The sequence below is a fragment of the Grampus griseus genome (genome assembly GCF_964374135.1).
Source record: "Grampus griseus genome assembly, chromosome: 9".
NCBI lineage: Eukaryota > Metazoa > Chordata > Mammalia > Artiodactyla > Delphinidae > Grampus > Grampus griseus.
Window position 1 is genome coordinate 6,410,196 of NC_139003.1, and position 51,140 is coordinate 6,461,335.

Genomic DNA, 51,140 nt, shown 5'->3' on the forward strand with positions numbered 1-51,140 from the left:
TCACTGGGCAACGCTGCTCCTGGGGAAAGAGATGACTTCCTGGTGCGGGGAGGCCTGGGAATGGACCATCTACACGCCTGGAGGGAGACCATCCTCCTGCAGCCCTGCTCTCTAATACTTTCTTGGGCCGAGTTCCTGCCTGGTAGGGATGCCTTCCCTGGAGGGAGGATGAGACCGCCCCGCCCAGAGGGCTTCAAGGACGGCACAACCAGCTCCAAAGTCTGCCTTCCTCTGCGCAGCCCACTCTCCCTCTGAGGGTCCGGGACAGTGCAGGGAGCCACTGTCACAGGCAGGCAAGACGGAAACCTGGCTCCCTCCCGACCTTGCTGCTAGTGCCCACACTGTGTCAGTTCCACCCCGTCGGTGTCGCCCCTCCGCGTTCTCTCCTCTCCTTCCCCACGCCTCGTGTTAGGGCGCAGACTCTGATGGCCAAGATGGAATCCTTTTCTTCTGAATGGTATCCTTTGTTCTCAGGCTTACACTTATTTAGTCCAATGGCCACATTGCTGCAGCATGGTCTTCCTAAAATTCCTAATTTGCTTAAAAGCCTCGGGGAGGTAGCCCTTGAACCCTGGGGGTGACGCCCAGGGCCCCGCCCAGCCAGGTGCCTCCCTGCATCCCTCCTACCAGGATTCTCATTCCCCTAGTTGAGCGTGGGCTCCCTCCTCCTGCGTGAGTCCCGGGAGGGAGGGGCCGGCACATTCCTAGAAGCCCAGCCCTGGCTAGGTTGCCTCTGCCCACCCCCCAACCCCACCCCCACCCCCCCTCTGAGCCCGCCCCCTCCTTCTGGCTGACGCATTTCTCTCATACGCATTTTTATATGCCTTTATCCCCCTACCGCGCTGAGCATAGAGCCCGACACTCAGTGCTCACAAGGGTGTTGGTGGAGCGGGACTGAATGAAGACAAGGAAGGGAGAGACCGACTTAGGTCGGACCGTTTGGAAACACTGCATTGAGGAGTGGGTCCTTGGTCTGAGAACGCAAGAGTTCCTTGGGGTTTCAAGAGTTTGTGGAGCTCAGACATAGCACTCCTTGCACAAGATTGGAATCAGTTATGGGGTAGCGCTGTAGAGACCAACACGCACCTTAGAACCAGTGGAGGTTTGCAGAATGACGCTTGGGCATCACAGTCAAGTTCCTGAGATTCTAGCGTATTCATCACTTGCCCATCCAGTCACAGGCTGCCTGGGACGACTGCGGGTCTCCCCTACAGGGTACGAAGCAGGGGCTGGGGGCGGCGGCTATCCCAAAGGAGAAGCTCAGAGGGGCCGCACAGGGCCCTCCTCTTCGGATTTCCTGTTTCCACTGACTTCGTGACTTCCGCTCAGATTTCACGCCAATGTCTGCCCTCTTCTCTTTGCTACCATTGAAATGGGCAACGCCACCCTTTCCCCAAATTTCTGCAGGTATCACACACGATTGTGCTGACTTTGGGGTTCAAGACGTTCCACTACATCAGAGCTCAACCCATGATGGAAAACTTCCTAAGACGGGGGTCGGCTAACCGCAGGCTGCAGACCTAATCCGGGCTGCCGCCCGTTTTGCATAACCTGTGAGCTAAAAAAGGGCTTTTACACGTATTGAAGGGTGAAGAAATCAAAAGAAGCAAAACGTTTCACATATGAAAAGTACATGAAATTCAAATTTCATAAAGTCGTATGGGGATGCAGCCTCGCCTGGCACCTGCATCTTGTCCACCGCGGCTTTTGCGCTGCAAGGGAACCGTTGAGTGGCTGCAATGGAGACCAGATAGTCGGCTAAGCCTGAAATACTACCCTTACAGTCTGGCCCTTGCCAAGCCCCGCTCTAACAAATTCCAGTTCCTTAATTCCCCAGGCACTGACTCTGCACAGACCCCATTCCTCTTCTCCTCACCCCCAGGCCCCTCCCCCTTTCTCCCTCAGCCTCTTCAGGCCCCAGAGACCACCCCCGCCCCCCACCGAAATGTCCTCATCTTTCTCTCTTGCGGGGGTGTGTGTGTGTGTGTGTGTGTGCCTTTTTATTTTTTTTTCCACATCCCACAAGGAAGTCAGAGTACGTTTCTGAATACAATAAGGAATTCCACTACCAGCTTTTAATATAACATGTTTCTCTCCTCAACAGCAAGGCTGTAAAAAGTAGGTCACAGAGGTGAGATGCTCACACAGCGTGACAGTCCACTCACTTTCCTTCCTGCAAGCTCCCTAATATTTCACGACTGTATCCAGTTAGTTTATTATTTGCTTTCACCATTTTTAACAAAACAAAAAGGGAATTTTCCTTTGGATTCTATTTACCTAAAAAGCAACTGAAGAAAATGGATGGTGTGTCTGGTGCAAGGAAGGGAAATTGAAAGTGAAACTACACGAAAAGCAAATAAAGTTCCTTATCAACATAGACAAAGATACTGACTCTGAAAAAATGGAAGCTGATGGCAGGTATCATCTGAAAATGCTCAGCATTCGCGAGTGCTACACAAGCTAATTAAAATGGCAAGCAAACTCAAAAAGCATATAACAAAAACAGCAAATATTCCGATGTGAGAAACGATCCAGTGTTTGACTCGCAGGAGCGCCTTGAAGGCGCGGTTTCTCTGGGCCTCTCTCAGGTCTTGCTTTTGCTTTGCAATATGCGACCGCACCTTGGCCAGGTAGCGCACGTGACCTTCTCCATGGGGGTCGCCCCCGCCCTGCTGGAGCCGCTGTGCATCAAAGAAGAGGTCGTTGCTGAGGCAGGCGCCCTGGAGCTCCCTCTCCAGCCCCTCGACCACGGCCATCAGCTCGGCCAGCTGCTTCCTCTGCTCGTCCCCGGAGGCCTGGTTGCTGAAGGCGCAGTACCTGTGCCCGCACTCCCGGACCAGGGCCCTCAGCCTGACGTTGTCTGTGTTTGCTACGTAGTCACGCAAGGATCCGTCCGCTAAGTCCTCCTTGTGGGTGAAGAGGATGACCGTGTGTCTCAGGGCTCTCGCCCCAAAGACCTCCTTCACCCTGGTCACGGCCACCACGTCCTGCTCTGTGAAGCGCCCCAGCTGGGTCACCAGCAGCAGCACGTGAGGCCCCGGGGCCGAGAGCAGGTAGCAGTCCCCGATGTCCTCGTACGCCTCTTGGTCCTGGGCCCTCGCCTCAAAGATGGGGGGCGTGTCCACCACCAGGACGCTCCTCCCATCCCACGTGCCCGTTGCGCCCTGACACTTCCTGGTCACCGACTGGGCCGCCAGCCTGGACTCAAACACTGGCTGGCAGAGGACGCTGTTCCCGGTGGCGCTCTTCCCGCTGCCTGCTTTGCCCACCAGGATGATCCTCAATGAGGACGAGGTTGCAAACAGCTTATTTTCTATCCCGCCTATTAAAAAAAAAAAGAGTTTTTCGTGTTTTACTAAGTCAGTGATTTAAAAAATTTTTTATTTTATCTTGGAGTTTAGGTTATTAACAATGTTGTGTTAGCTTCAGGTGTGCAGCAAAATGATTACGCTATACATATACGTGTATCTATTCTTTTTCAAACTCTTTTCTCATTTAGGTTATTTCGGAATATTGAGCAGAGTCCCCTGTGCTATACAGTAGGTCCTTGTTGGTAAAGTTAGTGATTCTTAAGATTTTTAGGTCACGGACCTTTCATGGTATCTCATGAAAGCTATGGACCTCTCTCCCTGCCAAACAGTGATATTTAAATACATACAAATGTTTGCAGACAACTTGAGGCGACTCTTGAATGGCAGGAAGCCCACACTGGGAGCCCGAACTTGGACCCATAGCCAGGAGTAAGAACCGCTACACTGTGAAGGATGCTCCAGGGACTTCGTCAGGACCAGGGAAAACACAGCTTTCAGAAAGCTGGTCCCTGAGCTTTTCCAGGGATCGTGCTTAGCCCAGTTTCATGCTAAATAAACGTGAGATTAGAAAGAGGTGGAGGATGAGAAGTCATCAGTGAGAAACTATGATCACCTCTCTTTCCCCCACCAATTAATTCCCAGGTACACAGGCTGCCAATCACATTCATCTGAACCTTGGGGGTAAAGGAAGTCTCAGATGTCAGAGCTCCAGTGACCTACCACCGAGGACCAGCTGAATGTCCCCGGGTTTCCTCTTTTTGGGTGGGGAGTTGGATGTTTGAACGTGAGCCTACAGAAGGCTTGTCGTTAAAGTCAAGGACGGAGTCTTGTGACGGGACACGCTGTCCCAGAACATACAGTTTCGATTGTAATACTTGGAATTAATGATGGAATGTTTTGGTTTAAAACTGTTTGCACCGTAACTGCTTTTATTGCTAACCGCCTGACTTGGCTGCTGTGAAATTGAGCTTTTCTTGCCAGCATAATGTGAACAGGAAGACGCTGGGTTCCGGATGGCCGACCCAATAGTTCAAAATTAGAACGAACATCCTGTTACCCTGGGATATAAAAACCACACCCGTACAAGACTCAGGGTCTCACCCTGCTTTTGGTGAGGCCCCGATCGGTTTGCGCTTTTGTGCGTAATAAACGCCTATCACTAATCTACTTTGGATTTGCACTGGATATTGGTGTTCTGTCTTGGTTCTGATTCCTCTCTGAGGGAAGTTCGCAGGTGTGTGTGAGACCGCAACAGTCTGACAGATGACCCTGGATCGGTGGCTGAGGAAGAGATGATAAGACCATCACGTATAAGAAATACGTGCGTTGGAAAGATCGTCAATTTGGCTGATACAATGACAGGAAATTAGAACAAAAGTGGTGTTGTCAAGGGTGACCCTGCATCAAGAGCTAAAATCTTCAAGGGATGAAGAGAGTGAGAATCCGAGGATTTCTGGAGTTCTTAGGAGCTCAGATGAATTAAGTTCATTTTAGTCTCCTAAAATCTGTTATTGTTATTCCTTTTACCCTGTGTTGGTTCTTCCCTTTCTTAAGTATCCTGGATTTTTTTTTTAGCAAACACCATTTACTAAATCTTTATGGGGAAGTTTTCCTCTTTTCAGTTGAGTGCAGGCAGGGAAGGATATCATTTTCACAATTCGTTTCCAAGTCCCCTGACCTCTGACTTGAAGTTTCATTTCCTCATTTCCCATACATCACAGCACAGGGGAGAGCTTCACACTCGGGTGTGTGTGCTGTGATGATGGTGGGGAAGATAAGAACATGATAGCTGCCTTTTCTTCTGCAGTGGAAAACAACTGGGTTTCTTTTCTGTCACTGTGTTTGAGGTGAGGGAAAGGAGGAGAGAAAACAGTGACTCTTCCCTGATGCCTAGAGCTCTTGAGAATTTGGAGGCTTTCTTACCTTCAGCCATAGTCCCGTATCTGCTCCTCTGAAGCCCTTCCATTCTCTTCTGGAATAAAAAAAGGAAAGGAATAAAAAGCAGGTGTCCATATGGGACTTGGTAAGGCCTGAGAACACCTCCAATTCAGACAGCCAAGAATAATTATCCTTAGATGAGCCGTTTCCATCGCTAATTTTTTAACTTATATTTTACTTTCAAATATCCATATATAACTTTAAGCAAGCCAGGTGATTCTAGGTTATATTAACACAATGAACTCCTGCTTTTTCCTCATCCTATAGGAAAGCATGAAATGTTTGAAAACAAGTCAGTTGATTATCTCCCCTCTACCTGAAAAGGCATGAAATAAAGAAAGTCTTCTTCTGTGGAATGAGAAGCAGGATTTTGTTTATTGTTTTATTATTACTATTATTATTGGAATCAAAGTAAGCAAACTTGCTAGACTAGAGAATAAAAATTGCCTTGCTGTAAATGACATTGGCTTGTTTGAAGTACTGGCCATTTCCAGCCCCAGAAACTCTTTGTACCAGATGGATATCCCAGTGGCAAAGAGGAAAGTACAATGTACCTTCCAATGGGAGTGTGGAATTGGGGATCCAGGGCTCCTGTGAGGACGGACATGAGAGGACGAGGTAGAAGATGGAGGAGCATGGCCACCACCCTCCCACCCCTCTGAGCAGCTGGTGGAGAGAAGCTGGTGCCATGACTGAGGGACAGAGTCAACATTCAGGACAAATTCAAGGTAAATTCATTTCCTGCTCAGTTTTAAACCACATGTCTTCCCTTGTGGGTCTCCCAATAACCACTTAAAATTTTTTCCAGTAGATATACCCAGAAATTGGCAAAACTATGAGGATAAATGTTTCATTCAGATGAGACATAATATTGTGTCGTTCTTCTTGGTGCTAGAAAAGGTGAGCATTAGAAAAGGCAAGCATGCAATGTGCCACTATAATTAAGATGATCTCCGAGACTGTATTTTATTTATTCAGTTTTAAAGATTATGCAGTTCTGAAGCAAACATTTTAAGGGGAGAAATACACAGAGTAATGAAACAAATGCCCACTACTTGCAGTGAACAGATCTAAGTATTTTGGCATTTTCACTGCTGCTGTTTGGTTTGACTGAAAAAGTTAAAACATTACACATATAGTTCCATTTATTTATTTTTTGACTCCCCCCAACCCGTCTCATTCTCCCTCTTCCCTTCAGAGGCAACCAATATTCTGAGATACACATGTATGTATAGGTAATATATAGTACTTTTTGGCATTTTAATCTTTTATGTCAGTGACATTATTTATGTAGCATTTTATCCAACTCAATTTTATTAACAAACACTTGGTGTGCCAAGATACGTGCTTGCTACTACAAACCACGCTGCAGAAGAATCCCCCTACACGCCTCCTGTGCACGTGGACGATTGCTCTGGGATATGTAGTTTCCACCTGACAAGATACTGCCAAATGTGACTCCAAGAAGCTTGTGCTAAGTCATACTAGCAGCAGCCATGGGTGAGAATCCCCCCAAATCTTCACCTACGCTTGGTGATATTAGAGTTTTAATTTTTTGGTCACCCTGATGGGCGTATCTTAGGATGTCTTAATTGGTTTAAAGGTGCATTTTATTGATTAACATTGAATTCAAAACGGTTTTCATAGTTTACTTGCTATTCAGGTCGATTCTGTTATTTCTGCCTCTTTCACATGCTTCTGTTCACTCAGGAGGGAAGACTAGAAATGGCCCTCATTAGGGAAACCAGCCCTTGTCACATGCTCAGAATTTATTAAGGCAACTTCCTTCCTTCCTTTCCTTTTCCTTCTGCACCACTTTCCTTTCCTTAAGCCCAGAGAAGAGCATTTTCCTCACCACGTTCTCCCACACGCTGTCCTGGCCTCTGGTCAATAACACTCCAGCTTTTGCTAAAACTGCTCAAATCCTCTGACATCTTTTCTACTTCAGACGGCAGTTGCTATATATTGGAATCAATATATCGATGTGGTAAAGACGATGACGACAGTGGTGACAATGTTGATGATAACTTTACCATGGTAATAATCCTCTGTGCAGCCGTTTGTAATTTTCAAGTTTCTTTCATGTCCATTCTTTGAATCGTTCTCCTAAATTCCCTATGATGTGATCAAGATAGGTATTAAAATTTCTATTAAAATATTAGGAAACTGAGCCTCAACTGACCTGCCCACGATCACACAACTTCCATGGAGCTAAGACCAAAACATGGCTCATTTTGCCTGTGTATTCTCCTAGATTTATCAGGATGGAGAAGAGATTATACAGTCAATGAACCTCTTGGAACACCACATACCATGCTGCCATCCATGGTCAGGACATAAACTGAGGCAGGCAGGCTGGAAGCTTACCCTAAAACTAACAAAGGGAACTGTATTGCAAAATCTTGAGTGCACGTTTTCAAAAAAAAAAAAAAAAGATTATTCAAAGGTAAAATCGCAGGGCCAGAAGTTGCTCGGAATGGAAGTATTTCAGTTTAAAGCAATCTGGTGTTCTCCCATGGCTGGATGATCAGTGTGACCCAAATGGAGCCCTGTGGCCTCACAAAAGCCAGTCAAAGTCCAGGTGACATTAGCAGAGGCGCGCACGGCCCTCCTGAACCGTCTTCTGAGTGGCTCAGGCTGCCGGGGGAGACACGTCCCACCGAGGAGTAGATTATTTTGGACAGATATTAACAAATAATAAAGTGTGCAGAGGCTAGTCAGAAAGGATATTGATGGAGATGCTAAAATGAGTCACAGAATATTAAAAGGACAGAATCAGCCTAGGAAAAGATCGGGAAACATCCTAAACTCGAAGGAACGTGACACGTGTCAATCACATAGTAGACAGAAGAGGGAGAATCGGGAGTGGAGGCAGATTTCTTCTCCACAAGGAAAACCCTTTTAATCTTCCCCCAGGCGGGATCAGGAATCATGAGAGAGTCGCGGGCAGCATGCGGGCAGAGATTATAAGAGTATCTGACAGGAGCAGCAGGAGGATGTAGCTTAGGTAGGAGGTTGAAGCCAATGAGCATATAATGTACCTCCTGATTTGTACACTACACGAACCTGATTTTATCTTGACAGCACCTTACTTTATCAAGCCATTGGAAAGCAGGCTCTCTCATGCTGTTTTAGGAAAGATAAAAATATTTTCTGTCTGCCTGATTCATATTCTCCTTCGCCCATCTGCCCCCTCCCGCTGTTTCCTGGTATCACTTGTGTCAGAGTTTAGCGTTGTCATTTCATAACGCGGCTCTCACAGGAGCTTTAGCAAAGGGTTGGTTCCTGTACACACTGGAATCTGTCTGCCATGCGGTCGAGTTCGACATCGTGTCGTAGGAAAAGTGTGGGTATTTGGGGGAGAATGGGCTGGTTTTCAGATCAATGGAACAATGTTCACTGAGAGGTTCCGTTTGGAGCACGTGGCTCAATGAGGGCGGGAACATAATGACCCCGAACTTGTCCTGTGGACCCCTAGGAATAGACTCTCGGTACCCAGGCCTCAGGGGGCGTGGTGCTTGTCAGGGATGGGGCGGGGCTGGTGCGGGGAAGTGAAGAGCTAAAACTGAGACGTCCGCCCCACCTAGTTCGGGCACCTGGTGAGTTTCAGTTTACTCATCTGTCAAATGGGTTGAGAATCTTAGTGAAGCTTTATGAAACCCCGTGAAGCTTATGTAAGTCAGAAGAGCTAAGAAGTAGGCAACTAGACGGAAAAGACCTCCACGCTGTGGAAAGCTGTGGGCCGTGAACGCGGGGTGAGCGGTTCCCGAAGCCGCTTCCCTCCCGCTAGGAATCCGCGGTTGCCCATAACGCTCACCATCGGCGCCCCGTTTCACTGATGGGAGAGCCCAGAAGTATGGTAACCGGTGTCAGATCCCACGAGAAATCAGTAGCCCTGACTCAACCGCGGCCTCCAGGACGCGCCGCGCCTCCCCGGGCCTCCACCCAGGACGCTGGGACCCCCGCCGGGTTCCCCTTACCAGGCGCGGCGCTGCGGGCTGGGTGCCGGCGGGTCGGCGCGAGCGCGCGGCCGAAGGTTCCAGGGCACGGCTGCAGGGCAAGAAGGAAAATGGGGCTGACGGAGTGAGCCCCCTGTCCCCGCAGTTGGGGACACCCCCTCCGGATGGGGCGAAACTGCTGCTGCGGAAACCGGAAAGCAGCGAGTTCGGAGCGTGCTTCCACCCCTAATGGGATGCTTCCTGTCGGAGCCCGCGAGCCCCTCGCCCACTCCCATTTCCTCTGTAAGACGTGTGCAAAGAAGTGATGTTTGGAGCGTGAAAGAGAAGAACACGGGCCCCAATCCCCCCAGTTCCCCCGTTGCTAAAGACCCCTGTTGCCTCCGCGGGCGTGTCGTGCTCTCCGGCCACCATTCCCGGAAGATCAACGTTTCATCTCTCCTGTTGAGTCCAAGTACCTCTCACTCTAACACAGACCACGCTGACCTGAGTCTCCCTGTGAAAGCACCTACAAAGAGATCTACTGAGAAAATTAGTTATTTTCTTTGGCACAGGAAAGAATCACTGGCTTTTCAGGAAGGAGGACTTGTCTACCTTCGTGAAAAGCTGGAGCCCAGATGTGGAACAGGTTAGAATGGAGCCTTCCTCCTTTCCAGAAACTCCCCAGGGCTGGGAGGCAGAAAGTGACTACCCTTGTCTTTTGTTTCTTGGGGTTGGGTGTCTCTTCTTGGGGGTGTGTGTGTGATGTTTGAGGAGTGGTAAGCAGTTCTCTTCAGCGTACCCATGAGCTATTTCGCCAGCATGTGGAAGAATAGATCTTAGGTGTTTTCAGATGTAGTAAATCAAGGGATATACACGATTTAACACTATTTCCAAAGTAAAAAGGAGTGCCTAAAATTAATGGTGTAGAGTGAAAGGAAATATAAAATAAATAAGAAATGGGCCGAGAAGGAGATTGAATGTAAGGTATAAAAATAATGAAGACCCCAAATAATAATTAAAACAAAACACTACATCATTTTGGAAGACAACTACTTAAAAAAAAAAAGAGGTAAAAGACAAATTTAGAAAAAATCTCAAAATATTTTATTGCTGGAATAAGCAAGCGCAAATGCAGTTGTATAAGAAAAGGCAAACATTGCCACTATCAGATGAAGGCTCCCGGGGCAGAAAAAAAGAGTCTTGGGTCATAGTCTAGCTCTGGCTTCCCCAAGGAGTTATAGGAATTCCTCTTCTAGGGAGTTCAATCCATAGGATATTCTCTGGAAGGCGTAGTGGCATCTGCCCAGCCAGGTGATGAATATTGAATATTGTACAAGAATTGAATATTGTACAATAATGAATATTGTACAAGACTACGTAAGAGGGTATGCATTGTTTGAAATCTTCTGCTTGACAAACTCATCTTGGGGGCTTCCCTGGTGGCGTAGTGGTTAAGAATCCGCCTGCTGATGCAGGGGAGATGAGTTCGATCCCTGGGTCAGGAAGATCCCACATGCCGTGGAGCAAGTAAGCCTGTGTGCCACAACTACTGAGCCTGCGCCCTAGAGCCTGTGAGCCACATCTACTGAAGACCGCGTGCCTAGAGCACGTGCTCCACAACAAGAGAAGCCACTGCATAGAGAAGCCCGCGCACTGCAACAAATAGTAGCCCCCTCTCACCGCAGCTAGAGAAAGCCCATGCGCAGCAACGAAGACCCAGTGCAGCCAAACATATAAATAAATTAATTAAAAAAAAAGAAAAACTCATTATGACCAAAAACAACTCTCAGAAGTAAGTCAAATATGAACCTCTTTAGATAAAATGACAGTTGATCCAGGCAGCAGGGCATGGAAATATGAAAGAAACTTCATCAGCACACGATCAACGAATTTTTATTCTTGAAGAGATAAAAGAAAAGGTGAGGAAAAAAAGGAAAGAAAATGAGAGGACATGTAAGTAATCAAGATATATATGTGTATATATATATATATATATTCACTCAAATAGACAGTTTTTGAGAAGTTATAGCATTTTGACCCTGTGTCTGGTTCAGGAAACTCTTCCTATAGGACAATAAGGAAAAATAAGTTCCAGTTCTGATTTGCCACGTTTTGCCCTTAGAAAATCACTTGACTCTCAGTACATTACTTTCCTCTTCAAATAAAAGGCTGTTAATGATAATTACCCTTCATACCTCATGAGGTATTTTTCATCATAAAATATTAAGGCAATAAATTGTTATTATATTATAGTGTTCTCTCTACAGCTTCTGTTTTCTATTTTATGATCAGTCTTATATTATTTTGTTTTATGATCTATCTTGTATTACATGTGTAACATTAAATTGTATATATTTTAAATTTTTTTGGCTGCCCGCGCATCACGCGGGAGCTTCGTTCCCGACCAGGGATGGAACCCGTGCCCTCTGCAGTGGAAGCGTGGAGTTTTAACCACTGGACCGCCAGGGAAGTCCCTAAATTACATTTTAAAAACTAAAAATCGTGTCTTCCATTTACTTATGAGCCATGTTGCATAGTTCTAAATCTAAGAATTAGAAACTAGCAATATTTTAGAGAACAAATAAACTTTGACTGCACTTTGTAAATATATTTGATGACTAATCATGCCGACCTTATATTACCACTAGCTCCCAACTCTATACATAGAATAATGTGGAGTAGTTATTATTATGAAGAATAAATGTGGAGTATTCATGAGTGTGAAATTTATGTATTTATGAGTATGGGATTTGTTTATGAGGATTATTATTATGAGAAGTTTCTTCTTAGACTTTTTGTTTCTGTACTATATTCTTATGGAATTTAACCTACAAAGTGCTTTCGCTCATGTTACTTCATCATACATGAAAGCTATAGGATTAATATTAATATATACATCTCAAGAAAAGCTGACTCCCCTTGTGCCCAAGGTCCTGGAGCAAGTTCATAGGGGACCGGCTTTGTCACACAAGCCCTCTGCACATCTCCTGCTCTTTCCACTGTCCCCCACAATGGTCCTGGTGATGCCCCAGGCAGGGTGTTTCACCCACGGATGTCAAGCCTTCCTCTGATCCCGCACATTTCTCTGTGCTACAGTCCGCCTGAGAATTTTACAATCCTAACACTCATATTTATTTTAAAAATCACATGTCCATTTACAAACAAGACAAAAATAATAAGCAATGACAGAAACTGGAGGGCATATGTGGACACCCTGACGTGAGAAAACGAAAACTGAAAGAACAAGCAGGTTACAATCAACCCCACGGTAAGCGAAGTCTTTGGCTTACAACGCACGCTCATGCGCACGTGGCCCTGGATGGGCAAGCTGCGGACACAGGCGGTCTCCGCTACGTCGTCCCCTTCCTGGGGCCCTCAGGGTGTGGAAAGAGTGCCTCCATGGCTGAGAGTTCCTGCATGGGCCCAGCACGACGCTGAAGGCAGGAATTGATAATGGACTTTTTTCCAGCCAGGCTTCACAGAGCCCAACTCCCTGCCCCACTACTATAGCCCTCAGGTACCCCCCCCACCCAACTGCAGGCCACTCTAAGCCCATAGTCATCCTGAGTCTCTGCAGGCCCTTAACCCGAGGTGGCATTGAAGTGCATGTGCATAGGCCCCTTCTCCACGTGGAGCTGGGATGGCCCTAGGATGCCTGCGCACAACCTCCCGGCCCTTAGCACCCCTGAGCCCTGGTAGTATTGGGATATCTGCCTCCTCCTGTATCCACACCTCCTAACTAGCACATGGCTGATAGAAAGACTTCCTTTAAAGTGTTCTGTCACATTCAGAAATATGGAAATAAACAGATCCTAGCGTTTGCTTACACAACGGAAGGCTGGCATTCACAGACTTATGTGGGTTGGCCCATCCCCTGTAAAAACCCCACGGTACAGCCACACCTAACCTCCGGTGCTCTGTGGCTCTCTGCCGATGACCCTGCCACCCCTCTCTTCTCCATTTTGAGACAGGCGCTTTATTATTATTATTATTATTATTTAAAAATCCAGATAGATGACTACATTGAAGACATTGCATGTTATTTTCCCCAAATCTTACTTCATTTTGGACAGACATGAACCATAATACATGCTAGAAAGTTGGAAACTGTGTTATTTTCAGTGTAGTTACATTTAACTTCTTGGTACTAAGCCATTGTACTGGTAAATAAACCGATGTATCAGAAGTAAACATTAATATGTATGACTGTGACATCTCTTTCCTTGATGATAATAAAAATTTACAAGGATCAGGGGCTTCCCTGGTGGCGCAGTGGTTGAGAGTCCGCCTGCCGATGCAGGGGACACAGGTTCGTGCCCCGGTCCGGGAAGATCCCACATGCCACGGAGCGGCTGGGCCCATGAGCCATGGCCGCTGCGCCTGCACGTCCGGAGCCTGTGCTCTGCAACGGGAGAGGCCACAACAGTGAGAGGCCTGCGTACCGCAAAAAAAAAAAAAAAAAAATTTCAAGGATCACTGAAGGGAGATATCTACCCATAAGAACCAGAAAACATCAAGAAGAGAGAGTGCAGGCTATGCTCTGAATGTTTGTGTCCCCCTCCCCAGCATTTACATGTTGAAAACCTAATCTGGAGAGGATGGTATTAGGAGATGCGGTCATCGGGAGGTTATTAGGTCATGAGGGTAGATTCCTCATGATTGGGATTAGTGCCCTTGCCAAAGTGCCCCTTCCATCAAGGTGAGGACACAGCCAGAAGTTGGCAGTCTGCAATCTCAGAGAGGGCTCTCCCTCCAACCGGACCGTGATTTTGGACCTCCAGCCTCCAGAAGTGTGAGAAATAAATGTCTGTGGTTTCTAAGCCATGCAGTCTGTGTTTTTTTGTTTTTGTTTTTTTAAAATAGCAGTCCAAAGGGAGGAAGGCAGTGTCTAAACAAACAAACACAAGCTCAAAATAAAAATAGCTGTTTTCCCTTTGCTATGAACCCATTTTCTACTAAAAATCACCAGTCATTCCACTATTTTTCAAGAGAGGACCGAAACATCAAGCTCACTAACACGTTTTAAGGACGTTTTAAAATTGCACAACTTTATTTTAAAACTGTTTACTGGAGGAAATATGAAACTCTTGAAAACTGATTCCTTTGAAATCCCCCTTCAGACTCAAGTGTTCAGTTCCTTTCTTGCCAGGTTACCTGCAAGACTGAATATCACCCTGTCACGGCCTCTGGCCGGTGCCTGTAGAGCAGGTAGAGCAGGACCAGGGCGCCCATTAGGGTGCACACGCCCAGCTTACGCCAGTTCCCCCGCGCCTTGGGCCACCGCCACAGCCAGGTCAGCGGCCAGCGCTCCCGCCGCCTCTGCTCGCAGAAGGCCACTCGCTCCGCCACCCTGCGCAGCCTCTCCGCGGGGTCCGCGCCCCCCAGGGCCTGCGCCAGGCTGTACAGGTCGTTGGTGTAGGGGGCGCCGCCGTGGTGCCTCACCAGCTCCTCCACCAGCCCCATCAGCGCCATCACCTGCGCCTCCCGCTTCCCGTCGGCGGCTCGGTTGTCGAAGGCGCAGAATCGGTCCCCACACTCGGCCACCAGCTCCCTGAGCGCGCGGTTCTCGGTGTTGCGCACGTAATGCTGCAGCGAGCCCCCAGCCAGGTCTTCCTCGCGGGTGAAGACCACGATGGTGCGCGTCACGATGCCGTCCCCGAACAGCGCCTTCACCCCACTCCAGGCCTGCTGGTCCTGGGCCGTGAAGCGGCCCAGCTGGGTCACCAGGAGCAGGGCGTGGGGCCCCGGCGCCGAGAGCAGGTAGCAGCGGGCTCTCTCCGCGCAGCCCGGGTCTGTCTGGGAGACTTTGGAGCTGAAGAGGTCCGGGGTGTCAATGATTTCCACGTCCCACTTGGCCCACCTGCAGCTGCCCGTGGCGCAGGTCCGGGTCACCGACGTCGCCCCGAGCCTGGAGAGGAAGCGCTTCTGGCCCAGGATGCTGTTTCCCGTGGCGCTTTTCCCAGTCCCTGACCTCCCGGCCAGGAGGAGCCGCAGCCTGGGCTCCTGCAGGGCAGACTCGCGGGCTTCTAAACCTGTGAGCACCAATGATCTGTAAGCTCCCGAACCTGAAAGCACATATCCTGGCACCCGGGTCCCCTGGATGCCTTTGAACAAAGGAGAACAGAGTGCTTCGACTTCTGCTTTTCGGACCAAACCTTTACCGAGTGCCCTGGTCGGAGATCTGTGAACTCCGGGGGATCTCTACCCGTCTACTTCTTCCCTCTTTGGCGTCACACATGCACCTGTAGGTGCACCAGCACCCGGTGAACGTTTCTGTAGAGGACATCCCTGTATAATACAGGCCATTACTTCGTGTGACATGACCTGTCATCCACACTGCGCAGAGCTGCTCCCTATTGGACAACTTCAGTGGCCTCTGCCTTACTTCCCCAGATACCCTCTTACTGAAGATAGGCAGGAGGGGCAGTGGGCCTGGCCACGAGGGCTGTCTGCTGTCCCACACCCTCGGTCTGAATCACAGCCCCACCCCCGGCCAGCAGTGTAACCCTGGGAAGCTGCTTAATCTAAGTGCTAAACCTCTCCTGCACAAATGGGATCATTAATGTAGCGCCGTCCTCATAGGGCTGTTGGGAGGATAAGATGAGACCATCTCTTCTTCCCTCCCTCTTTCCCTCCTCATCCTCTCCTCTCTCTTAGACCTGCTGTCTAATAAGATACCTGGTTAACCCTCCATCCTTGTTCCCTAACACCTTCTACCTGGTGAGTCATGTTCCCTCTAGTATATAGTTGGATTCCCTCTACACCCCCTTCTGTGGAGATCAGAGGAGGTTTATTCATTTTACCTTAGGGACGGAGGTGCAGGTTAGTCAAAGAACTCAATATCTCACAGCAGGTCAGGGGCAGAGATCTAGGTCAAATGCCAGCCCCAGGGCTCTTGCTGTTTCATCCCAGCATCGAGAAACCTCTGGGGCTTCTCTCTGTTCAGTGTTGAGTTAGCCCATCCCCCTTACTACCCAGAGCTCATACCTGGGGGCAAACACGCGTTGTGAGGCATGTTCTTACCATAGGCGTTTTCTTCATCTCTTGCTGTTTTCTGTCCTCTCATGATTCCCTGAAAGTGTCCCCAGCACAAGTTATTTTTCATTCGTTCACTCGTTCATTATTCATTCATAGGTAAAACTACCTACTATGTGTCAGGCAAAGCCCCAAATGCTGGTGACACCACAGTGAAAATGTCATAGTTCCTGCCCTCTCCGAGCATCAGAATTTAGGGAAGACAGTGGAAGAGCTCGGTCTGTGGTTGGGACGATACTATGAGAACACCCGGTGAGCTTGTGCTGTCTTTTCAGGGCCTCGAAATGCACAGAGCAGAGGGGAGATGACAACACTTACTCTATGTCAATGAATAAGCTTTTGATGTTCATTTTCCCAGGTAATTCTACGTCAGTGACGTAAGTGGTAGAAAGTAAGTTTTCCCTGGAGGTTCAGCAGCCGGGGGTGGGGGGTTTGTCAAACCCTGAGAACAAGAAGGTTTGCTCACTGACTTAGGACCTGCCTTAGGGTTGTTGGCCTGGGAAACAAGAAGAAACTTGGAATTTTGGTTTTGGAAATCAGAAAACAGACATTTTTCCCAAGCTGACCTGGAAAGCTCCTGACTCTGTGCTCAGAAAACCACAAAATTTGGCTCGTCCTAATACGTCTAGGAGGTGGGATCCAGAAGGTGGAGGAGGGAGACCCCGAGCTCACCTGCCCCCATGAACACATCCAAGCTACAGCTACGTATAGAGCAACTCTCTCTGAGAATGACCTGAAGACTAGCAAAATGGCTTTTCCACAATCAAGGCTGTAAAGAAAGGACCACGTGGAGTCTGGTACAGGGGCGGAGACGCAATCTAGTCGGGACCTGAGTCCCTAGTGGGGACCTAGAAGTGGAAGGGGCTATCCCAGGCTTGGGGATCCTCCCTGCGGAGTGGGGGGTTTGAGCCACCTACTAGGCACCGCAGGCCTGGGCTTGACACTGGGAAGATGAGCCCCCTTAGCTGGTTTGAAAATCAGTAGGGCTTACTGGAGGGCTGTAAGAACCTGACACTCTGGTCTTGAAGAGCACAAGCATGCTTGCTCTCAGTCCCAGTGCAGAGGCGGTACATTGAAGACTGCCTGGTGCTCTGGCCAGCCTGCCGGGACCGCCCCAGAGCACCTCCCAGCCCTCTCCAGGCTCCCATTCCAGCCCCTACTGCTCCAGCACTGCCCCCCACAAAGGCCGAGGCTGCCATTGCCAGTGGGCATATGTGCACCAGGGAAGGAGCAGAGAGAGCTCCGGTGTGTGGCTCCAACCCCTCTGGCTCTCTATCCTGCCTCTAACCAAGGGGTACACACTGAGGAAAAAGTAGAGGCAGCTCAGAAGTGCAGCCTCAGGCTCTCAGGCCCTGGCCACACCCCCAGCCAAGGTGAAGACTGTCATCACATCTGGGGGAAGCCCAACTCCCTTAGGACTCCTGCCCAGCCCCTTGGTCCTTGACTCCTCCCACAATAGGCTAACAACTAGCCCTGAGCCGAGGAGAAGCCCTGGCTGGCACCTGGCTCTGGCTCTAGCCCTCTGCCTCCAGCCTTGCTTCCCACCAAGGTGGTGGCCGCCAGCACACCGTGGGCGAAGAAGCGGTCCCCGCTCACTTCACGTCCAGCTCTCCCACCAAAGCCACTGGTGACAGGCACACTGCAAAGGGTTGCTACCCACAAGGACATGCCTTTGAGACCTGGACAGGTAACCGTTTCACCTAATTTCATAGAGACACACAGAGAAAGTCAAACAACATGAGAAAACAAAGGAAATGAAAGAACAAGATAAAACCCCAGGAAAAAACCCCTAATGAAAGAGATAATAATTTACCTGCCAAAGAGTCCAAAGCAATAGTAATAAAAATGCTAACTGAACTTGGGTAAACAACAGATGAACACAGTGGGAACTTCGGCAGAGAATTAGAAAATGCAAAAACCAGTCAGAGCTGAAGAATACGATAACTGACATGAAAAATTCGCTAGAAGGAATTAAGAGCAGATTAGGCGATGTAGAAGAGCACAGAAGACAGACTAGTGGAGGTCACCCAATCAGTACAGCAGAGGCAAAACACATTTGAAAGAATGAGGGGGGTTTATGGGACCTCTGGGAAAAGGCCACGTGTGCCAACGTTCACATGGTAGAGGTCCCAGAAAAAGAGAAAGGGGTAGAAAATGTATTTGGTGAAATTGTAATTGAAAACTTTCCTAACCCGAAAAGGGAAACAGATATCAGGTACAGGAAGCACGGAGCACCCCTGTCAGAATGGTGTCATCCGAAAACAAGGAACAACTGGTGTTGTTGACGAGGATGTAGAGAAAGGGGACCCTAGTGCACTGATAGCAGGAATGTCAATTGGTGCAGCCACGGTGGAAAACAGTATGAAGGTTCCTCAAAAATTAAAACGAGAACTACCATATCATCCAGCAATTCATTCCTGGGTATATATCCAAAGAAAATGAAAACACGAATTCAAAAAGACGTGTGCACCCTGATGTTCATAGCAGCATTATTGATAATAACCGAGATATGGAAGCAACCTAAGTGCCCATCAACAGATGAATGAAGAAGGTGTCATATATATATAGACAGGTAGATGTAATGGAATATTACTCATAAAAAAAGAATGAAAAAGATAAAAAAGAATGAAATCTTTCCATCTGCAACAACATAGATGGACCTGTAGGGGATTATGCTTAGTGAAGTAAGTCAGACAGAGAAAGACAAATGCTGTATGTTTCCACTTATATGTGGAATTTAAAATAAAGCAAACAGAGGAATATAACAAAACAGAAATAGGCTCACAAACACAGAGAATAAACTAGTGTTTACCATTGGGGAGAGGGGTGGGGGAAGGGGCAAGATGGGGAAGGGGATTAAGAGGTACAAACTACTGGGTATAAAATAACTAAGATGCACCAATGTAATGCACAGCACAGGGAATATAGTTAATTAATATTTTATATTAACTTTATATGGAGCATAAGTATAAAAATACAGAATCACTATGTTGTATACCCGAAAGTAATATAATATTGTGCGCCAACTATACTTCAGTAAAAAATAAGTAAATAAATAAGTCTAAATATAATCTGTGTGCTGGAGAGACTGGGATGCTCCCCTCCAGCTCTTTATGTTCTTGCCTCAAACCTGAGGCTTTTTGAAGTAAAATACCCACTCCAACATTATTTAATACAATTAAATGTTCTGTGGTCAAGTTTGCCTGATCACACGAGTGCCTGAACACGACAGCACAGTCTCCCCTCAGTCTACTCCAGCCTCATTCCCACCTAATCCCCTCCCCAGTCAGCCCCTCCACAAACAGCAGATTTCAGGGCCTTTTCCAACCCACCTTGTGGACCATTCATCCCACCGCACATTTCTGCCTGAGTCCTGTCTGTGCTTCAACGTCCGTTTCAAATTCTACCTCTTCATGTCACCCACCTGGTTCCTACAGGTAACTGTGTTCTCCCCCTATTGGCACCAACAACGAAGCAAAAGCAAAGGGAGAGGTTGGCTGAGTAACCTGTCTCTGGCCAAAGGACTCAGATGGTAGGTTTGCCTAGAGCTCAAGCCAAAGCTGTGGGTGTCTCTGCAGTAACTCTCCTGCCGCTGCCCCCCCCACTCCGCTACCCACCCCACCCCCATCACCCCACCCCCCCAAAGCTTCTGTAAAGTTTACCCCAGGGCTAAATCACATAATGTGATTAGTTATTTTGTGTCTAGAAATCAACAAACTCCCTTAATTGACACCAGAGCAGCCCACAGAGCCCAGTTTGGGGTGGGGAGCAGATGTTCAAGTGATCATGTAGGGCAAGGGTTGAGGACCAAGTTCACAACCTTAGCTGTCTCTTGCACTATTGTGGATAGCGCTAAGGAGAGTGGAGGTTTTAGGAGGGTTCAGCTCAGATATATACAGAATTTTCACTTTGTAACTTGTTCTGAGGTTAGCTTCCCTTATAAGTCCCCAGGAATATCTTTTGCATTTGCTGCACATGCATTTGGGGAGTGTTCATTGCCTTCTGCGGTAGTTCCAGCAGAAGGACTAAGGGAGTAGGGAAGGAGAGAGAATTTAGTCCCAAAGAAGAGCGTGTGCGCTGCAGAGCTCGAGAAGATTACCTGTTCTTCTGAACTTACTGTTTGACACTCAGAACAACCTTACAAACCTAGAGGCACATGAAGTTACCGTTTCTAGATCCTGCCCCCCTTTCACATACTTACTAGAACGCAGCTGCTCACTCAGCCAGCTTCACACAGGCAGAGCTCTTCCTGTTCCCCACAGGTCCTGCTCCGGGCTGGTTCCTTTTCCCTTGTGCTCACCGTTCCTGCAGGATTGGCGACAGGCTCTAACGCTGGCTCCCAGAAGCTCCTGACCTACCGCCTGCCCTTGGACTGTGGGTGCAGTGGGCGGTTTCCTCTCCACACATGGAGGAAGTCTCTGTGCCTCTCAGACCTCAGAGTTCAGGAAGCTCAGGGAGGGGGGGCCCAGTGGTGATGACTTAAAGAGACAGAAACATTGGCCAGTGAGGTGGTGGGTGTGCAATGTTGTCATTGCGAATCCCACCCGCTGCTTTGGGCTATGGTACTGTTTTCCAGAGGTTCCTGTGACACCAGCATCTTGTCCCTGGCAGGGTCTATAACCTCAGCGGGGAAGAGCACTTTAGGTTTCTGAGGACTCGTTTTGTTTCTGACCTTTGACCAGCAATCTTATCTCCAGTTGTCTTTTGCTTTTCAGGCTTTTTTTTTTTTTTTTTTTTTTTTTTTGCGGTACGCGGGCCCCTCACTGCTGTGGCCTCTCCCGCTGTGGAGCACAGGCTCCAGACGCGCAGGCCCAGCGGCCACGGCCCACGGGCCCAGCCGCTCCGCAGCACGCGGGATCCTCCCGGACCGGGGCACGAACCCGCGCCCCCTGCATCGGCAGGCGGACTCCCAACCACTGCGCCACCAGGGGAGCCCTCAGGCATTTTTAAAAAACAAAATAAAATGGCCTTCCTTCCCCAGGACAGGAATTTGAGAGGAATCTCTGAGTGAACCTCAGAGTGGACAATGCCACCAAAGTGGTCCTACCTGCTAGGAACATCACACGCAAAGTCTCTTCATTCTGAAAGAAAAGGAGGGCTTTTCCAGCTATTAAAAATAGGACAGCCGGCAGAAGACAGAAAATTTTTATACGGGGCTTAACCTAGCCATCTCTGTTAGTACCTCCAACTCAAGTGACTGTTTCTCCTCTTAGGAGGGTCATGAGAAGGTGAGTAAAATAGCCAATCATTGTGTGGAGAGAAGTATTTTGGTGACACATGCCCTGGACCTGGTTAGATTATTAACAAACCGTGTGATCTTGCCTAACTCACTTCAACCTTCTGGAGTTGACTTTCCACGGATATAGTGAGGGGATTAACTTCATCTGAAGCTAATGGGCTGGGGTGTGATGTTCACCCATTCCTGCCAGCTCTTTAGTGAAGAACCCAACTCCCACTGAACTCCACCTGGTCACCCCCCCCACTCTGCCCCCTGCCCATACCCTCCAGCTTTATTGAGGTATAATTGACATATAACAATGTATGTGTTTAAAGTGCATGATGTGTTGATTTGATACACTTTTATATTTCAGAAAGATTACTGCCATAACATTAGCTAACACCTGCATCATGACACATAATTACCATTTCTTTTTGGTGGTGAGAACATGTAAGATCTACTCTCTTAGCAATTCTCAAGTAGATAATACAGAATTACACTATAATCACTGTGCTGTGCCTTGGATCCCCAGACCTACTCATCTTCTACGTGGAAGTTTGTACTCTTTGACCAACATCTCCCCATTTCTCCCATTTCCCAGCCCCTGGTAATCACCATTCTACTCTCAATTTCTATGAATTTGGCTTTTAAAAATTCCACATAAAAAAGTGATGTCATACAGTATTTGTCATTCTCTGACCGCTTTGGCTATTTGAAATATTTTGTGCTTCCTTACAAATTTTAGGATTGTTTTTTCTGTTTCTGAAAAACACCGTTGGAATTTTGATAGGAACTGCATTGAATCTGTAGATACTTTTGGGTAGTATTTTAACAATATTAATTCTTTCAATCCATGAGCATGGAATACATTTTCATTTATTTGTGTCTTTTAATTTCTTTTATCAATGTCTTATAATTTTCATGTGCAGGTCTTTGACCTCCTTTCTTAAATTTATTCCTAGGTGTTTTATTCTTTCTGATGCTACTGTAAATGGGATTATTTTCTTAATTTCTTTTTCTCATAAATCATTATTAGTGTTTAGAAATGCAACTGATTTTTGTATATGATTTTGTATCCCACAACTTCATTGGATTTGCCTATTACTTATCACATTTTTTGAGTGGAATCTTTAAAATTTTCTATATATAAGATCATGTCATCTGAAAATAGAGACAGTTTTACTTCTTCCTTTCTGACTTAGATGTCTTTTATTTCTTTCTCTTGCTAATTGCTCTGCCTGGGACTTCCAGTACTATATTGAATAGAAGTGGTGAGAGTGGGCATTCTTGTATTTTTCCTGATCTTATAGGAAAAGCTTCTAGCTTTCCACTGTTGAGTATGATAGCTCTGGGCTTATTGTATATGACCTTTATTATTAGAGGTTTGTTACCTTTGTATCCAGTTTCTTGAGAGATTTTATCATGAAATGATGTTGAATTCTGTCAAATGCTTTTTCTGTATCTATTGAGATGATCATATGGTGTTTTTTTTTTGTTTTGTTTTTTTAACATCTTTATTGGAGTATAATTGCTTTACAATGGTGTGTTAGTTTCTGCTTTATAACAAAGTGAATCAGTTATACATATACATATGTTCCCATACCTCTTCCCTCTTGCGTCTCCCTCCCTCCCACCCTCCCTATCCCACCCCTCTAGGTGGTCACAAAGCACCGAGCTGATCTCCCTGTGCTATGCGGCTGCTTCCCACTAGCTATCTATTTTATGTTTGGTAGTGTATATATGTCCATGCCACTCTCTCACTTTGTCACAGCTTACCCTTCCCCCTCCCCATATCCTCAAGTCCATTCTCTAGTAGGTCTGTGTCTTTATTCCCGTCTTGCCCCTAGGTTCTTCATGACTTTTTTTCCTTTTTTTCTTAGATTCCATATATATGTGTTAGCATACGGTATTTGTTTTTCTCTTTCTGTGTATTCTGCTGTGGCTGGGTGGAGTATCTTGTGTTAGATCTAGTTGATTTATAGTGTTGGCCACATCTTCTATTTCTTTCTTGACTTTCTGGTTAGTTGACCGATGCATTATTCTTAGTCAGGTATTGGATTCTACAGCTATTACTGTTGAATAGTCTATTTTGCCTTGATTGCTGTCATTTTCTGCTTCATGTGTTTCAGGGTTCAGTTGCTAAGTTCATATGTTTATAATTGTTATATTTTCAAATTCATTGATTCTTTCTACTGTCAGTTCAAATCTGTCATTAAGCCCTTGTGGTAAATTTTTAAATTTCAGTCCTACTTTTGAACTTCAGAATTTCTATTTTGTTCTTTTATAAAAAATAATTTCTATCTCTTTATTGACATTCTCTATTTGATGAGATATTGTCATCATAGCTTCCTTTATTTCTTTAAGTGTGTTTCCTTCAGCTCTTTAAATATATGTATAATTGCTGCTTTGAAGCTCTGTCTTCAAATGCAATATCTGGGCCCTCTCACAGGCAATTCTCGTTGCCTGATTTTTTCCAGTACGTGGATCACACTTTTCTGTTTCTCTGCATGTCTTGCAGTTTTTGTTAAAAAACTGGGCATTTTAGGTAACGTAGTATAGCAACTCTGGGTACTGATTCACCTCCTGCTTTTCTGGGGCTTGATTTGCCGTTGTTCCCGATTTGTTTAGTGACTCAGCTAGACTCTTCTAGTGAAGACTATTTCCCCTGCAGTGTGGAATCTCTGATGTTGCTCCTCAGAGGGTGCAGACTTTGGCACTCACACAGTCAGCTGGGATGAAAAGTTTTAGCAGTGCTCTCTCTGAATGTCTGTTTCCCTACTCTCTTTGTTCATCTGTGTGACTCTGTTGGTATTACACCCGCTGTTAGGCTTACTAACTGCCATTTGATTGCACTCTAGTTTTTGACGAGGTTCATGAGCATAAATTGCTCCACAGTCTGGTCTAATTAAATTTGGTTTCCTTTGCAGGGGTAGTTTTCATGGCCAGTTTTTCAGGTTTTCTCTGGCCCTAGAAGGACTCTTCTTACCTGTCTATTTTTCTGGTTCTTGCTGGTAAAATTGTTGGCCTATGGTTCCTCTTATGGCTCTCACAACGTTACCAGTCTCCTCTAAAATCTTTATCATTTTCAGAAATACGCTTTCACTTGAACTTCCCACACTCTATTTCAAATAATTGCTTCCTTTGGGGAGGGCTTTAGAGTTTTCTGTTATTATGAACTTCTTTTCATCCTGAACAAAATCTTTGAGCCACAGCTCCAAGCCCAGAGCAGGGGATGGTAGCCTCTGGAGTTCTCAACTTGCCTCTCCTAGCGTGAAACCTCTATCTTAAGAGGGAGCTGGAGTGTGGGCAGTTGGGGCCTGTCATGCCTAGGGTAGAGCGTCTGCCCTATGAATAGAAGAGCAATAGGGCACTGCTGGCTGCACTCACCAGAACTTTCGTCTCTGCAGCTCAGTGTTGGAGGGGATGGGAAATGTTGCCAGCCTGGCCCTGTTGGTACTATACTATATTCTTGCTGGGTAGCTGAGGGGAGAGGGAGCCCCATCTTCTCGGCCACCCCTGCCTAGAATGGAGTTTCCTTCAAGCTGGGCTGAGGATGGGTTGGGGACGGAGAAAGTGGGTCACGGCTCAAGCACGATACAGACTCTCACTGTTCTTACTCAGATTCAGTAGACTTTTTTTCAATAAATGTCTATTCACTTGTTATATGATCTTAGGACAACGTCTAGAGACTTTGCTTTCTTTAAAAAGAATTTCCACTGGTTATGGTTTTTCACCAGTGATAAGCTTGCAGGGCTCCCCACAATGCTTTCTGGAGTTGGACACCCTGTCATTAGTTTAAGTTAAACTTTGGCCATGTTGGTAGCTCCGCTCTTCTTCCTTCCTGCTGAGTGCATGGGTTTTGTAGAGTTTAGTTTCCCCTTCTTGTTGTTCTTTATTGTAGTTGAATGAACATTAGTTAACAGGGACCTAGGCGGCAGCCGCCATTGTCTTCCAGATTGCTGTTTTATCTGGAATCCTTGGTTTTCCACTAAATACAAACATGCTATACTTGCAGAGGATAAGAAAAATGTTAGTGTCTCCTTATATTTCCACATAGTCACGTGCGGCCTCTCAAAGCTTAGAAATGAGTCATTAAGTACCATTTTCAAGTTATATTTTTTTCATGATAAGCAACAGTCAAAAGCAATGAGGCTGCTCAGCTGTTTATTAGCTACTTAGGCTTTGAGAACTTCATTGTCAGGATTTTGAAAGACAGCAACACCCATACACACCTATTCAAGTCTAGAGCAGAGTTTATTTTGTTTCGTTCAGTCAAAGTCAAAAGTGCTGACTGCTGGACCTGCTTTCAATGAGGCCCTGCTGTGGGTTTGGAGACTCACAGGAAAACCCTTGCACTTCATCCTCAGGCCAGGGCAGCCTGAGGCGGGGTCTGAAAAGAATCCTAAGGAGAGTTCAGTGCAGTTTCCATGGTGAGATTTCTCTTTGGCCTAGCCTTTCTCCTCTCCCTTCTGAACACTTCAGCAGGTACCAAGAGGGGACCTGGACCCTGTAACCTAGCCTTTCATAGCCTGTGCTATGACCACAATTTCAAGTGATGGATAAGACAGGGTGGTGAGGAAATGCGAGCAGGAAATGGCTGCAGCTGAGGCAGGATGTGGGTTGTTCTCTGCACAAGCGAAAGTACAATAGAACATCCTGTCTCCCACTTCTTGAAAATCTAGGGATTTACGGGAAACAAGAAGCTTGTGCTGTGATATGCTGAGGTTTACGTTGCAGTGGTTCCCTTACCCCTTGTAAAAGTTTTATTTATAGCACCCATCATTAGTAAGAAAGCACTGAAGAACAATGTCTTTACAGGAGGATTGAAGGGAAGCAACAAAAGCTGTCAAATTGAAACCAAAAAGAAGAAATGAAAATGAGAGCAGAAATCACGCAAACCAAATTACAAACGGCAGAAAGAAAGCAAGTCATTGAAGGCTATCGGGTGACTATGGCAGCCTCTACATTCTTTCCCAGCTCTTGTTCTCCTAATCGGGCTCTTCCACCACTAGGATCATGGAATGGCTAAGAATCCAGGGGATTTCTAAGCAGACATTGTGGGCTTTGGAGGTGTAGGGCTAAGAAATCTAGGTAGGCAAAGAAGGAAGGGAACTGTGGGTTTCCTGAGAGAAATAGAAAACTGTGGGTGAAAAACCCATTTCCTTGCTGACTGCTTTTTTGGCTATTGGAGCCAAGTGGTCAATAAAGCTGATATATGTAACTGTCTGTAACCATCCATTGCTCTGGTGACCCTCGGAACTCAAGAACACCGGGAAGGGAGGGCCTGTACTAATATGGGTCCCGCATTCCAAACCGCTGAAGCCGAGAGCCTCAGGAATGTTCCCCCCACATGGTGGTCTCCCTTTTCTGCGCCACTGCTGGAAGTTTATAACTATAACCAACCGATAGCTGAGAAGCAGTAAGGGTGAGCAGTCCAGGGTTCATGACCCCTGCCAGTGGGAGAGTCTGCGGATTTGTTCTCGTTGGGCAAGGCCCAAATATCAGAGTATGATACAATTCCGCGATAGGCACCTGACTTCAATAATACTTCCTTATCGTCTCATCTGTAAAGATGATGGGCTCAGAGGGGTCATATTTTTCTCCCCCAAACCATAGATCTCGCTAGTGGCAGAATCAAGACCCACCTATGTTTCCACCGTCTGCATTTCATATGTTAATGGAGAGACCTGGTGCCCATATGCTAAATGAGAGTGTACGACGGAGTCTCATGGAACCAGACAGGTGTCATGGGCTCACAGGAGGATGCTGAATGCCGTTAGACCACGCAGACGGAGGTGGTAATCCTGCACTGCCAGTGTAGCCTGGGGAGAAGCCCTCCATACCTTTAAATGCATTAAAGCTTGTTTTATCTTATTTTAAGGGATAATGTCCTCCTCTTCTTATTTTTTTAGATAAAACAATTCTTTTGTGTGAATTTGGTATTCTGTAAAAGTGTGGGCTGGGCTGTTGGTGGTGGGACTGGGACATGATGTAAGGCAGGTGGTCGTATAACTCACTGAGCTCATAATATCCTGGCAGTCAGCCTGTTCCCCTTAAGAGTTTAGGAGACCTTAGGGCTTCCCTGGTGGCGCAGTGGTTGAAAGTCTGCCTGCCGATGCACGGGACGTGGGTTCGTGCCCCGGTCTGGGAAGATCCCACATGCCGCAGAGCGGCTGGGCCCGTGAGCCGTGGCCGCTGAGACTGCGCGTCCGGAGCTGAGGAGACCTTAAATGGTACTCCCAGGCCTTGATTCCTTTAGCTTCTCTTTAAAAAAAAAAAACAACAATTTTTTGGTTTTTATTTTGGTGTTGTGAAAGAAAAATATTGCTTGCCCTATCAGCAAACAATGGATACCGCGGCCATCAGGTGAGCAGCCCCTACCACCGCCCTCCCCACCCCCACGGTGAGTCTGAGGGAACTCAGGATGGAGAAAAACAGCCCCCAGCCACTGCAGACCCCCAACCGGGTCCCCTGAGGGGACTCAGGATGGGAGAGAGCAGGATACTGGCCCTAGACAGCTAAGGTGCATATCAAAGGAATGGTTTCCAAGAGCCCAGACTCTTGCATCTTCACAGATAGAGAAAAGCACTCAATTCATTGACTTGTTGTCTGATTTTTTTTTTTTTTTTGAGTTAACAGTAACCTTTTCAAGTTCCGACTACCTGGGTTTTTTTTTTGCAAAATTCCTATACATCCTGGCTCCTCTCTTACCTGTTGGGAGTCAAACCACACAACTCATCTCAGAGCTTAATGAAGCTCAGGTTCTTTATGTCTTGGCACAGAAATAATTCGGTGAGGGACAAAGTGATGGGTAAGGAGTGGATTCATTAGTATAGGATGCCTGTGAAGGATACAAGGTGAGGCAAGAGGGGCCTGCCCCGAGAACTAAGTGGGCTACATTTTTATCATCAGTGGATAAGTGGGGAGAGGGAGAAGACCACTTTCTTCCTCATTCTTTGAGTAGATGGCAGGCTTACATCATTAGCTCCTCCTTTGCACCAGGTGGGGGAGTTTTTGACCCTATATGGTCCAACTGGGACTGTCATGGCGCTCTTCAAATCAGCAGAAGGGTGGTAACATATACTCAAATATGTTAAATCAGCTCAGATTTCAATATAGTGAGGGTCTTCCCCTTTGGAATGTCACCTTTCCCTTATATTTCTGTCCTTGGTATGTGCAGAGGTACATGTCCTAAGGATCATTATGTCGACCAGCAGGATGCAGGCCTCATTTTTTCACTTAATGGCCTGGGACATATCTTGTGCTTTTATTTATGACTTTATTGTTAAGCAAGCCTGCTTTGTTCCATGATGTTTTCATTGCTTTTTTGAGTGATAGTTAACTTACAGTTGTCTCCCAACGTTCCCTCTCCATCCTTAATCCCCTAGTGGAATTTCTAAAGCTCCCTGTGTAACCATCCTACTCCATCCTCACCAGGAGCAGCCCCTCACAGCCAAGAGGCTCCTCCTGGGCTTGAAGTGCTCAGAAAGTCGACCGGATAAAACAGAATTCTCAACTTTTAGTTTGTGTTTTTTTTTTTTTTCCGGTTGACAGTTTTGGTAACCAATCACAAAGCGCCCCAGAGCAAATTTCTCTCCATCTGAATTCTACGAGGAACCAGAGCCTCGGTACCAACAGAGGCCACTTGTGCCCATCTGCCTCCTCGGAGGGTCCAGACGAATTTGCGTGAGTCCCTCGTGGTTCTCGGGTCTCCCAATTATTGATTGATGATCTTGAGTTTTATTGGGCAGTGTCTTTACCTGGCTCCCCAGTTCAAAGATATTGGGGAGTGACCCCTTCTAGTTGAAAGATACTAGGGCAGCCTGGTTGAAAAACACTGGGATTTGCTCAGTTGGAAGGATACTGAGTGGTCTAGGATGAATGATTAGGTAAGAGGCTGACCTGACACCTTTCCTCAAATTGGCTATCTTCGCAAGAATTTGTCAGGATAAAAGCACACTAGTAAATTTTATCCCCAATAAGTTCAACTTTAAAATGGGAAATAGATTCTCTCAGACAAAAATGAGGGGCATCAGAAAGCCAACCTCCGACTAAAACTCCAGCCAGCTTCATGTATGTACAGAGCTCATACTTATAAGTACCTACTTAATTGGAAATTAAAGGAACTCTCACCCTTAAAATGGCTAAGATGGGGCTCTTTTATTACCTATGCAGTGGAATTAGAAAAGCTGGCTTAATAAAAACATCTTTTCAGTATTCTGTTCTTAAAGAAACAAAAGCCCTTCAAGGGGGGACTGGCATTTCTCTTCCTGCGCCTTTGAAATGTAAATGTTCTCCCTGATCTTCTTTGGGCTTTTCGGTGTGTGCGCCTGTGTTTTGAAAACTTGGTCTTGTTACCGAGTCCAAGCTCGCTCTGCTCGCTGCATGACAGGCCAATAAATCTGAGACGAGGTGTTGAGGCCAGGAATATGACTTTATTCGGAGAGCCGGCAGACTGAGAAGATGGCAGACTAGTGTCTCAAAATAACCATCTTATCGGGGTCTGGATGCCAGTTTCTTTTATAGAATCAGAGAGGGAAGTAAAGTAGAAAGGCAGAATAGAGAGGGAGAGGTGGGGAGGAAATAAAGTAAAAAGGGCCGTCAGTCTTGCAAAACATCTCCTGGAATGGCCAGCTTCGGGGAGGGCATGTATTCATTTCTTCTGTCTTGCAGCCCTTCACAGGTGGGTAGGGTTCCCTGAAGCAGGTCATTATGTGTGATTATAATCACAAAAGCAACGAGAAGCAAAGACTAAAGTCAAAGAAACAGATCCAACATGGAGTGAGAATTGGCCCTTTCCTGTTACAGTCTCTGCCATCCAAAAGGTACCCATAGGTGCACATTGAGCAGCCAATCAAATAGACTCGGATTCTGAGCAGTCTTTTGGCTGTGTCAACTTTCAGGGTTTTTGTTTGTGTTTTTTGCCATCTTAACATGCGTTGCCTCAGCCTGTACTTTCTTAGACTATTTTGGGGAATAAACCCTCTGGATCTCTTTTAGGGGCATCCTTTGCACGCTTTTGTGGGGAAGCCTCTTGCATCTTATTGGTTTGAATCACTATTAATATTATATCTCATTAATGGCCAGATGATGGATCTTTGAAATTGGAAAAACTTCTAAATTGGTAAATTTTTAGAAAGCTCTCATTATAAACAGATGTTTTATTGGTGAAACCACACACCTCAATTGGGACTCGAACCCACAATCTTCCAACTGAAACTGCACAACTCATCTCAGGACTTAATGAAGCTCAGGTTCTTCATGTCTCGGTGCAGAAGGAATTCAGCAAGAAGCAATGTGACAGGTAAGAACTAGATTTATTAATATAGGACCCTCACTAAGGTTACAAGTAGGCAAGCAAGAGGGCTCTGCCCCGAGAACTAAATGGGCTACATTTTTATAACCCAAGGACAAGTGGGGAGGGAGAGAAGACCACCTTCTTCCTTATTCTTTGAGTAGATGTCATGCTTACATCATTAGCTCCTCTTTCACGTAGGGCGGGGAGTTTTTGACCCTGTATGATCAAACTAGGAACGTCCTGGCGCTATTCAGATCAGCAGAAGTGTGGTAACATACACTCAAATACATTAAATCATCTCAGGTTTCGGTAAAATGAGGGTCTTGTACTTTGGAATGTCACCTTTCCCTTAATATTCCTGTCCTTGTGTTACCAAACCCAGGTTCAGCTGCTAGCCGCTCAGAAGTCAATAATTTAAAAGGCAAGTGTTAGTAGAAAGGAAAAGTGTTTTAATCAGAAGAACTGGCAATCCGGAGAGAAGGTGGACTCATGTCCAGAAACCAATTCTGAAGACTCTGCTCAGCCATGACAGTTTTTAAAGGGAAAAATGGGGGACAAGAATCTCAGTGAATCGTCAAAGCAAGAAGTTGGATTCTGCATCCTTCTCCATTGCGTGCAGGCTGGCTGGCTCTCTCTTTAGATTTTATTGATTGATTGATTGATTGATTTATGGCCGTGTTGGGTCTTCGTTTCTGTGCGAGGGCTTTCTCTAGTTGTGGCAAGCAGGGGCCACTCTTCATTGCAGTGCGTGGGCCTCTCACTATTGCAGCCTCTCTTGTTGCGGAGCACAGGCTCCAGATGCGCAGGCTCAGTAGTTGTGGCTCACGGGCCTAGTTGCTCCGCGGCATGTGGGATCTTCCCAGACCAGGGCTCGAACCCGTGTCCCCTGCATTGGTAGGCAGATTCTCAACCACTGTGCCACCAGGGAAGCCCATCTCTTCAGATATTATCTTGCCTGTGTGATCTGCCTGCAGGATTGCCAAGGGGGCTATTGGGGGCAGAGAGCTGGTCATTCCTTAACCACTTCATTCTTCATTCTTCATTTAATCTAGGAAAAGGATCAACAGGTTAGATGAGGCATGGTGTGCATTCAGGAGAGCTCAAGTCAGGAGTTAGGTTAAATTGCCTAGTGATCTCATTCCTATAATTAGGTTATTTTATGGTTAGAGGGGAACAGAAATGGGCAAACAGGAAAGTGGCAAAAGCTGTTTTCAATCCCCCGCTGTCAAAGACCATTCCATTCTGTGGGATTAGGGGCAAAGATTCAGCTCCTGTAACTTCACGCTGACATAGGATGCCATGTTCTCAGAGTGGAAGATGTTGACATGATGGGTCTATAGCACCTCTTTGCTGACAATTTTAGTTGCCTGTTTACATATATGAGCAGAAAAGCTACAATTCTTTGGCTGCCCACAAAGATATAGATTATTATGAGCAATAATGTTAATCCCATTCTCTTGAGGCCAGTTCCTGGAATTGTGCCCCTAGATTCAGTACTGCTCAAGGTGGAGCAGCTCATGTCATGGCTACAGTCTGGTTGGCGACGGGGGGTACTTCAGGGTTCTGTGTTCTGCTCCGTTCCACTTGGTCCTAAGAATCAGTATCTTGCTGACCTTGAATATCTTGTGCTTTTATATATGGCTTTATTGTTAAGCAAGCCTGCTTTGTTTCATGATGTTCCAATAGCTTTCCTGAGTGATCTTTAACTTAGAGTGGTCTCCCAAAGTTCCCTAAAGTTCCCTCTCTAACTATAATCCCCTAGTGGGATTTCTAAAACTACCTGTGTAACTATCCTACTCTATCCCTATCACTGGTATTTAAAAATGGGTAAGTAAAATGAATGTTAATAAGATTAAAGGACAAGGTTTTGATAGAACATGACCTGAGGTTGGATGGTCCCAAAGGTCCCCCCAACTGGTCCCCAACATTAAAAGGCCCCAATCAAGTCCACTCTATTTATCCCAGTTTAAAATAAATAAATATGTATAGCTATAATAATCTATATATGTAAAGGGCAGAAGGAAAATTACACTGAGATACCTGAACAACAATTACCTGAGGCAGTGGTTAGGCCAGTTAGTCAAGTTTGAAGATTGACGACAGGGCCTGGGTCCCTTGGCTCAACTCCTCTCTGGGGACCCAGAGCCTTTTTTTTTTTTTTAATTAATTAATTTTTGGTTGTATTGGTTCTTCATTGCTGCGCGCAGGCTTTCTCTAGTTGTGGTGAGCGGGGGCTGCTCTTCGTTGCGGTGCTCGGGCTTCTCATTGCGGTGGCTTCTCTTGTTGTGGAGTGCGGGCTCTAGGCACACGCGGTGCAGTAGTTGTGGCTCACGGGCTTAGCTGCTCCGTGGCATGTGGGATCTTCCCGGACCGGGGCTCGAACCTGTGTCCCCTGAGTTGGCAGGCAGATTCTTAACCACTGCACCACCAGGGAAGTCCCTGGGAACCCAGAGTCTGTTATACAAAATAGATTAAATGGTTGGGGATAAAAAGAAAAAAAAAACTTCTAGGAGTCCCTGTAAGAACAAGCCTTGTTTTTTGTTTTTGTTGCTGTTGTTACCTAAATTAACCCATTTATTGTAGGCTAGCAATGTTTCAAATGGTGGCCCTTCTACTGGTCCTTCAGTTCCTTCCGTCTTCTGACGGCTGACTTTACTGTGGCGGCAGAAGTGGTGTCGTAGGTCCAGGCACCACCAGCTACCGTTTTCATGCGGGAACCACAGTGCGAAATGCCCACAGCTCGTCTCTTCATCTTGGTTTTGCCACAGAAGGAGCAAGTGTACTTGGCGTGCTGGCTGATTTCAATTGTCTTCACCATTTTCCGGAGGGAGGCACCATAATGGGTCCCGTATTTACCCACCATTCTGACCTTCTTGGTGCATTTAGCAATGTCGCCGCCACCTAGGTCTGAGCCCAGAGAGGAGGAGACCTGTTGATTGGCTCCTAATGGAAACTAAAGGTAAAGGTATAAAATCATAACATTGAGATGAAAGTTAATAAATATTGGTATATGTAAATAGGTTTTATATAAGATGGTTACATCTCTTTTGCTTAATTATATTGTAGGATAGACATGTTTCACTGGGGATTACTTCCCCTGGGTGGCATTATAAGACAGGACTTATAGACCTGCCCCTCGGGAAATATTTATTAAACAAACTAAAGGAAACTGATAGTGTTACCTGGGACCGTACAATATAAAGGAAAACTAAGAACTAATATTCAGGGGCTAATAGAAGTGACAATAGAGATTTGCTCTTGGTCTAACCTGTGCACTTAAAAGAGGGTCTTTACTGAGTACCTACCGTAGGCAAGCTTTTGAAGGCATGATAAATTAAACCCTAACGTTCTAAAATGCCGGGGACCAGCCCCAGCTGGACAGGTTTCACCCAAAGGGGAGACGGAGTCGGCGTGGACAGAGCACAAGACACCTCAGAGGATGCAAGGATCTGACAAATTTATTTTTCGTGATTCCAAAGCATTTATACTATAAAATAATCTCACCTCCAATCTCAACAACCTCATTCCCACGCCAAAAAATCCCCCACACAAGCCACAAAACAAAAGCAATTTACATCAACAGATTACATCAGCAGGTTAAACAGGTTAAATAGTCTTCTTATCGCCTATAGTCTCTTTCATCCTCCGTGGCCAGGCACACCCCGGTCACAGTCCAGGTCAGGAATGCAGTCTGCGGTTTCTTCATCTTTCTTAGGAAAATTAGATGTTCTTATACCTGTATGTTCTGTTCAATCAGCCAGTTATTCAAAGCACAAACTCAAACACATTATTCTCTTAGCAACTATAAACATCTACAGGCTGTTTCCTTCTTCCTTTATAATCGAAACTTACCTACCCTATCTAATTTGCTATATACCCACTGCAGCATAAAACCTCCCCGCCACCATACCCAAGTGTTTCCTAACATATCTCTAACTCCCCAGGAGGGCCAAAACTCATTCAATTTGCCTCACAAATGCTCCTATTGTATTTCCCTGAACCCAACGCCCTGGCCTGGAAGTGGGGATTTCGGGTGTAGCCATTAAGGGAGCCGGAGTAATCACAATCTTTTTTGGTTTTACCCTAAGTTGGGGTCTTTCCCTAAACCCTCCATCGGAGCTGGGAATATTTCCCAACACTAATAGCAATCCCATAAAAATCACCTTAAGCAAAAGCAGGGGGGAACAAGGGGAACCACGCAGAGGAGAGCTTTGCTTCTCCATATTTGTACCTGACAGTACCAGCTTTGCTTGGCACTATGGGTCTCGTCCGTGCTGAGACTCAAAGGCACTTCCTACACGGCTCCCGGCATCTCCCCCTTTTTTATTTTTTAAAAAGGCAGTATGCAATTCCACTTTGGTTTTATATACACTCTGGAGGGCAGCTTGAATTAATCGGATGATGACTGGATTATTTGAATTTCTCCTGTATAATCAGAGTCAATTACTCCAGGCAAAACTGTTAAGCCAGATAAGGAAGTTGAACTCCTACCAATAATTAAACCCATTACTCCTGGGGGCAATGGACCTTTAATCCCAGTTGGTATTTTTATAACTGGAGAGTCAGGAGTTAGTATTGTTGCGGAGGTGGCACAGAGGTCCAATCCTGCGCTGCCTGGGGTGGCCCTAAACAATTCATCGATTCCCCTGAGGGAAGAAAGGGATTGAGCGTCTGGTAAATGGCCCCTATTGTTTGTTGGGCCCGGGGTTGGGCCCGAAGTAAGTTTCCCGAATTAGTTCCAGCAGGTGTACCTGGAAAAACAGGTGCAGGAAATATTGGCATCTGAACTCCAGCCTGAGGCACTGCAGAAACCCCATTAGGGGGAAGAATGTGTCCGTCCTTGTGATATTTACTCCTACACAATTTAGTCCAATGATTTCCTTTCCCACATCTTTGGCAAGGAGTCTTTGGGACCCCAACATTACCAGGAGATATCATTCTAACAGGACCTGCTGGAGGTATATTTTTATTAGGACATTCCCTACTAAAATGACCTGCGCCTCCACAAGCAAAACAATTATTTCCTTTTGGTCCCTTAGGGTTTTTTGTTTTTTGAACCATATTCATCATACATTGAGGAAGTGTTTCTCCCTTTAGGGCGGCTGCCAAAGCAATCCCTTGCATATAAGAGGGACCCACGTCAGAACATTGTTTAATAAAATCTGAAATGCTGCCAGTTTTTCTAATTGATCGAATCAAGTTCTGACAAACAGGATTGGCATTTTCGAAGGCTAATTGTTTAGCTAACATGTTAGCTGCATCCTCATCAGTTATTACCCTTTTTATCTCTGTTAGCAAGCGAGAAACAAAATCCTCATATGGCTCCTCAGGCTTTTGTTTTAAATCTGTTAAAGTGGAGGCTTTTCCTGGAGTCAAAGGCAAAGACTTCCAGGCATTCACTGCACACATAGTTACCTGCCATAAAGCCTCCTTTCCCATATGCATTTGCTGTTGGGCTGTATCATATTCTCCCTGGCCTAATAACATATCTTTAGTAATATTAAATTTATCCCTTTTCTTATTTAAAGCATGTTGCTTAGCCACCAATTCTTCATATTCTGTTTTCCAAAGCAAATATTGTCCTCCAGATAAACAGGCCTTTGTAACCTGAATCCAGTCATATGGAGTCATCCATCTATTTGCTAAGGCATCTATAAGAGTCATAGTATAAGGCGCCAACGGTCCGTAATCTACACAGGCCTTTTTAAGTTCTTTTAAAAGTTTTAGAGGCAAGGGATCCCAATATACATCATCATCATCAAAACCATCCTCAAAAATGACTGGAAAGCAGGCTGCAAAAGCATAATCATCATCTTCACCGTTTATTCTCCTATGTCTTTTATATTCGCCTTGACCTTTATTAAAAGGTGGTGGAGGTGGTGGGCCCCTAACATGTAAAGTTGAATGTCCTGACCTTTTTAAAGGGGGAAGTGAAGAACTTAAAAGTGCTGGTGGGGCGGTCGGTAGACGACCCAAAGGGCGCATATCCTGTAAATTAGGCCTATTTTTCTTAGTTTCTTGCATTGAAAAAGCACCATGGGGTTCATACTTCCTTCTTTCATAATCATATGCAGCAGCATCTAAATCATCCTGATCTGCAGGAGGCAATTCACCATCAAAAGGAGGGTTCTTTAACAAATTAGGCTTAGTATCAGTAGGTGACTCATTTTCCTCCTCTGAATCATTGTCATTAAGGTTACAATCTTTTAAAGCTGCAGCCAAAACCTTAGTATCTTTTGATGTTTTTGGGGAAAGTAACGGAGTACATTCATCCATTACTTCTGTAGGATATTTATATGGGTTCTTTTGACCTTCAGGCAAGGGGGCAATGCTCTCTCTTATGAGGTTCCATAAAGTAAAAGTATCTACTGGAACCTTCTCAGGTCCAAAATGACTGTAATATACTTGCAAAGTTTGCCCCACCTTTTGCCAGGTTTCTATATTAAGTGTTCCCTGTTCTGGAAACCATGGGCATTGTTCCTGTACAAACTGAAAAAACTGAGTTAATTGCTTATTAGTTACCTTAATTCCTCTTCCATTTATCATATGTTTAACTATATCAATAAATAAGAGCCTCTCTTTGGACTCAGCGTGTCCCATCTTGACACCGCCTTACTCACCTTCCTAACCAGTATTCTTAACTGGGGGTCTGCAGCACCCTACGGTGAGACTCCTATCCGTCTGAGAAAAAAAAAATAATACTTACCCCTTCAGGTCCCTGTTCGGGCGCCACTTGCCGGGGACCAGCCCCAGCTGGACAGGTTTCACCCAAAGGGGAGACGGAGTCGGCGTGGACAGAGCACAAGACACCTCAGAGGATGCAAGGATCTGACAAATTTATTTTTCGTGATTCCAAAGCATTTATACTATAAAATAATCTCACCTCCAATCTCAACAACCTCATTCCCACGCCAAAAAATCCCCCACACAAGCCACAAAACAAAAGCAATTTACATCAACAGATTACATCAGCAGGTTAAACAGGTTAAATAGTCTTCTTATCGCCTATAGTCTCTTTCATCCTCCGTGGCCAGGCACACCCCGGTCACAGTCCAGGTCAGGAATGCAGTCTGCGGTTTCTTCATCTTTCTTAGGAAAATTAGATGTTCTTATACCTGTATGTTCTGTTCAATCAGCCAGTTATTCAAAGCACAAACTCAAACACATTATTCTCTTAGCAACTATAAACATCTACAGGCTGTTTCCTTCTTCCTTTATAATCGAAACTTACCTACCCTATCTAATTTGCTATATACCCACTGCAGCATAAAACCTCCCCGCCACCATACCCAAGTGTTTCCTAACATATCTCTAACTCCCCAGGAGGGCCAAAACTCATTCAATTTGCCTCACAAATGCTCCTATTGTATTTCCCTGAACCCAACGCCCTGGCCTGGAAGTGGGGATTTCGGGTGTAGCCATTAAGGGAGCCGGAGTAATCACAATCTTTTTTGGTTTTACCCTAAGTTGGGGTCTTTCCCTAAACCCTCCATCGGAGCTGGGAATATTTCCCAACACTAATAGCAATCCCATAAAAATCACCTTAAGCAAAAGCAGGGGGGAACAAGGGGAACCACGCAGAGGAGAGCTTTGCTTCTCCATATTTGTACCTGACAGTACCAGCTTTGCTTGGCACTATGGGTCTCGTCCGTGCTGAGACTCAAAGGCACTTCCTACACGGCTCCCGGCACTAAAACACAGAACTCTTAAATTTCAGTTTTGTTGAAAATCTTCTCACTGATATAGAAAAGCAAATTAAAGAAAATACAGTTATGCAAATGCATTTTTAATAGCATTTATGTGACAGACGATTTCTATCACTGAAGCAAACTTGGGTCCACTCACTCGCACACAGTGAAGCCGATCTACTGACACTGGATTGTGGTGGAGAAAAGCGCCGTGTCGATTGTAAAGATGCCAGTACCAGGCTCCTCTCTTATGTCTTGGGAGTGGTCCCTCAGAGCTAGCTGAGAGGCTGCCTCCCGGGCCTCAGGTCCTCAGAAAGTCTGCTGAATAAAACAGAATTCTCAACTTTTCGGTTGTGCACTTTTTTCAGTTGACAGTGTTGTGTAAATTGTTGACAAAAGCTAGAGTCTCCAGAGAATTTCAAAGCTAAACTCCTGAGAAAGCTACAACTTCTCCCATCACTGAGACTTCCACGGTCCATCTGGGCCAGACGTGTGGGTAGAGAATGCGGAAGAGCGCATTCTAGTAAATTTGCACCGCTCAGACCATGTAATGCAGGAGGGGAGTCTTTGGGTCGTTAGGAGGAACAGAAACCTGGCAGGGGAAAAGGTAGAGGAAAAGAGAAAGGTGATGGACTAGATTCCTAGAGCTGCTCTAACAGATTATTACAAACTATGAAGGTTCAAAGCAGAGACATTCATTGCTGCATAGTTCTGGGGGTTCACACTGAAAATGTTGGCAAAGCCATGCTCTCTGAAGGCTCCAGGGGGAGCTCGTCCCTTGTGTGTTCCCAGCTGCTGGTGGTTGCTGGCAATCCCTGGCATTCCCTGGCTTGTAGCTGCATCACTCCAGTCTCTTTCCTCTTGCATTTTACTATAAGCAGTAAGGAGAAACCAGGCTGCACCTTCCACACTGTACTTAGAAATCTCTTCAGCTAAATATTCAAGTTCATCACTTACAAGTTCTACTCTCCACCCAGCAATAGACTGGCGCTACCCCGAGGATACACCAAGCCACGTGTCTGACTTCTTTCTTCCCCGAAGAGCCCTGCAGTCTCCCACTGCACCCAGGAGAGATGATCAGACACTGTGACTGGCTTTCTGGGCAAGATTTAGGTCATTTACTAAGGGCCTTTTGGACCCACCACAATAACCCCAAACAACAAGTATAACTTTGGAGATGTTGGTGTGATACCAGGCACACGGAGAAAAAGCTTTCAACTTGTCAACGCTGAAGCACCCACCAAGTTACGGCGCAATATTTCTGTCTCTTTAAAGGCAAACACTTCCTTCACTGGCCCCACCCAATCTACTTCCTGGATCAGAGGTTTCAGAGGGTGCAAACATTTCCCCCTCATAGTTAAAGCAAAAGCACCGGCTCAAACAGCTTCTTTGGAGAAAACTTGACAACTCATCAACTCCTTCAAAAGGTGAGCCTGGCTGAGAAGAGGCCACAGAGGATAGAACTGAGAGGGGCAGTAGGATGCAGGGAGTCTGCGTGGGGGTGGCCTCCGGCGTGAGAAGGGACCAGGTGGTGAGCAAGCAACGCAGTACGGAGGATGCTGCCAGAGTGCTGGTGGTGGAGGGGAGAGAGGGGAGGAAAGATGTTTATGAGCATAATGTCCATACATCTCATAGTTAACATGACAAACTTCTGCTGAATACTGTACCGTCTGTCTAGTCGCTGTTGTGATAGATATTGAGTACCACTTGATAACCCAGAGTTTTCCCTTAGTAGGAAATGAGTGTCCCCAAGGCAGGTCTTCAGAGCTGGAAGGCAATTCAGAGGCCACCCAGTCTAAACCCCTGTTTCTTTTTTTTAATTTAATTTTTATTTTATATTGGAGTAGAGTTGATTTACAACGTTGTGTAACTGTCAGGTATACAGCTCAGTGATTCCGTTATACATATACGTATATCCATTCTTTTTCAGATTCTTTTCCCATATAGGTTATTACAGAATATTGAGTAGAGTTCCCTGTGCTGTACAGTAGGTCCTTGTTGATTTTACTGAAAAAGAATCAGAACCCCTGAGAGCATGGTGACTCTCCAGGGATTACCCAGGTCACTAATGACACAGGAAATGTAGAATTCACTTTGAATGCTTTCTGACACTTCACAGAGAGAAGCTGTGTCCCTAATAGGGTGACATATGAGGTGAGGAGCGGGTGCTATGCAGAGAGGATTAACTATGCTAAAAAAACATGTGTGTGAGACCCCCTCCTTGCCTTCCCTAATTATAGTCTTGCTAACCAGTTCACCATTCGGGAAACAGTGTGGACTGTCTTCCCCTGATCTGCCTCTGACCTGACGTGGACTACAGAATGACGGGTCCGAGAAGGAACAAGAAGAGGCCGTAGTGTGCAGTGCTTAAGAGCGAGCATGGTAGTCAGACAGCCTTTGAACTGGACCCCTCTCTGCTCAACACCTATTAGCACAATGACCTTGGGCAAGTGTCTCAGAATTCTTGAGCCACATCAGTCTCCTCATTTAAAAAACTCAGGTAATAAAGTTAGCTTCCTTGCAGGTTATTTTTGCGAGTAAGTGAGACACAGTTGACCCTTGAACAACACGGATTTGAATTGTGCGGGTCCACTTACATGTGGATTTTTTTTCAATAAATACACATTCAGCTCTCCATATCCCTGGTGTTACGTTGGCAGATTCAACAAAACAGGATGGAAATTTCCCTCCAAGGTAGGTGGGATCTGCCAATGTGAAAGCCCTGACATGGAGGCCAACGGTACTAGTCATTTTACCTGAGATATTTGAGCGTCTGCAGACTCTGGAACACGTTGGGGTCTTGGAATCAATCCCCCCTCCACACTGATATGGAGGGATGACTGTAATATACAAAACATACTTATTAGGGTGCTCGGTATACAGTATACATTCAGTAGCGGTTACACTACACCCAGGTTATTTTTTTTATTGTGGAATTTTTTTTAACTTATTGAAAGATAGAGGGAATAATATAAGGAACTTCCATGTACCTATACCAAGCCTCAACGATTATCCGTTTAAGCCAGTCCTGTTTCATTTATATAGTCACCACTCCCCAGCCACCCCAGATTACTTTGAAGCAAATGTCAGACCTTGTGTCACTTTATCAGTAAATATTTGAGTATGTATGTCTGAAAGATAAAGACCATTTAAAAAAATTACCAGACTCAGACTTCAAAAAGCAACGAGAATTTCTAGAAAATTACCAGTTATATTCACATTGCCCTGATTGTCTCATAATTTTAAAAATTGTTTGAAGTTGCGCCCAAATGAGGTCCATAAATTGCAATTCACTGATATCTCTTAAACTTAACTTAACACATAGGTTTCTACCTTCCTTGTTTCTTGCTATAAAATTTCTTTAAGAAAGGGGAGGTCTTTTGTCCAGCAGAATTGGAAGTGTACACTTTGCTGATTACGTCCCCAAAATGTCACCTGCTCTTCTAGTTCCAGTGTTTTGTGTGCATCCTGTTTAGGGAGAAGCTTGGTCAGATTCAAGTTTGGCTGGTGTTTTGGTGGGAGTACTTCACAGGTGCAGTTGTTAACGTCAATCAGAAGGCACATAATGTTTGGTTGTCTCAGATATTAATGATTACCTTGAGTATATGTTTCCTTAAGGGTCACAAATTATGATATTCTAATTCTATCATTCTTTCTTCATTTAATAGATGGAATAAACTTATAAAAAGAAACTTCCCCTCAACAATCCTTTCATTTCCACGAGGCACAGTTATATAAGAAAGACAAGATAAATGCTTTGTTCTTTCCCTTTGTCAACGTTCAGAATGACATACTCCTAGCATACTCCAAAGGGAACAACTGACTTCTTCTAAGAAGATGGCATTGCTATGAACACATAGATTTTAACTTATTTGATATATTTCAATCCCTTGAAATCATTATTCTTACCGATGCTCAAACTGTCTCATCTTTGTCCTGTTGGGGATCGTCTTCAAGTTGGCTCTTAAGCCCTTTTGATGGGATCCTAGTAATTTTTTTCATAGCATCCTTGCTGTCTAGTATGACAAGATGGTCTATGCTCAACTCTTACATTGCCTGGCCCAGACCTGGAATCCATACTTTCTCCTAAGAGCCCTAAATTTTTGGTAGGAAATGGCATTTGAAGATTACAATCTGGCACTGAGGGTGCTCATTGTTGCTGGGCTTATCATTGTTTTTATGCCTTTTCAATGGATTTCAAAACTATACAAACACACACACGCACATACACACAACTAAGAATAGGATTCCCGAAAACAATTTTCTGCAGGTTTTCTTTTTGGGGGGGGGGGCGTTGCTTAACTATATCCTACTGGGGATGGACAAAGAAACTACTGCATTGTCAAGTCTCTAGGACCAATTTTTTTGTGGTTCATCCACCACACAAAATACAATCTGGCTAGTTTGTTTCATTTGCTTTTTACTAGTATTTTGAAATATAATTTTTGCTGTATAATACATGCTTTCAAGATCAAATCTATGAAATCTGAGTATATCCAAAGGAGTCTAGTTCCCAGCGTCTATTCCCAGCTTCCCTCCACCCTGTTTTTTCCATCCCCAGATAAGTAACTTTTTTGTCTGCTTACTTTTCAGATTATCCTGCCATTGCTTTTACGTATGATTGAAAAAATATATATATTACATTTTATAGATGTAGGCTCCGGTCCTCCTGGTTAGAGAAATGATAGTAAACTGTTCATTATTTTCACCACTTGGCTTTTTTTGCTTAATGATATATCCTGGAGATGTCTCCATAGCTGGACATAAAGATAGATCTCATTCTGTTTTAGTTGGCTAGTACTGCACTGTGTGAATATACCTTAGTTTATTCAACCAGGCCCGTACTGATGGGCATTTGATAGGTTTTTGGTCTTTTGCTGTTTCAAGTAGTGGTGCAGTAAACAGCCTTCTGCATAATTTTTTTCTGTATTTTTGTCAGTGTACCTTTGGGATAAATCCCAAAATTGAGGTTGATAATCAAAGGGTAAATGCACATGTACTTTTGCGAGATATTGCTGACTTCTCCTCTAGATGTTTCACACTGCTTTTCCATTCGCACTAGCCATGTGGGAGAGCACCTGTCTCCCCTATACCTTTTACTAGTATATTATGCCAGCAAACTTTTGGATTTTTCCCAAACCTGTAGGTGAGAAATCGTATCTTAGTGTAATATTAAATAATTAATTTAATTTTTCTATGTTTTGATATATTTTTCTCTATTACAAGTGAATGTTAGTCTCTTTTTATATATTTAAGGGATATTTACATTTTTTTCTTTGAACTGTTTATTTATATCTCTTTCTCCATTTTTTATCGTGTTGCTGGTCTTTTGTTTCTCTACTTTTAGATATTCTTTGCTTTCTTTTTTTATTTTGTAATTCAATTATAGTTGATTTACAATACTGTGTTAGTTTTAGGTGTACAGCAAAGTAATTCAGTTGTATATATATTTTTTCTGATTCTTTTGCATTATAGGTTATTACAAGATATTGAATATAGTTCCCTGTGCTATACAGTAAATCCTTGTTGCTTTTGTATTTTATATATAGTGGTATGTATCCATAAATCCCATATTCCTAATTTATCCCTCTTCCGCCACTTTCCCCTTTGGTAATCGGAAGTTTGTTTTCTATGTCTGTGAGTCTGTTTCTGTTTTGTAAATAAGTTTATTTGTATTTTTTTTAGATTCCACATGTAAGTGATATCGTATAATATTTGTCTTTCTTTGTCTGACTTACTTCTCTCAATATGATAATCTCTAGGCCCATCCACGTAGCTGCAAATGGCATTATTTCATTTTATTTATGGCTGAGTAATATTCCATTGTATATATGTACCACATCTTCTTTACCTATTCATCTGTCAATGGACTTTTAGATTGTTTCCATGTCTTGGCTATTGTAAATGGGGCTGCTAAGAACATAGGGGTGCATGTATCTTTTCAAATTAGAGTTTTGTCCAGATATATGCCCAGGAGTGGGATTGCTAGATCATATGGTAACAATATTTTCAGTTTTTTGTGGATCTGCCATACCGTTCTCCATAGCGGCTGCACCAAATTACATTCCTACCAGCAGTGCAGGAAGGTTCCCTTCTCTCCACATTTTCTCCAGCATTTATTTATTTATTTATTTATTTATTTATTTATTTATTTATTTATTTATTTTGCGGTACGCGGGCCTCTCACTGTTGTGGCCTCTCCCATTGCGGAGCACAGTCTCCGGACGCGCAGGCTCAGCCTCCATGGCTCACGGGCCCAGCCGCTCCGCGGCATGTGGGATCTTCCCGGACCGGGGCACGAACTCGTGTCCTCTGCATCGGCAGGCGGACTCTCAACCACTGTGCCACCAGGGAAGCCCTCCAGCATTTATTATTTGTAGACTTTTTGATCATGGCCATTCTGACTGCTGTGAGGTGATACATCATTTTAGTTTTGATTTGCATTTCTTCAATAATTAGTGATGCTGAGCATCTTTTCATGTGGTTGTTGGCCATCTGTATAGATATTCTTGGTGTAAAAGGAAAATTGCCCCTTGCCCCTCTTTTATATAAGTTGACATTTGTGTTTTAATTTGTGTATGGAGGATTATTTACTTGTTTGTTTGCCTCACATTATCTTTTTGGTTTTTATGTAATCAAATTTAGGAGTCTTTTTCCTTACTCTATTTCAAATCTTAGAAATATTTTCCCACCCCCAGGTTACAGTGATTTATCCATGTTTCTTCTATTATCATATGGATTTTTTTTTTACATTTAAATTTCTGATCTATTTGGAATTTGAATGGCGTCAGGAGGTGGATGCAGTTTTATCTTTTTCTGTATTGTTATCTCAGTGTTGCTTATTAGTCCATCTTTTTTCCCATTGATGTGAAATGCTGCCTTATTGAATATAAATGTAATATAATATAACTGAATTGAATATAAATGAATATAGTGTGATCAGTTTGGTCTACTCCTGAATTTTCTGTTTTTGTTTCACTGTTCTCTCTATCCATGCACCAACATCATACTGCTTTAATTATACAAACTATAATGTTCTACTATCTGGTAGAGCTAGTCTTCCCTCATTTTTCTTTTCTTGATTGCCAAGGCTAATTTTCTTTTGTCTTCATCCAAATGAACTTTATAATCAACTATTTTAGTTGCATGAAAAAAAAAGCGATGAAAAAAATTTTTATATTTATGTAAAATCATGTTAAAGAAGTATCTATTCATTTAAATTTTATGATTTAAACATGAATCAGTGTGGGGCTTCCCTGGTGACTCAGTAGTTAAGAATCCACCTGCCAATGCAGGGAACACAGGTTCGAGCCCTGGTCTGGGAAGATCCCACATGCCGCGGAGCAATTAAGCCCGTGCACCACAACTACTGAGCCTGCGCTCTAGAGCCCGTGAGCCACAACTACTGAAGCCCGCGTGCCTAGAGCCCATGCTCTGCAACAAGAGAAGCCACCGCAATGAGAAGCCCTCACATTGCAATGAAGGATAGCCCCGGGTCGCCGCAACTAGAGAATGCCCGTGTGCAGCAACAAAGACCCAATGCAGCCAAAAATAAATAAATACATAAATAAATTTATTAAAAAAAAAAGAACATGAATTAGTGTTGAATTTGGCCAAATGTCTTTTCTGCACCTAGTTCCTTTTCTTCTTAACCTATTAATGGGATGTGTTGCAACAATCAATCTCCTCATGTTGAACCACCCTAGTATTTCTGAAACAGTAGTACTTAATCAACGTGTATTGCTTTTTAGTGTCTAATAATTTATTTAGGATATTTGAATCAATACTCACACATGAGACGTGTATCGCTTTATTTGTTGGTGAAATCGTGGTTAGCTTTTGGGATCAACATTACACTTGCTTCATAGAAAGAGCTGAATGTTTTCCTTCCTTTTTATGTGATCAGGAATTGTTTAAGTAGCACTGAGATTATCAGCTCTTTAAAGGTTTCAGTTAATTCCATGTGAAACCATCTGGACATGACTGTTTTGTGGGGATATTCTTTAAGTACTTTGTTATTTCTTCCACAGCAATTGAGCTGTTTATGTGTAATAGAATATTACATATTTGCAGGGAGGAAAAGAAAGAAAAAAAGAGTTGGGAATGGTTCCAACTTGCCCAAATTGACCCTTTTTCCCTCTCCTTCTTTTTCTTAAGATCTTGTGGGTACCTAAGCCCCAGGGCCTCTTGATATAAACATGGCTGATGCCCAGGACAATGCTCTGAGGATCGTGCTGGTCGGGAAGACTGGAAGTGGGAAAAGTGCCACAGCAAACACCATCCTCGGGAGAAAGGAATTCGAGTCTAAGATTGCTGCCCAGGCTGTTACCAAAACTTGTCAGAAAGCATCCCGGAAATGGGAGGGGAGAGACCTTCTCGTTGTTGACACCCCAGGGCTCTTCGACACCAAGGAGAGCCTGAACACCACCTGCAAGGAAATCAGCCGCTGTGTCCTCGCCTCCTGCCCCGGACCTCACGCCATCATCTTGGTCATGCAGCTGGGCCGCTACACGGAGGAAGAGCAGAGAACCGTGGCGTTGATCAAGGCTATGTTTGGGGAACCAGCCATGAAGCACATGATCGTCTTGTTCACTCGCAAAGAGGAACTGGAGGACTGCAGCCTAAGCGACTTTTTGCAGACTGCGGACGTAAACCTGCGAAGCATCCTCCAGGAGTGTGGAGACCACTGCTGTACCTTCAGTAACAACAGTACAGACTGGACTGAGAAGGAAGCTCAGGTGCGGGAGCTGGTGGAGCTGATAGAGAAGATGGTGCAGAACAACCAGGGGGCTTACTTTTCCGATGCCATATACAAGGACATAGAGGAAAAGCTGAGAAAGCAGGAGGAAGTCTTGAAGAAAATCTACACTGATCAATTAGAAAAGGAAATTAAACTAGTAGAAAAGGAATATGCCCATAGACCACAGGAAGCAAAGGAGGAACAAATAAAATTGCTAACGCAGAAGCATGATGAACGAATGAAAAATATAAGGGAAGAAGCCAAGGAGAATATATTTCAAGTTGTTTTCAAGGAGATTAAAAATATGCTTTCAAAAATATGGCAAATGTTTTGGAAGTAGTGTCAATTTTATTTTTACTTCTCAATTTACTATAACTTGTTAATAGGCAGTTTGCATTTCCCAAAGAGGACTAAACCCATAAACTAAAATCATATCTTCTTTCTGACGTCTTCTTACACTCTGACCTTGTTACTCTTTCCATTGAGTTATGGGTCTATATCCCCTGCCTTGAAATTGGATGGACTTTGTGACCGCTTCGATAAATTCTGGGTGGTTGAAGCAACACCACGTGACTTCCAAGGTTAGAAAGGGAAAATGCCTCCTTGCTGTCTCGGGGTGCTTGCCCTTGGAATTTGGCCACCATGTTGTGAGGAAGCCCCAGTCACCCACACGAAGAGGACTTGAAGTCACTGGCCCACTCCCCTGGCTGATATTTCAGCTGCCAGCCAGAAGCAGCTTGCCGGTCATGGAAGCGAGGTGACACCGAAGTGCATTCTCCAGTTGCCAACGGATGGAGCCGCAAAGAGCAAAGATGAGCCATCCCCACGGGGTCCTGCCCACCTTTCAGATTCATGAGAAAAATAAATGATTGTTGATGTTTTAAACCACTAAGTTTGGGGATGGTTTGTTACGCAGTGAGAGCTAACCAGAATGAAATATCTTCCCAGCACATTCCCCACGACACCCGGCTCCCAGCTGTCCTTCTACACAATGCCAGTGAATGTAAGAGGTTATGAAATTGACATAAGCAGGCAATGATCTATTTCAGAGAGTTCAAAGAGTCAATTTAGGAAGATTCAAATAAGAAAGCCTGCATACGTTCAGTGTCAGCCCCACTGGTAATGTGTCTTATGTCAGTCCACATCTATGAGTACTTTGTTGGTGAAGCACCAGGCTTCTCTGGCACCATTCCTCTGTGGTTCATGGAGATGTGGACGTTGATAAATCCTCTGATTTTTTTTTTCTGTCTCTCTCTTTTTTTAAGGTACCATCCTAACTTTAAATGTCCCTGCTGTACCTTAGAAATCTCTTCTGTGCCAAATATTTTTCTTGCCTCTGCAGATCCACAGTTCACCCTTCTTTCACTCTAGCTTTTTGCCTGGGAGGCTGATCGATATGGACTACATCAGTGGGATCTCTCGCTCTCTGACTTTTGCTCCGTTTCTGCCAATGGGAAATCCAAGCAGGAGAGCTCTTGAGGATAGAAAAGCAGGGTCAGGGTATCTGTTTTCCTGCCTCTCTCCCTGCAGGGGCCTCTCCCACTAGCTGCAACCCTAAGCCGGAAGCTCATAACTCCTCCCCTGGAGGCTCTCTACCCAGCTCTCCTTCTGGGTTCCAGCTTCTGTTCACCCCTTAGGGTAAGGATGTAATTTCCTCACTGTTACCAGCCCTCTCCCTTGTCATTTCCAAACCACAGCTTGTAGGAAGCCCCTGCACTAGGCTCTCCTCCAACTACTTCATCATACTGAGCCATCTGTTTTCTGCTGGAATCCTGATCGATACATCTTATGATACCTACTTCTTTTTCTCTTTCAGAGCATCCCCTGACTTTTGTTGTTGTTTTTCAATTCCCTCTAGTGTTTTCTGCCAGCAGAAAACTCTCTCCTGACTGTTGAAATCTCTGGGACAAGTTTACCCACATGGACTGTGACATTGGCAGTGAGCAGATAAAAGGTTCTGTCTTGCTAAAATAATTGCAAACCTTCGAAGTTAGAGGGATGATTCTATATCATTTATAATGATGGCAGATAACCCAAACTCAAATTGTTGGAATTTTTACAGCTGTCCTTTGCTTTCCCCATGAATGTGACTCAGAGTATTTACTGCACTGGTGACATTTAGGGAGGCAGGGATTCGAGATCAAATCTGGAGAAAATAGGATCCCAAATACCTGCTCATTCTAAGGTTCGTCACAAATATTATGAATGGAGTAAAGACAGCAGGGAAGAAAAGCCCATTGTGAGAAAACATTCATAATATATGTTGTGACATAACACCGCTGGTCCAAACTGCTATTCCCGATAACACAATTCTTGTATTTAGAGGTAGTTCCTTGTGAGTGATTCATCAGTGCAATATTATCTCTAGAGAGCGAACTATTCATGCACTGCCCTGACACTTTCATTTAAGAGCCGTTTAAATGACATTTTCTCTCAGCAACTTGCAGAAGCATTATTAATTCAATTAACTTGTGTGTATCTAGGCGTACGTTAGGGCCTATGGACGATGCAGCTTATATTCCACTTTGGAAGGTAAGACATGCCCAGAGGAGAAATCAAATAAAAATCATCGACATTATCTTCTCCCGTGTCGAAGGAATTCTTGCCTGCTCGACTATCTTCACAATGCTTACATCCCAGTTTTCTCTGAAGGTGGTTCTGAGTTCTGAGGTCTCTGGAAATTCCAGCATTTTTTGTGTGCATCATTCCTAATTGTTGAAATATGTGAGAGCCATGACCCATAATTGGGGAATTAAAGTAGGATTCATAGGAGAAGACTTGAGGAAGAATTCAGGGCTTGAAATCTCCTGTGAAGGATGTATAGGATGTGTCCATGTGGGTGCCTGGAATGATTGATCATGCTTCTCTTCAGAAACAGGAAAGTTGGGATCTGCAGATAAGATCATCGGGGTAGACTCAGGAGTCACAGTACTGAATTAGGTTTGTGACAAGCTGAGTAGCAGACGTCAAAGGGCGGGTCCAATGTAAACGTCCTACATTGAAATTTTCGACTGAAGGTTATGTGAGAGGCCTGGGGTGAATGTGACAGGATATTAACATAAATGTGAATTTCAGCCGAGTCCTCAGTATTGCCAACACCCCCACATTCCAAAGGCATACACTAGAAGATCTGGGCAGGTCCTGCCAAGGAAGGAGCTGGAAACCAGTTAGGTGAGGTTTAGCTCTTCAACTAATTCGGTAGGTATTTGAAGAGGTCAAGAGGAAAGGGCTTTTGAAAAGAGGACATTCTGATCATAAGAACAACAGCCTTTAGGATTGGCAAACTTTTGGGCTTCATCTCGAGAGTAATTGGCTCCCTGGTAAAGAGGGGGATCTATGTGTAACCGTGTGATTTAATAAGGGAGGCTCCACGGGGACTCCACTTGCGTGCCCTACCCAACAGGACAACACTTCCCTCTCGCCTCCCAGCAAGTAAGGTGGCCCCTTGGGCTTTGATGCTGCCAGAGGACATGAGTGGTGTATGGTAAGAGATTCCTGGGAGGACCTGACCTGTGTCCTCTGGAGTTCAGCTTTGGAGTCGGGTGCTCCTGTGGGAAATATAATACAAAAGGACGTTACTATTTGTCAGAGGGTAAAGACTGAAGAGGCTGATTGGAAGCAACCATAACTTTCACTGACTGTGGGGCAAAAGGATGTGCTCCCCGTAAGTCAATGCGGGCCACACAGGAGGGAGCCAGCCAAAGGCAGGCTGAGGGGACTTGCCCGGAAGTCCACCAGGGATCGCACCTGTGCCCGGAACTGGAGTTGAAGTGACCAGCTGGGGGGAGATGGTGGCTATCAGTCGGACTTGTGATTGCAGATTTCCAGGGAGACTCTGCGAGGAGTCATTAATGGGGCCCCATGAGGAAAAGAGCCACGAAGTGTGCCTCCATCCCCCAAAGCCAGATTACACCTGCCTTGTCTTCAATGGTTTTTCCTCTTCTCCTCCAACCCACGAGGGGTCACAACCAAGG

The 51,140-nt window shown here is 45.0% G+C and overlaps 3 protein-coding genes across 3 annotated transcripts; 1 reads left to right on the top strand and 2 right to left on the bottom strand.

The window, feature by feature from the left end:
- Positions 1-2,435: 2,435 nt before the first annotated feature.
- Positions 2,436-21,438, bottom strand: LOC309827763 (GTPase IMAP family member 8-like; the record flags this gene model as incomplete). The annotated part of the gene is made up of 7 exons (XM_082662571.1): positions 21,270-21,438; positions 20,424-20,700; positions 16,211-16,259; positions 14,361-15,291; positions 9,230-9,389; positions 5,235-5,283; positions 2,436-3,322 (listed from the first exon to the last, which is right to left on the bottom strand). Exons 3-7 carry the CDS (start codon positions 16,251-16,253, stop codon positions 2,436-2,438), a joined length of 2,070 nt encoding a protein of 689 aa, XP_082518697.1. The 5' UTR covers positions 16,254-16,259; positions 20,424-20,700; positions 21,270-21,438.
- An 11,891-nt stretch (positions 21,439-33,329) lies between these two features.
- Positions 33,330-44,470, bottom strand: LOC309827764 (large ribosomal subunit protein eL43-like; the record flags this gene model as incomplete). Its single annotated transcript, XM_082662572.1, has 2 exons — positions 33,330-33,645; positions 44,461-44,470. 2 exons carry the CDS (start codon positions 44,468-44,470, stop codon positions 33,350-33,352), a joined length of 306 nt encoding a protein of 101 aa, XP_082518698.1. The 3' UTR covers positions 33,330-33,349.
- On the top strand, positions 39,783-48,054 carry LOC309827344 (GTPase IMAP family member 7-like). Its single transcript, XM_082661952.1, has 2 exons — positions 39,783-39,853; positions 46,584-48,054. Exon 2 carries the CDS (start codon positions 46,625-46,627, stop codon positions 47,504-47,506), a length of 882 nt encoding a protein of 293 aa, XP_082518078.1. The 5' UTR covers positions 39,783-39,853; positions 46,584-46,624; the 3' UTR covers positions 47,507-48,054.
- The last annotated feature ends 3,086 nt before the right edge of the window (positions 48,055-51,140 follow it).

Excerpts from the sequence above, each read along its gene's own strand:
- LOC309827344 (XM_082661952.1), top strand. The coding sequence starts at position 46,625 with ATGGCTGATGCCCAGGACAATGCTCTGAGGATCGTGCTGGTCGGGAAG.